This window comes from Dreissena polymorpha, chromosome 4, assembly GCF_020536995.1.
Source record: "Dreissena polymorpha isolate Duluth1 chromosome 4, UMN_Dpol_1.0, whole genome shotgun sequence".
Taxonomy (NCBI): Eukaryota; Metazoa; Mollusca; class Bivalvia; order Myida; family Dreissenidae; genus Dreissena; species Dreissena polymorpha.
In genome coordinates this window covers 116813306-116882178 of record NC_068358.1, presented here as the reverse complement: position 1 = coordinate 116882178, position 68873 = coordinate 116813306, and the positions used below count along the sequence as shown (strand labels likewise).

The window sequence follows — 68873 nt, the reverse complement described above, 5'->3', positions numbered from 1 at the left end:
TCACCCTCACACTATACCCCCCCCCCACCCCACCCCCTCCCCAATTTTTTTTTAAACGGTTAAAAAACAAAACTATTTATTTTGATTATTTTATGTTTGAAATACCGTCCAACCATCACACCCAAGAATCCCCACCCCCCCTCCCCCCACCCGAATCCCCCCCCCCCCCCCCTATTTTTTTTTTTTTTTTTTTTTTTTAAGATCATCTCACAAATTACCACCACACCCTCACACTATACCCCCCCCACCTCACCCCCCCCCCCCATTTTTTTTTATGAAACAGTTAAAAAACACAAATATTTATTTTTAGCTCATCTATTTTTTGAAAAAAAATTATGAGCTATTGTCATCACCTTGGCGTCGGCGTTGGCGTTGGCGTTGGCGTTGGCGTTGGCGTCGGCGTCCGGTTAAGTTTTGCGTTTAGGTCCACTTTTCTCAGAAAGTATCAATGCTATTGCATTCAAACTTGGTACACTTACTTACTATCATGAGGGGACTAGGCAGGCAAAGTTAGATAACTCTGGCGTGCATTTTGACAGAATTATGTGCCCTTTTTGTACTTAAAAAATTGCAAATTTTGGTTAAGTTTTGCGTTTAGTTCCACTTTTCTCAGTAAGTATCAATGCTATTGCATTCAAACTTGGTACACTTACTTACTATCATGAGGGGACTGGGCAGGCAAAGTTAGATAACTCTGGCATGCATTTTGACAGAATTATGTGCCCTTTTTATACTTAGAAAATTGACAATTTTGGTTAAGTTTTGTGTTTAGGTCCATTTTATTCCTTAAGCATCAAAGCTATTGCTTTCATACTTGCAACACTTACTAACTATCATAAGGGGACTGTGCAGGCAAAGTAATGTAACTCTGACTGGCATTTTGACAGAATTATGTGCCCTTTTTATACTTAGAAAATTGAAAATTTGATTAAGTTTTGTGTTTAGGTCCACTTTATTCCTACAGTATCAAAGCTATTGCTTTCATACTTGCAAGATTTATGAACTATCATAAGGGGACGGTGCAGGCAAAGTTATGTAACTCTGACTGGCATTTGGACGGAATTATGGGCCCTTTATACTTAGAAAATTGAAAATTTGGTTAAGATTTATGTTTTGGTCACTTTACCCCTAAAGTATCATAGATATTGCTTTCATACTTGGAACACTCACAAACTATCATAAGGGTACAGTAAAAGGACAAGTTGCATAACTCTGGTTGTCATTGTTACGGAATTATGGCCCTTTTTTGACTTAGTAACTTTTAATATATGGTTAAATTTTGTGTTTCGATCCACTCGAAGTATCAAGGCTATTGCTTTCAAACTTCAAATACTTACATGCTATCATGAGGTTACTGTACCTGGCAACTTGAATTTTACTTTGACCTTTGAATGACCTTGACTCTCAAGGTCAAATTATTAAATTTTGCTAAAATTGCCATAACTTCTTTATTTATGATTAGATTTGATTGATACTTTGATGAAACTACTCTTACCTGACATACCACAATAGACTTCACCCAAACCATCCCCCGTGCCCTCCCCCCCCCTCCCCCCCTCCCCCCCCCCCCCCTAATTTTTTTTTTTTTTTTTTTTTTTTTTATAAGATCATCTCACAAATGACCACCACACCCTCACACTATACCCCCACCCCACCCCCCCACCCCCCCCCCCAAATTTTTTTTTTGATTTTTTTTTTTTTTTTTTTTTTTTTTTTTTAAGATCATCTCACAAATTATCACCACACCCTCACACTATACCCCCCCCCCCCCCCCCCCCCCCGATTTTTTTTTTTTTTTTTTTTTCGCTTTTTTGGAAGATAATGTAATAAATGTCCACAACCCCACACTATACACCCCTCTTCACTCCACTCCTCCCTCCTTTGTGATTGAAAATGAGAGTCCCTTCACCTTTAAAAAGAAAATAGATGAGCGGTCTGCACCCGCAAGGCGGTGCTCTTGTTATTATTTTATGTTTGAAATACCGTCCAACCATCGCACCCAAGAATCCCCCCCCCCCCCCCCCCCCCCCCACCCCCCCCCCCCCACCCCCTTGATTTTTTTTTCCTTTTTTTCGCATTTTTGGAAGAAGATGTAATAAATGTCCACACCCCCACACAATGCACCGCTCTTCACTCCACCCCTCCCTCCTTTGTGATTGAAAATGAGAGTCCCTTCACCTTTAAAAAGAAAATAGATGAGCGGTCTGCACCTGCAAGGCGGTGCTCTTGTTATTCATTTGTAAGTGTCTGCAAACTAGTAGAATCAATTAAGAGTTATTGCATATTTATATTTTTACTTAAACAAAATTAAGATTTGAGAAACTCTTAACTATAGTTCACCGCCTGTGAGGTGCTAGTTAATTGAAATAGTCGTTACAAATGCTTATATTTGCATAGAATATATTGTGATTGAAAAATATATATGCATATATAAGTAATGATAATTGACAGTGATACAAAGTTAATACACCACCGTTGCCTTGTTGCTCCCTTGCAGCACATGACTGTCAGCCAGGTGACAGCAAATGAGACGTTAAAGGCGCAGCTTGCCCAGGCAAATGAGAAAATCAATAAGTTGGCATTTGATGTGCACGATAAAAAGGGTGGCTTCAAACACAACCAACTGGAGGAGCTGAGAAACCTGCAGGTATAGGGGACACAGCAGGAATGGGCGGGGGGACACGGGAGGAATGGGGTCACTTATGGGGCCACGCTGTGTAGGCTGAGAAGGGCACTTGTACGAGTTTCTTTGTCAGTGGCAGTGGCATCCCAATAACCCCTATAGTGTGCAATTAAGACAGACAATAACTTGACAAGTTATGTGCAATCATCATGTAATTTAAAGTAGTGATTGAAGTTATAAAGGGAAAGTTAAGTTTGGTTTTCTGCGTATTGTAATTTCTCTAATCATAGTTATTCCCCTTAGTTAAAAAAATGCTCCTGCAAAATGTGGTATTGCATTACTCCCACATTGTCCATGTCGTGTTGCAGGGTGTCATACAAAAGGAGAAGAAGGACCTGGAGAGACAGAAGGAGAGAGACCTGAGTGCCCTCGAGCAGGAGAAACTTCAGCTGGAGGATCTCAAGAACAGCCTCAATGGGAAAGAGGTAACCATAGTAATGGAGTGAGTGTGGGCAACCAGAGTAATGGAGTGAGTGGGAGGTAACTATAGTGATGGAGTGAGTGACAGATAATCATAGTAACAGAGTGAGTGTGAGGTAACCATAGTAATGGAGTGAGTGTGAGATAACCATAGTAATGGAGAAAGTTTGGGGCAACCATAGAAATGGAGTGAGTGACAGGTAATCATAGTAACATAGTGAGTATGAGGTAACCATAGTAATGGAGTGAGTATGTGGTAACTATAGTAATGGAGTGAGTGTGTGGTAACCATAGTAATGGGTGAGTGTGAGGTAACCATAGTAATGAAGTGAGTGGGAGACACCTATAGTAATGAAGTGAGTGTGTGGTAACTATAGTTATGGAGTGAGTGTGAGGTAACTATAGTAATGGAGTGAGTGTGTGGTAACTATAGTAATGAAGTGAGTGTGTGGTAACCATAGTAATGGAGTGAGTGTGAGGTAACCATGGTAATGGAGTGAGTGTGTGGTAATTATAGTAATGAAGGGAGTGGGAGGCAACCATAGTAATGCAGTGAGTGTGTGGTAACTATAGTAATGGAGTGAGTGACAGTTAATCATAGTAGCAGTGTTAGATTACCATAGTAACAGAGTGAGTGAGGAAACTATAGTTATGGAGTGAGTGTGAGGTTACCATGGTAATGGAGTGAGTGTGAGGTTACCATAGTAATGGAGTGAGTGTGTGGTAACTATAGTAATGAAGTGAGTGTGTGGTAACTATAGTAATGAAGTGAGTGTGTGGTAACTATATTAATGGAGTGAGTGTGTGGTAACTATAGTAATGAAGTGAGTGTGTGGTAACTATAGTAATGAAGTGAGTGTGTGGTAACTATAGTAATGAAGTGAGTGTGTGGTAACTAGTAATGGAGTGAGTGTGTGGTTACCGTAGTAATGGAGTGAGTGTGAGGTAACCATAGTAATGGAATGAGTGTGTGGTAACTATAGTAATGGAGTGAATGTGTGGTAACTATAGTAATGGAGTGAGTGACAGTTAATCATAGTAGCAGTGTTAGATTACCATAGTAACAGAGTGAGTGAGGAAACTATAGTTATGGAGTGAGTGTGAGGTTACCATGGTAATGGAGTGAGTGTGAGGTTACCATAGTAATGGAGTGAGTGTGAGTTAACCATAATTATGGTCTGGTTGTGAGATAACCATAGTATTACAAGGAGAGAGAGAGACGTGTGTTATGCACCGGAACAAAAGAGTAGGTCAAGAAAGTCTCAGCAGGAGAGGTAACCATAGTTATAGTAATTGTGATGTAACAATAGTAACAATTATTGTTGGGTAACCATAGTAAGAGTGATTGTGAGGTAACCATAGTAACTAACGGAGAGAGAGCTGTGTGCATCAGAGCACACTGCAGCGTAAGAATCTCAAGAACAGGAAGGACTAAGAGGCAATTACAGTAACTATAGTATCTACAGGAACCATAGTAACCACATTAGTAAGGGTTGTTACAGGGACTGAAAATCAGAAAGCATGGAGCATTGTTTATGCTCTAACTAACAGATCTATAGATGCAATTTTCAGATTGTTTGGTAAAATTGTAAATCCTTAAATATGGTTACTTAGTGGATACATAGTTTTTGCTTATCAATGACCATCAGGAATATCGTGTGGCATTATTGATAACCAGCGGTAAATATTGTAAACAGTTGTTTAGGCAAACATAGTTCAATTGGACTGGCAATATTGTTAAACATTCCATTAATTTGCTCACAATCTCTGTTTTGCTTTTAGGCTGAATTAAAGCAGCAAAAGGAGAAACTGGCAAAGGACAAGGAGACCTTACAGAAGCAGATGGACATGCTGAGGCAAAGTGGCAAACTGCCGCGTGGAAACGAGGCCTCAGATGTGCCGGACATAGTCACCGAGCAGCTCAAACCTGACTTCGTGCCTGTCCATAGACGCTCAGCGTCTGACGAGTCATTCAAATCTTCAAAAGAAGATTCTCCTAGGCCTAACTCTAGTGGTGCTTCCAAAGAGAACAACTTTCGACCCGAAAACAAAACTGTGACTAAGCTTCAAAGTTTCAACTTTGGAAGCAACAAAAAGGATTTACCTGTGCATCTCCTAAGTGCTTTTAACGAACAGAAAATCGGAACAGAGAATGTGTCAAAGCTGCTCTCCAGTGGAGCCTCCTCGACCTCCCTCCCAGACAAAGCAACGGTTTCTCGACTACGGAACTCTTCCTCCGGCAACCAGGCGTCCTTTTCGCAGCCTCAGGACTCGGCTCTTGCATCTGACCGCGCCCAGATGGAGCACAGTGCTAGCCTGGACCATATCCGGGGGCCGCCGTCTGTGCCGACCGGGAGTGCCGTAACCATTCCAGCAGGAAACTGGCAGAGCAACCGGCCCAAGAGCGTGGCACCGAGCGGACTCTCTACCTCCGTCCTAAAACTGGCCATTGACAAGGGAGACAAGAAAGGCAAGGGAAAGACCACCCCTCCTCAGGCCGCAGACAAAGGTCCAAAATCCAGGGCTTCTGGTGACCGTCCTGGAAATGTCAATCACAAGTCGACAAAATCGCAGATTAGTTTCTTCTGAGCAGGTACGGATGCTTTTCAATACATTTTCAATAAGTATAACACCTCAGTAATTATAAGAAAAAAATCTTATCCTTTTGGATGATAAACAATGGTGCTTTTAATTATGAACATTTTTTGCACATTTTCTGGTATTTATTATCACATAATCTCTCTGCATGAGAACGATGCATGTTTAAAGATTCTATAGTTTCCCTCCTGATTTTGGAATGAAAAAACTCTTTCACTTTTCCAGGTAATATGTATCTAGAGGCTATTGCTCTTTACATACCAGTACCTGGATCTCTTAAAGGAAGCGTGGTACAACATGGGGCTCCACACACAGTGTTGACAGCCCAAATATTGAACTTACACCTCACCTACATAATCTCACAGTTTTACTGGAACCAGTGCCTGACTCATGGTCTCTGTTTTGTTCATGTTTTTTCAATGCTCTATTGTTCACCCTCGTTATACTTTGTGAACTGTTTCATGTTTATGTAATATGCATATACTTGGGGCCTAGTGTTTCTTTTTCTTTTGGTAGCTTGGAACATGTGATCAGAGGAACTTTGATTATTTGGTACTCCTATGGATGCGTGGATTTTTGTTTGTTCAAACATTGAGTGCAATACAATTTTAAAACTTTTTAAACTTTTTTCTAGACTCATACACTCTTAGAAATCATTGTGTAACAAACACTGTTAATTATGTATATGCATGCTTTTGGAAATCTTACTTTGCTATGTATTAAATTAGTGACTGAAATGTGATAACATTTTTATAAATTGTACATTGCAATTTTTTATTACTGACAAAGCTTTTTTGTTTTTCATAGCGTTTTATTTATTTTACTTTTTAGTAGAATATGAATTGCAAAAAAATACCAGACTGTTTTGAATATATATTTAAATAAACATAATACACTGTATAGATAGATAAAATATAAAAGTATTTATTTTATTTATTATCTTTTTTTTTTTACTTTGAAACTTCTGGGCTTATTTTTCTGCATACAGTGAATTATAAATTGAACTTTTATATAAAGTGTTTATTAGTTAATATTTTGTGCTGAATAGATTACACTTTCCTTGAAATTCTGTATAATTTTCTTCTGCATAAATCTTCATATTTTCCAAAGTATATTATATTATTAGGTTATTCAACATTATTCTGTACAATACTGTGATAAATTTGGATGGGTTAACAGCTTACATACCTCACTGTTCGAGCTGAGTCAATTATGAGTATGCCAGCTGTGTATGAGTAAAAATATATCACAGAATTGTACACAACCTTGTTAAAAATCTTGTTTATACCTTTTACATTGTTTAAGATGTTTGCATTATTCATGTTCACTGTACAACGTCAAGTCAAGAGCAAAGATTCATATCATTTTGTCCCTGTGTAACAATAGTGATAAAGAATGTTCGAAGACAAAACTGCCTTCAGAGAATGCTTATAATATTATTTTTAGCTATTTTTTATATGCTTGACATATTTTTTGACAACTTTTATGCAGATCAGCAAGAGATTTTTAATTGACTCGGAAATGATCGATTTAACACAGGGCATCCCAAATAGCGTCCAATACAGTAAAATATTGGATGGTCGTGTTTTACCAATGGGGACTACTGTTTGCATCATATAAATAGGTATATGATAATATTTAATATTGTGACATCTATACTGTTATTATGATATTTGTCTTCAAACAATACCTTGTTTCATTGCTTTATGCAATTGTTTGTAATGTTGCTGATGTATTTTGTGATTTTCCACAGTGCTATTTTAACTTCAAAGTGTGTGTTAAAGAATTATTTGTACCTGGATTATACGGTAGATAACTTCAACCTATTCAAATGTGAAAATAGTGCAGTTAAAAGTGCAATTGGCTACAGTGTTTAGTTATTTGTGACCCATTTACATATCAATACAAAATATAGTTGTTGTGTACATTGACTTTTCTTTAAAAGAGCAATTTGCTCTAACAGTTGGGGTTATAAGGTCTGCATGATGTAAACATGTGTTTGTTTTAGGTTACCTGAATAAACTTTTATCAAAAAGGTGGGATAGTTAGGTCGGGATAATGCTGTTTGGTAACTACTTTTGGAAATTGTCAAGTTACCTTTAAACTTCTTGCCTTTTTATGTCCCCACCACTATAGTGGGGGACATATTGATTTTGCCCTGTCTGTTGGTTTGTTTGTTGGTTTGTTTGTTTGCCCCAACTTTAACATTTGCCATAACTTTTGCAATATTGAAGATAGCAACTTCATATTTGGCATGCGTGTATCTCATGGAGCTGCACATTTTGAGTGGTGAAAGGTCAAGGTCATCCTTCAAGGTCAAAGGTCAAATATATGGGTCAAAATTGCTCATTTAATGTACACTTTTGCAATATTAAAGCTAGCAACTTGATATTTGGCATGCATGCGTATCTCATGGAGCTGCACATTTTGAGTGGTGAAAGGTTAAGGTCATCCTTCAAAGTCAAATGTCATATATATGGGGACAAAGTGTTTCACAAACACATCGCTTGTTAAAAATATAAGTTATAATCATCACTATTTGTTTTGGAGTGTTAACTATCAAAACAAAGTGCATGTTAAATAAAATAAAAGCTATAGATTATTGAATAAAAGACATAAGCAATTTTCTGACAACCTCATTAAAGTGGGTGGGGTAACTTAAACCAAACATTACATGTTTACTCCTTATTTGTACAGTGTAAGACAAGGGTATATGTACTGATACCTGACATAGGTGTAAGATTTCCTCCACATAACAGTCATTGTAGCAGCATTGTTGCCTCGATTTATCCACCAAAATCAATATATCCTTGCTGATCATTGATTTGTGTTGTACTAGAAAAAGTCCTATTTTTCAATGAGACTACATTCTGAATAAGAAATAAAATGTGTTGTTATTTGAAACAATGAGTCTTTGTGAATGAACATCAATAAAGACATAAATAAATATTTTAATGTATATGGAAAAAACATTCTCAAATTATCTACCAAAGGTTCCCAGCTTTTGTAGACATAAAACATTAGCGCTTTCTATAAGTGACAATAAGTAACTATATCAAAATTAATGATAAACATTCACAAATGGTACTATTTATAACATCTGTTCAATTTAAAGGATTAATCAAATATTGTAACAAAGATATACAGCAGATTAAAAAAATCTTAGCCCTTTCAGTGCTGGAACTGAATTTTGAAGGCCTTTGCAAACAGTTTGGATCCAGATGAGACGCCACAGAATGTGGCATATCATCAGGATCCAAACTGTTTGCTATTCTGATAGTATTCTTTGAAAAAAATCAAAGAAAATGCTAATTTTATAAATTCAGCAGACGACAGTTTAGCAGACAACAAATTTCACAGCATGCAAAGGGTTATGGGATTTCAAGAAACTAGCTTGTGTTTCTACCAACAAACTTTGTACATACAAGCTTTGTGTACAGCAATCTTGTAAATGAACATTGGCAAACTTGTTTGAATGTTAGTTCATCAAGTTACATATTTATGAAAGAATGCTTAAGAAGTTGGATGTTGAATCGGATAGAAATTCAGGTTACAAAAGCTGGTGAAACAAACTTGTACACTCGTGTAACATCTAGTTTTCAGGTTCTTCAACAAAGAACGTTAAGTGTTTAGTTTTGTGTTCTTACTAAAAATGTTCGTCACTTTTTGAGACAAAACATGGTTTAATGGAATGTCCTTGTTTGTTTCATTTGACCCACACCATGCAAAAGTGGGTCTTGTGTCGTATTAGGTCAGTGTAGCTTCACACAAGCCTGCGCAGTCTTACAGGAGCTGACCTGGGGCGCTATTAAGTCAACAAGTTTTTTTTGTCTCACTAATTGACAGGGTAGCTTCTGTCCAGACTGTGCGATGAGCAGGCTGGTCTGGAGCCAACATGGCTGCATATGTCATAAGACATATTTTTGCACAATGTGGCTCAGTAGTTTTTGAAAAACACATATACATTCCTAATTGAAAGTTGGAGAAATATATATTTTTGCTACTGGTTGAAAGTTGAAGTTTGTATTTTCATAGATATTTTTTTAATTTACAGGATTCATAGTATATTTGTTCCTGGTTTGTTGTGTCTTAGAACTTAAATGTGAAGAACTTTAAATTGTTTTGTTCATGTTTTCTAACCATGAATAAAGACACTGTTTCTATTCTTCAAAGGAACATTGTCAGTATTACTTATTTCTTTTATTGCAATTGACATTAATTAAAGAATGCATCTCAACTGATTTTAAATAAATTGATTGTTTTGATCCAACAGCTTACACATGTCTTAATTAATAAATCACAGGCAATAATAGAACACAAAATGTTATTCAAATACTTTAAATCGCGATTAGTATACTGCATTACGTTTTCCAGGACATTTTTGTATTATATTTGGTAAACGTTTGACCAATATTTTGTAATGAAATATTGTTTGTATAGAATGATATTACAGCATTTCTGTACTGTAAATATGACATATATACTCTTATATCTGGATTATCACAAGTAATGTATAGGTATAAATAGTTGTTACAAAGAAGAAGAAAAAAAAACAGAACAAAAAAGTACTAAATTCGAAAACAAAAAAAATATGTTCTGCGGTTTATTTTTCAAAGATGTGTTTGTTGATATGGGGATCTGCTGTCAATTATTGACCTCTACGCTCTTGTCACAATACCTGACAAAAACTGGAATTACATTTTATTTGTGAATCACAGCAAACAGATTTCATTTTCTTGGCACTTAATCATTCATGCCACTTATATTCATATATTTCTTATAGAAAAAAAAGAGAAAAGTAAACAATGTTTGATTAGATTCATCAAACATAATTTGTGTGAAAACATTTATCTGTCATATTTCACTCATATACATGTATTATTCTTGACTGAGACTTTTAGCCAGTCAAAACAAAACAGTTGGGCTTTGAGAAAAAAATCAATAGCTGACAGCAGATGTTCAATTTGACACCCTAGTCTACAATAGTGTCCATAGATGTGATTGTTAATAACTTGACAAAAACTTTGTATGAAAGTAAAGACAAAGATTACGGACTTAATAGGATTTAATACAAAACACTTGTTCCTTTTGTCTTGTATATGCAGAGCTATACCAATGTGATCATGAAATGGTACCTTAATGTTTGTTGCCTTTACTACTAATGTTCAATGGACGTGGCGTATTTTGTTCTCATGACGATTCTCTTTTGTAACTATGTACATGTGTTTTTAACTTATAGAGCAAGGCTTTGGCCTGCCAATTTGTTAACGGATTGAACATTATTTTATAATGTGATTTTACAAGTGATATTTTTCGACCTAATGTGTGTGTTTTCGCTATTTCAGGAGGCAGGTCTCCATATATATTTCGATATCATGCGGGTCAAACCATGCGTTGACTTGCCTATGCCATGTACATGTACAAGTTATCAACTGTCATGTAAACAATATAGATTATAATAAAACACATATCAGTTTCATGTTCCATAGTTGCTTCATTTTTCCCATTATACTGAGAGTTTTGTTTGATTGAGCTTGATGACTGATGTCCAAACTTATTTGTTATTGAATGTGATACAGTCAGTACCTAAATAACCACATTGGATATATTCATGAACTAAGCCATTGTGGGTTTAAATGTTAAAAAAACCAACATTAACAAACAATAATTGTTAAAGTTTGCGCAGAAAACAACTTTACCATCTGATTGGTTTTACCGTTTTACCGTACCATTTGCAAGACCCATAAAATTTTCAAGTTTACATGCGCAATATGAGCGCATTTTTTTCATCTGGCGAAAAAAAGGGTGGAAGTATATAAAAAAAATGTACGAACCTTGATAATACTGAACATTCATATCATTAAATAGTGTAAGCCTTTTATGCCATGCTGTTGACTACGTAGATAACACGTTGTTTTACAGTGAATATATGTTTTACAATGATTTGAGGTAAAACTTGCAATTGTACGTCATAAAGACCGAGAATATCTTAAGGGGCCTCTTAAATATTGCACATATTACATATTGCACGTGTAACTCAATATCGGTCAGTCCCTTTGTATGTCCGGAAAACTTTTTTGTCTGGAGCCTTACCGTGGAATTGCTAAGCCGATTTCATAGAAACTTGGTATGAGTGTCTGTATGGATAAAAAGATGATACCCATCAATTGTATCTCCGGTGGAGGGATATTGTTTTGGCTTTGTCTGTCCTTGTGTGAAACACAACAGTTATTTTAATAACAGGTGAACACGTTACCCCATATTACTTAAATTCCACGTGCAATTATTCCTGCCTAGGTTAGAGATCAATAGCTGCATCATACTCAAACGTGTATTCAATTAATGAAGGCTTGCTCAACGTCATATAACTCTAGACAAGGCATCCACAGCAAATTGGTTTTATTATCAGTTGAAATATATCAAGATCACAAGGCAATTATGCTTCCAGTCCGGATTTCATTCGATAATTGAAGTTTAAAAACCGACATTCAATTGTTGAGAAGTAGTAATGCCATATTCATGACACTGGCTAATTTGTGGGCATAATATCGATCGACCATAGATCTTACATTTTAATTTCAGCTTTAAATCAAACAAGAAATATTTTAAAACCGACGACTATTCTCTAGTCTAACTTTCACCTCTAAATCTGGTCTTCTTTTAAACGTACAAGGGACCTACCGGTATTCAGACGATTAACGATTAAAATTGTCAACGATTCCTGAAAGAAATGATGCTTTATGTACAAAAAACCCACAAAATAAAAGTGATGACTAAGAAATAAATTCGATATATAGTTTCATTTGTGGAGATTTATATTATAAGTTGTAATTGGCGCAATAAACACGACTTTGTTGATACGTGTATCCCAAATGAACCAAGTTCGAGACCCGGCAAAGGAAATAGTTTGTATTAAATAATACTTGTATTTGATTATTCAAGCTGCCAAAGTTTTGGCAAGTTAAACGTTTACTTGTGTTGTTGTTTTTGTAAAATCAAGTAAAAATCTGTATTTGCTCACAATTATTCCGATATTCACAATTTGCATGGTTCCCATATTGCTAGGTCACCAAAACGTCGCAGTCCCGGTCAACGTCGGAACCAGTCGTCTTCGTCGCAGAGAAACCTCCGTTCACAGTCAACAGCATCCCAGTCAAGGCAAGATTCCCGGTCCACGAAGTTTTTACGAAATAATACTTTAAACACTGACAATCAAACTATCGTAACCGACAGTAATTTGCCAATAAGCCAAAATGACACTGGTTAGCGATCGCAGGAGAAGGTGCACATCAGATTTGCACTTTTGAATGTACAAAGTCTTTATCTAAAGACTGTAATAAGTTGAACTGTTCAGAAATTGTATCAATTTTTTATGAAAAAGATATTGTTATGTTTACTGAGACTTGGTCGAACGAATTACAAGATTTAGGTGTAGACGATTTTGACGATTTTGTTTTACATAAAACCAGGTATGCTAATTCTAAACGTGACTCGGGAGGCATAGTTATTTATATCAGAAGTACTTTTGTTAACAATAACATGTTATTTTTTTAGATTGAAGATGATATTCTATGGCTACGGCTTGATGGTAAACCATTTAACTTAGCAGATGATATTTTCGTTGGTCTTTGCTACGTGATGCTGGAGGGCAGTTGTCGTTTAAATGCTGAAGAACGGAACGTATTTGACCGCTTGCTTGACTCTGTTGCTTTCATTCATAATATTACAAATGGCAAATGCAATATAGTGTTATCTGGTGATTTTAATAGCCTGATTTGGTATCTCTCGACACGAATGAACCATTTGTATGTCTGCCAGATGATTATATAATGCTGACGCATTTTATCCGAGATATTCACAGGATAAGGGACATTCTAATAGCAACGATGTTGCTTTTATTGATTTTTGCAAGCAGACCGGACTTAGAATCTTAAATGGCCGAATTAGTGAAGACGCCGGCATTGGAAAATATACATTTGTTGGCCATAGAGGCTGTAGTCTTGTAGATTATGTTATTGTTTCTGAATCCGTTTATCCATTCTTTAGTTCCTTTGTTGTTCTCAACCTCAACCCATTATCAGACCATTGCTTAATTGAATTTGTCTATGAAAACAATATTGATCATCAAAATCATCAGCCTGTATATGTTAATGAAGGTGATTATGTAACTATAGATAGTAAATATACTAGTATATGGAATACTGAATTAAAATAAAATAGATTAGAGCTTTAAGTGACGATGTTGTAGCAGATAAGTAAAAAAAATTGACTTTAAAGACTAGGAATGCTGTAAATCAAAATTCTATTGAGTCAATTTTATTCGATTTTGGAAATATATTAGAAAGTGTTACTGATAATTTGTTTAAGAAAAATATCGGTAAGAAAAATGATAAATTTACAACTCAGAAAAGAAATGTATGGTTTGATGACGATTGTGAAGTTAAACGAAAAGATTTTATGTTATTTTTAAATCGGTATAGAAATTGTAAATTCACTTAAGTTCAAAATTACAATGTTTTGAATTTCTTTACTAAATAAGGAAATACATGTTTTTTTGGTATTCCTAAAAAACATTGGCATAATAATGTTATTTAAATGTATATCTTGATGCCAGTCTATTGCAATATGAAATGAAACACTTAGAAAAATTTCCCAATTTAAGGATAAGAATAAAATTTAACTTAAGATGCGTCTGGAATACGACCCCAGGTGTAATTGGTCATTGTTGTAAGGTAGTCATGCATATACAAGATAGTGCCCATATGGCCAAGGTCAAGGTCACTTAAATCTGGTTGCACACTGCCTCATCACCAAAGCTATGCAGACTGTGTTTTCCTTTTTATGTGCGTTACATTTGTAAAGGTAAATCGCTTTGCTATACATTGTTTTTCTTAAACAGCACAACCAATTTTGCAGTTGTATAATCCTTAAATAACAAAACTTCTATTCAATATTTCATAATATCTTTCCAAGTTAAATGTTAAAACTGGTCTACAGTAAACCTTTAAAGTATTGGTCTAAATTAAACATTAAAAGTACTGATTTTTAAGTGTGATCGCATGTTTACTTACTAGTTTTCAATAATGTTATTGGTTACTACACACAAACACAAGTGTTAGTTTTGATACATATAAACTGCATAGCTTAATGTAACATATTCTTGTGTATACCGTTCAATGAGCTATATGTAAATTCTATATTTTTGTATAGCACATCTGGATTGGGAATTGATGTTCACAATTTCACATTCTGAAACATAATTGATTTTTATAGCTTTTTATTTATAAAAAAATATACATCAATGAAGGTTTTAAACACCAATCATCCTGTACTGAATAGTACGGAATCCGGATAGAGCCATCTATAATCTCGCACTTCTTTCATCAAGGGCGACACTAGACACACGAAGCGATACTTGATATTTTTATTGACAGTCGCGGCGACGCACGATATTTGTCTTGACAGTCGCGGCGATACTTGATCTTTTTCTTGACAGTCGTGGCGACGCACGATATAGTTAACACGATATATCGCCCTTGTGTAGGTAGCCAAAAGACGATATATCGTGTTAAATATATCGTGCGTCGCTGCGACTGTCAAGAAAAAAGATCAAGTATCGCCGCGACTGTCAAGAAAAATATCGTGCGTCGCCGCGAGTGTCAAGAAAAGATCAAAGATCAAAGAATCGCTTCGCGTGTCTAGTGTCGCGTTCAAAGGGCGACACTAGACACACGAAGCGATACTTGATCTTTTTATTGACAGTCGCGGCGACGCACGATTTTTTAATTTTTAAATATCGCCAATATTATCCGAATCTCATGTATCGCGATCTTATTTCAGACCGCGACACTAGACACACGAATAGATACTCGATATTTTTCTTGACAGTCGCGATTTGTACTGTTCAAATATCGCCTGTCCACTGTCAGGTTTTCAAAAAAAAATCAGGGGAGACAAAACGGGATATTTTCACTATCCGGATTACGTAGAATAGTAAGTTGCACTTGCATTGTAATAATATGACAAACTGTTAAAACTTCTCACAGGTGCTTTTCAAATTATTCTTTTAATTTGAAACAGAATGAATGTTTATTTCCCGCCGAATGTAAAGGGATATAATTTTAGAGGTGTTTGTCCATTCTTCTGTCTGTCCATCTCTCACAATTTTGTTCAGGGCTATATCTCAGAAACTGTAGAAAATTTTCTATTTTTTTACCACGGAGCGTATCTAGAGTCCGTGATTTTACGTAAATATGTCAATGAAGAAAAGTGCCATACACTTTCTTTACTAAAAGTTGTTTTCCTTTGTTGTTTTGTATTATGTCTGTCTGTCACGAACTTTTCAAGGCTATATCTCAGAAAGTATATTCGATTTCGAGATGAAACTTTAAGGGTGTAGGTATATCAAATAGGAAATATGCAATTAAAAAAACATAACCCTATAAAAAAATACTTGAAGTTATCGCCCTTTGTTGTTTTTGTACTATGTCTGTCCTTCACAAACTTTTCATGGCTATTTTTAAGAAACCATTAGATTTCAGCATGAAACTTCGTGAATGTAAATTTATTAATAAGAAGACGTGCAATGTACAAGAACCATTGTCCCACAATCTCTTAAATAAGGGTTATTGCTCTTTGTTGTTTTTGTATGATTTAACTGTTCAGGGCTATATCTTATGTACAATGTAAGATTTCAACATGAAACTGTATGGGTGTATAGATATTAATGAAGAGAAGTGCCATGCACAAGAACAATAACCCAACACTTTCTTAAATAAGTGTAATGGCCCTTTGTTTTTAAATTAACTTATCTGGGCTATATCTCAGGTATCAATAGCTGCATCATGCTCGAACGTGTATTCAATTAACGAAGACTTGCTGAATTTCATCCAAATCTACACAAGGCTTCCAGAGGAAATTGGTTTTATTTCCAGTAGAAATATATCAAGATTTCAATGCAATTAGGCTTCTAATCAGGTTTTCATTACAGATCGATAATGAAGTTTAAAACCGACATTCAATTGCTGAGAAGAAACAATGCCGTATGTCTGGCACTGGCTAATTAGCGGACCTAGTATCAATCGACAATGGATCTAGCATTTAGACTATAGTTTTAATCCATTTATGCCTAGTGGACTCTCCCATCCTTCTAAATTGGATCAATTTATTTCCAAAATTAGGGATGTCTAAGAATATTTCTTACAGAAATTCCTTTAAGCAAACAGCGCAGACTCTGATGAGACGCCGCATCATGCGGCGTCTCATCTTGGTCTACGCTGTTTGCCAAGGCATTTTTTCTAGACGCTAGGCATAAATGGGTTTAAATTGTCAACGATTCCCAATAGAAATTAAACTTTATGTACACACAAGCAAAATAAAAGTGATGACTAAGAAATAAATTCGATATAAAGTTTCATTTATGGATATCTATATTATCAATCAAACTGGACGCAATAAACACGACTTTGTTATACGTGTATCGTAAAATGAATCGAGTTCGAGACCCGCCACACGAAATATTTTGTATTAAATAATACTTGTTTTTTTATCATTCAAACTGCCATAGTTTTTGCAAGTTAAGCGTTTACTTTTTTTAAAATATAAAATCAAGAAAATATGTGAAATCCGTTTAACGCGTGGATTAAGATACGCCGTCAAACTTAAACAAATATTTGCTTAAAGTATTGCCATATTATTGATAATTTGCCTTAAAGGGGCCTTTTCACAGATTTTGTCATGTTTTGAAGTTTGTCATTACATGCTTTATATTGATAAATGTTAACATTGGGTCTTAAAATCTCCAGTAAAAAAACAAGAATACAAATAAAGAATTAAAAAAGTAACCCTAAACGGGGCTCGAACCACTGAACCTTGGAGCCATGGGGCAAAAGTCTACAGCTCTATCCACTAGACCATCCACTCTCACAGCATGTCAAGCGTATTTTTCACTTTATATATGCAATCCTCGAAGTATCAAAACAATACAACAACAACAAAATTCTCAAAATTATTCAATCGTTTCGCGTTGCAACGCTTTAAAAATTTTCAGGTATTTAAATCGTCAAAAGATGCACATAATAGCTATTTTAGAGAATGGTAAATGTTCAGTATTACTGCTCCTCACAAATATCATAACTTTAAGAAAAATTTGCGAATCTGAAACAATTTTTTTTCAATTTTGTCAATTTACCAAAGCGTGAAAAGGCCCCTTTAAAGGGATCTTTTCACGCTTTGGTAAATTGACAAAATTGAAAAAAGTTGTTTCAGATTCGCAAATTTTCGTTTTAGTTATGATATTTGTGAGGAAACAGTAATACTGAACATTTACCATGGTCTAATATAGCCATTATATGCATCTTTTGACGATTTTAAAACTTAAAAATTATAAAGCGTTGCAACGCGAAACGATTGAATAATTTGGAGAGTTCTGTTTTTGTCGTTAAATTTTGTGAAACTACGAAGATTGCTTTTATAAGGTATAAAATACGTCAAGTATGTGTACTCGGCGGAATAGCTCAGTAGGCTAAAGCGTTTTTACTTTAGGACTCTGGCAGGACTCCAGGGGTCACTGGTTCGAAACCTGCTCCGGGCAATGTTCTTTTCCTTTTTTTAATTTTATTCTTGATTTTTTACTGAAGCCTTTACGATCCAATGTTTACATTTATCAATATAAAGCATTTAATGAATGAATTAAAAAATGCCAAAATCTGTGAAAAGGCCCCTTTAACTTAATATAATAAATCTGCTTACATAACATCGACATTAAAGGGAAGTTGTTTGAACATGAGTGTGATCTCACTATGTTGAATCGTTTAAAATAAAGATTGATAGTAGAATCTTAATACCAAACAGTGGATAATGAAATATGTGTTGATGTACAGGAGTTAAAGCTGCTATAAAATGTAATCGAATAATAAAATGTATTGCGCCATTTTAGTTACTTGATATATAAGTATGTATTTTATATGAGTCGTGTTTCGAGAAAACTGGGCATAATGCGTGTGCGTAAAGTGTCGTCCCAGATTAGCCTGTGCAGTCCCCACAGGCTAATCAGTGACGACACTTTCCACCTAAATTGGATTTTTGCTAAAAAGAGACTTCATTTAAACGAAAAATGTCATAAAATCTGGGACGACACTTGACGCACATGCATTATACCCAGTCTTCTCAGAACACGACACATATAATAATGTCCGCAATGTTACTTTGAGTGAATATGATCCGCAAATGATCCAATATTTCAAACTTTTTTCTTTTTCATGAGTGTTATTTTTTCTTTATTCATTGAACATTAATATTTAAATCTAGTCTGAAAATCGTCATGTTATCAAACAGTGAACACGTCCCTTTAATACAAGAATATTCAATACCTTGGACTCACCGGTGTAACGACTGACGGTGATAACTTCAGCGCTGTGTATCAAGTGTGGGTGAAGGATGTATTCTGCCTACCGGAAACTCTCGCCGCGACCGACCATGGTCATGAAGCAAAATGTCTTGGTTTTCTACGTGAATGGGACGAAGGTATGCGTTTAGAATACTCATAAATACATCTGTACTAGTTTTGCTCATTTATTTTTTCAGACAGCTACCGACGGAAACCTTTCTTTATACGTATATACTGCTTTTCAAACATGGTCTTGATATTCATGTCGTTGTTCATAAATATTAATGCAATGTTTTGACCGCATGAACTCTATATCAGATACGTATTGACCTCATTATTTATAGGTATTTATAGCACGAATGTAAACTATACATTAGTGTATATATGTTTATGACATCAAAGGTTTAACCACGGATATTTTAAACTCCTCCATCTACGGCTGTATGATTCATTTTCATTGGTAACTATAATGACCCCGTTTAAAGGGGCCTTTTCACTGATTTTGACAGATATTAAATTTTGTCTTTTATTGATAAATGTAAACATTTGAGCTAAAAGGCTACAGTAAAAAAGCAAGAATACAATTAAAGAAAGAAAAAAAGTAACCCTCAACTGGGCTGGAACCACTGACCCATGCAGTAAAAGTCTATCGCTTAGACCACTCAGCCATTCTCGCTCATATAAAGTGTAGATGTATTTTATACTTTACATAAGCAATCCTCGTAGTATCCCAAATTACAACTACAACAACAGAAGATAATTTTTGTCAATTTACCAACACGTAAATAGGACCCCAAAACTACGGAGCGTATAGCACGAATGTAAACTATACATTATGGCATACATGTTTATGACATCAAGGGGTTGACCACGGATATTTTTAACTCCTCGGTCTATGGCTGTATGAATTTAATATTGCTGGATCAAGAAAATTTTCCTTGTGCTTTTTGGTATCAAATACACTCATAGGCGCGTCTAACGGAACACATTTTCTAGTATATTAGAATATTAAAAAAACCTCTTGATATCAACTTGAAATTTCGAATTGCTGTTTGAAAACATTGTATACAATTTTCATTTAAATCATATATCCATGACGTTCAAACACGTCTGAAGTACGTCCGGTTGTGGTTTCCTCGGGTATCACGTGAAATTGAAGTTTACAAAAATATTGATTTTTTTTACAGATTATTATTTTGTAGGATAAAGTGATCGAAAAACGTATGAGATAACTTATGTTTTAATAAAAAGAGCGCGTGTTCAATAATACTATTTCAGACAGGTCGATCGAAAAAGAAGCCATGTATTTAAACGCAAGCTCGTAACGGACTTTCATCTGCCATCAAATATACTTATGGGTATATTTATACCCATTCCAAATATTTATAAAAAGACAAAAAACAAAAACATATTTGACGGGTGTAAAGGTAGGACCAGATGGTATTATGGGTTCTCCATTAGGTACATGTGCCAATTGGTCATACGACCTTTGAGAAGCTTATACTGAGCGAACATTAAAGGGTACTTCGTTTGTGTATGTTCGAGTGAGATTAAGTGTTTAATAATTTCCACTGAAATTAAATAACTTTATAATGTGTCAATTAGTTTTTCTTTATTTTATAGTGATATTATTTGTTTATGTATAATCACATTCAAAATCTATGAGATAATGCAGGAACTTTTTCACAGATTTTGGCCTTTTTGGAGTTCGTTATTAATTATTTTAAATTAGCAAATGTAAATAGTGAAATAAAAGAGCTCCAACATACAAGCAAGAATATAATTTTAGAAAGAAAAAAACTACAGTTTACTCAACTTTGGCTTGAACAAAAGACTTCTGGTTTAAAAGGCTATTGTCTAATCTACTCGACTACCCGGACTATTGCCGTACGCAGTGAATTGTATAATGCTCTTTTATTGTATCAATATGTGACAAAAACGTTGGAAAATCGTAATTTGGACAATCTGTGAACACGTCTCTTTAACATGTTATATATTTATTCATGTTCAAACTTTTGCCGAAATGCATCGTAAACTTGTCATTTAATAAAAGCTTTTAGAATGCAGTCTCAGCTTGCCATTAATGTCATGTATCTTGTAAACAAGTTGTTTTCTAATGTGTTTTTTTCTATAGTTTTTTATATTGAACTTCCGACTTTCGCAGCGCACACTTGGTTCTGTTCATTTCATACCGATAATTAGTCTAATAAATAAGACGTTCCACGCCAATTTAGTGATACTTTTTATACCTAAGGCTTGTTGATTTCGATGGAACATAACCGTAATACAAAATTATCGTAAATGTTTTCATAATTTGGTCTTCATAAATTGGAGGATATATAACTGTATTTGTTTTTGAGCCATTTGGTCGGACGCAGGCAATATACTAGTAAACCACCCCTTGATAGTCAGGAGATGCTTTAAGCCCCTTCACATGATGCCCCTTACTGTGTGGTTTTAACAAACACAATTGGCTTTTAGAATGCTATATTGTGCTAAAATGGACACGATTGCCTGAGTGGAAAGAAAACATTTTCAAGACCAGCTAATTAAACATAATTTAACTTGTATGGGGTCGAACACACGCACATCGCATAATGACGCTAATTGACATTCCTGTGACAGTGCTTATTATCAGCGCATGTTGTACGGAGCATGAACGGCTTCTTTTTAGTAGTGAGATGAGTTACATAAAACCCCAATGACTAAAAGATAAGTGACAACTATCGGTATTTTGTTTCAGTCAAATGAGTCGCGTTCTGAGAAAACTGGGCATAATGAATGTGCTTAAAGTGTCGTCCTAGATTAGCCTGTGCGGACATAATCAGGGACGACACTTTCCACTTTTATGACATTTTTCGTTTAAATGAAGTCTCTTCTTTGCAAAAATCCAATTTAGGCGGAAAGTGTCGTCGTCCCTGATTACCCTGTGCGGACTGCACAGGCTAATCTGTTATGCCACTTTACGCACATGAATTATGCCCAGTTTTCTCAAAACGCGAATCAACTCTTCTTTGTACGTAGTTGCAGTTCGTAGTTCTCTCGTACTACTGCTTGTTTCAGGTGAGCGACCCGGCCCCCGACCCTACCATCACACTGCTGGCGTACCTGCGTAGAAAGCGTATCCTTTCACCTTTATGGCGAGTTATGTTTCCCATATTGAAATCATATGGGCGAAGCAGGGGCGACCCAGATGGTGACAACTGGTATATTGCAAAGTACATGTACACTTCTATAACGACATTGAAATTTATAAGACATAAAAGTTGATATCTTTATATAACACGATATAAACGATGTCAAAACATCATCACCTATTACTTACGTGATTGTATAATTATATAATTTATATAATATTTAGTTGGTCGCGTTAGCGGCCGACTAAATTTACAGAGCATATTTTTCGAATCAGTATGTGCTTAGAAGCCTTAGCTACGGTAAGAACCGCAACTCACTTTGCTAGGAACGATTACCGCTGCTTGTCTGCACTGCAGACGATAAATGCTTCTGCTCTACTTCTGCAGTGAGTGTATATACCAGCTTGTAAGACGACATTGGCCAGTCTAGTGTTTATCATTGAAATCTGTACATATTGGCTGCTTTCAGGGAAAACGGGGCTTAATGCATGTCAAATTAGATTAGCCTGTGAACACTGATTAGCCTGCGCAATGCGCACAAGATAATCAAGGGCGACAACAGCGAACAACTTGAGTGCCTTCAGCGCTTTGATTTACATAAGCCAACATTAAGCGTCCTAGATAGTGTTCTTATTACTTAAGATGTACCTTAGGTTAATAATGTAGAACGATAAACCCGTTTGATTATCGCGGCTGTCCAGTAAGCGGATCGGTTGGTACACGCGCTTCTTGTCCACACATAACTCTGGCACGGACCATGACGTACGGACCTTATAAAATTCGAAATACACACGAAAACTTTCGCGGAACGGTTGGCTAATTTTTGTCCTTGAAAATAAACTGCCATATAGGCAATATAAAGGAAAACAAACCCTGTTCACATTACACGTTTACATTTCCTTGGCATAGTTACTTGCTTGAAATGTGCAATATGGTCAGCAAAGTTATTTCAAAGAAACCTACAATGAGAGAACCCAATATTTGAAAGAAACGACAGTCTAGCGGAAAGACTACCGCTCAACATATTATGGCCTGCGATCGGGTGGGGTGAGACTGCGGCTACGGTTCCGACGCCTATAAAAAAAGCAACTGAAATATTAGCCTAAGTATACATTTAGAACTTTAGTCTGACAAATAATGTGTAAATCAAAGGATGTGTACGTCCATTATTAAATACTATTCAAATATTTGTTTTTACTCCATTTCTCAATTACTAGAGTGCATTACACACATCGGATGGAATGCGCTGTTAAATGTCTGTTCTACGGTGACGACCATTTAGAGTTTATAAAACATTTTAAAGTTGCACCACTATCAGTCGAAACGTGTGCACACAAGTTCATGTTTAAATGAAAGCAAAGCAGTTAAGTATATACGAATATGGACCGCATCATACGAAAATGGGTATAGTGCCAAATGCGGGTTCGTGACCAGTCTGCGCATCCGCAAATGTGACCATAAAACCATACGTGACTTTATAGCGGACAGCGTTGTTCCAGACCAGACTTGTTGAAGGTACAGGCTGGTCTGGAGCTAAGATGGCCGCATATGACATAAGACCTTTCTCGTGAGACGCGGGTCACATTGTGTACGACATTTAAGACTCCACACCGATTATTAATTCCCGAAAATACTCGTTATTATGTGCCTTAAACTCATTCTGCTCAGTAGGCCTACCGGGCACAAAAGAAGGATGCGGCTCAGGCGGATGTGGCGCGTGCACGGTGATGGTGTCATCGTATGACGTCACAAAAAAGCAGATAAAGTATCCTTGCATGAGGGAGAGAAATTTATATATTTTTTGTGTTTGCTTAATATAAACGTATCAAAAAGGAGCCTCTATAAACACACCCTTAATTTATTAAAATATAGATATACGTACCCCAGAACTAACTCAAATGCAAGTGCTCGTGTCTGGTTCGAGTTTTTACGGGAATATTGTAGCATAAATCTGGCCGTATTAAATTGAAAAGGTAGATCTTTTTTTTATTAAAAATAACCATAAATATAATTCAACAAATCGCAATGGATAAGAGTGCTAATATGTCATAAAAAGTATGCCTGTGAAATGTCAGCAACACCGTTACAATGAACAAAAAACACGTCTAATTATATACGTACGTGCATGCATTCCTATTTCGTTTTCGGTTCGATCTCCTTAACTGCAACCTATGCACGTGGCTGTAAACGCTTGTCTCTACCCGCTATGTGCCGTGCACGGGAAGGCGGTGACCACGGTGGAGGGGGTAGGCAGTCCAAATACGGGGCTGCACGAGATACAGGTGCGTACATGCAAACTCGGAATACATACATACATAGAGGAATATACTTGAAAAAAAAAATTAACTGTTTTATTTACATTACAACAAACAACAACAACAACACATTTTCCATGCAAATAACAGTCATATTCATTCAATGGTGTTAACATCTGAGAGGATTAGATTTATGGTATTGGCAACTGCATGAGTTTGCATCGAATATTAAATATCAAAACGTAATGTTAAAATGTCAGAACATAAGAAACAAAGATAAATGGTAGTCTGACATTTTCCTTGCTGCCTGTGTTATGAATTACGTTTTTAGGATTTACAGTATATATCAATGAATATTGTATACCAAGGGAACATGTATAGCATCGTGACATTCACTGCAGGCATTTACTGATTTCAAACTTGTTTCTCTCGACCTTAAGCACGTAGAACAAGCACAACATCTATGTAACTTATGTTTATTGCAGCGGCACATCGACTGTGTGTTACTGCAGTGGCACATGTATGTACCGTGTGTTTATTTTAGCCTCACATGTAGGTACCGTGTGGTCCATGTGTTAATGCAATTACAACTGTATGTGCCGTGTGTATATTTAAGACTCACGTGTATGTACCGTGTGTTTATTGCAGCGGCACATGTACGTGCCGTGTGTTATTGCAGTGACACATGTATGTACCGTGTGTTATTGCAGTGGCACATGTATGTACCGTGTGTTATTGCAGTGGCACATGTATGTACCGTGTGTTATTGCAGTGGCACATGTATGTACCGTGTGTTTATTTTAGCCTCACATGTATGTACCGTGTGTTTATTGCAGCGGAACAAGTATGTACCGTGTGTTTATTACACCGGCACACGTGTGGTCCATGTGTTAATGCAATTACAACTGTATGTGCCGTGTGTATATTTAAGACTCACGTGTATGTACCGTGTGTTTATTGAAGCGGCACATGTACGTTCCGTATGTTACTGCAGTGACACATGTATGTATCGTGTGTTTATTGAAGTCTCACATGTAGGTACCGTGTTTTTATTGTAGCGACACATGTACGTACCGTGTGTTTCTTGCATCGGCACATGTATATTGTGTGTGTTTATTGCAGCGACGCCTGATTGAGCGACACGGTCTCCAGTGCGGGTTCTGCACCCCCGGATTTGTCATGTCCGCCTTTACCCTGCTTAGGAACGAGCCCCGTCCCTCTCGAGCTCAGCTAGAGCGCGCCATACAGGGTAAGCACGTATGAACAATGAACATCCAGCATTACACAGACCAGTCTTTTCGTCTCAACTTAAAGAGCTAACGTTATCGAAAAATTGCGCTCCAATTACACAATAAATGTTTTTATCACATGCTATACCCTGTTTCCAATGTAATACAACCATTAAATATTTTTGTATATTACACATGTGTAATACAACATTTTTAAGCCTTTTCATTGGCTTAGTTTTCGTTTATTGACCAATCGCATTTTGTTATTTTGCTGAAATGACGTTGCAACGTCAAATGACGTCACGAAATGCAAACAACATAAGGGATTTATCATTATGTTTGCGTAAATATTTATTTAATTTGCTCATTTAAAAGCATGTAATAAAAAAGATCTGACACTCGTTGTCATATCATACCATATTTTGTTAAACTCGTCCAGGAAATTCGTTAGTAAGCTCGCCAAAGGCTCGCTTACTAACAAAATTCCTGAACTCGTTTAATATATGATATGACAGCTCGTGCCAGATCCTATATGCATGTATGATATAATTGCAATAACACGCTTGCATGAAATAAATATATTATAAGTCAGTTGTTTAAAAGAATTCGTCCGCCCTCTCCCCCATGGACCCTTTTCGATGACACAGTAAGTTAAATTGTACTCCTGATCCAATCAATCACTATATTTCCCGTAGGTAACCTCTGTCGGTGCACAGGCTACCGGCCTATCATGGACGCGCTGCTGACCTTCTCCGACGAGGAGTGCCCTATGGGGGACCAGTGCTGTAAGATACGGCGGGAAGATGACACAGATCTGGTAGGGGTTTGGTGCAAGTCAACTGAATTTAGTATGTGCTTCAAAAAAGCACATATACCGCGCTTGCTTATACAGAAGTAAGATACTGTGACACGCGGACTCTCGCTCGTTCTTGACACTTGCAAATGTCTCTCGCATGTCCATTATTATATGGCGTGTATTTGATGCATGGACATACTCATTGATCGTATGTCAAAAGGAAATTTAATGCAATCTGTGACCAGAAGGCCAGAATAATTAAACTAAGTCTGTGAACTCCATAGGTGGTTCCTGCATGTAACAAATACATGTGTAGTTATGAGCATATATGAGCCTTATTCTGAGAAAAATGGGCTTCATGCATGTGCGTAAAGTGTCGTCCCAGATTAGCCTGTGCAGTCCGCACAGGCTAATCAGGGACGACACTTTCCGCCTAAACTTGATTTTCGGTAAGGAGGGACTTCCTTGAAACTAAAAATACCATCAAAGGGGAAAGTGTCGTCCCTGATTAGCCTGTGCGCACTGCACAGGCTAACCTGGGACGACACTTTACGCACATGCATTAAGCCCAGTTTTCTCAGAACGCGGCTGATATGAACTCATGTTCTTCTCTTTTTTGCTTTATGCCATCTTACTGTTTACCAGTCTTAAAGGCCCTAACAGATTTTGTTATTCTCCTTTCAGCCTATTCCTCCGAGAACACCAATTGCCGACCAGGTTCCAATTTTCCCGCCTGAATTACAGGTAAGCAGACGTCATCAAAATAGCAATCGCATACGTCTAGGGAATCGCTTGTAGCCTAAAGTTCCTTAAATGTACTTCGTTTGTAGTGTAAACATTCGTAAATGCACTTCGCTTGCAGTCTGAAGTTCCGTGAATTCAATTCGCTTCCTTGCCACTGGGACAAAAAATTTATAGCTTAAATCTTGAACACATCACGCGACGATATCAAATGGGGATCGATACCTGGGCCTCTAGGTCGAATGGTGGATACGATATACACTATACTAGTGCAACTCAAAAGTGATAGTTGGAGTATGTTAGCTGACGTGTTTATGTTTGCGTCTGCTGTAGCTCCCCAACACGTACGGCGACACACAGCTCGAGTTCTCCAACGGACGGATCACGTGGTACCGGCCGGTTACCATGGAGCAGCTGCTGTTGCTACGCGACAGGTTCCCGCGCGCACCTGTCGTCATGGGTAACACGACTACTGGTAAGATGATGACATGACTGTCACATGAAATCATTATCAATAAACACCTTTGGTTGCCTGCAACAGTTATTAAATGAAAAACTTCCACAGTGTATTGTTATTTAAATTGTATTTACAAGGGATTTTCATTTCAAAAAACTAATCAGAAATGGATTTATCATTTTGATTTACGCTGTATATGTTTGTAGTTGTACGTTCTATTTCATCAACATTATGAACCCATTTATTTTAATTTTCATCATAATTGCAGACGTGTTCTGTATTGTATGATCAAAGAAGAAAGACCACACCTGCGCAGAATAAACTATCGTTCACTATTTCATATAATGCAATACCTGAATTAGAAACTGCACTTGCCTCTTAATTAATAACTAACATGGGGTCAAATGAGCTACATTACTTAAAGATGAAACATCTTCAGATATTTGAATATCTTTGACGACCACGCATTCACATTCAATCACCAGGGCGCTACCTGCGTGCTGGTAAATACGACGACGAGGGGGTGCTGATATATGGTGGTGACATACAAGAACTCCGGAAGAGTGCACTAAGTGCCGACGGAATCTCAGTCGGTGCCGGGCTCACTGTCGCGGAATTCGAAACGAAGATTCGAGAACTCGATTCCAGGATTCCGGGTAAACGCTACATACTCAACTTACGCTGAATTCGCCTCCATACCTGATGGCATTGTGTGTGTTAAACAAATGATCTACCATAGTACATAAGTACTTAATTCACTTGCCATGAATTTTCCAAATAGCTTAGTATAATGATAACTTTAAATCTGCTCCATGAAATAAAATATTTTGCACTCACCTGTTTCTTTGTTTTTAGATGCCAAAAAGGCGCATATTCGGTTGTTGTACGAAATGTTTGCGAGATACGCCGTGGAACAGATAAGGAATGTTGCGGTATGTTGCGTTTGATTGGCCAGTTTAAACAAATAATACATGACATAAGTATCAATCTGCAACTTTTTGTGCGTATTTACGTTTCTACTTCGCGAAACATCTTAGGAATGCTAATGTTTAATACAGCTAGAATTGAGGGTGAAACTGACGTATCTCATGTATAGAATTGTTAACCCATTTATGCCTAGTGGACTCTCCCATCCTTCTAAATTGGTTATATTTATTTCCAAAATTAGTGATGTCTGGTATATTTATTTCTATATTTAGAATATGTCTTACAGAAATTCCCTTAAGCAAACAGCGAAGACCCTGATGAGACGCCGCACCATGCGGCGTCTTATCTGGGTCTACGCTGTTTGCCAAGGCCTTTTTTCTAGACGCTAGGCATAAATATGTTAAGCAGACGAACCAGTTTTTCACTCAACTTCAAAACGAATATACGAATCATGTTCAGCAGACTAAACACAGCCATTCCTTTGGTTTAACTGTTATTAACAACTATAAGCAACATACTATTTAAAATTTAAAAACAGATGTTTGTTTCCATTGTCCCGAATGACCCTATTTTTGTAAGCATTTTTTGTTGTGTATTCCATGTTGAGTTTTCGATTATGTTTGCTACAATTGATCCAATTCGCTACCTTAACTTTAACTTTTAAAGAAAGAAATGTTGCACATAGATTTGTAAAATAATATTGTACATCCTAATTAAAATGGGAAATAACACGTGTATAGTAAAGAAGACTAACGATAACACAGTTTAGCCGATTTACCTTTCCTATTTTTGGAGATGTAATTGTAAGAACAAACACATAATTTTTGGGCCTAATTAAACTGTAAATATTCATCACTATTAGTTATTGTAAGTGTTTTTATAGCTGTATAAATCCATTCGGTTATGTGCAGTAGACAGTTTGGAAGTCGCTTCTCCACTACAATATTCTATGATATCCTAGTTCAGTTTGATTACCTTTGCAGACAGTGGGCGGATCCATAGCTTGCGGTAGGAACGACTCGGATTTCAACACCACTCTGCACGCCATAGACGTCAACGTTGTCTTAACTAGCGGTAACTATACAAACTATATATACATAGGCATTGTATCGAATGAAACAAGGGTTGTTCCGTGAGCTTTCATCCGAATACATAGCTGGAATTTGCAGCTAGGCTTATGTTCACAATTTGTTCCATCTTACGTGAGTCTATGAGGTAATTAGGAAGGATTTCTTGGGCACACGCCGGTTCCTTACATAATGCATCCTCAGGTGCGGAAGAACATCGTACTCATACCATATGAAACAAAGGAGACTGTGTTATTGTTAATTATATTCTTTTGGCATAGGATTGATTGTCATAAATTGTTCTGAAAATTTATTTTTGTAAAGTAATATTAAACGACCAACTGACATGTGCAGTCGTATACACTTAATTTACATATGAAAATGTTAAACACGTTTACATGAGTTGATGGTACAATCGGGTTTTCGACTGGGAAGTGTCTGTGACCTTGAACGCAGTAGTGTAAGAATTCTAACCTTAACACGCTGATAGTTCTTTTAGTTACAGTCTATATTTGTATTGCAGAAAAGGGCGAGCGAACTGTGCCCATTAGCAAGTTGAGTATTGGTGATGGTGAGGTCATCATTCGAGTTGTCATCCCGTTTAGTGACAAGGTACGGAGTATTAAAGACTTGCACAATTCGTTTGTTGATGTTAATACAATCTGATGTATCTACATTAGCGATTGTAACGGCTTAAATATTGTTTAATCATCAAAATCAGCACGATTTTTACGACGTTATTGTCGTCCACAGCGCCATGTATTGTCGTCCACAGCGCCATGTGTTATTGCTAGAAGTTGCATCTCTAGACACGTAACGGAGATTTACAATATTAAAACAGACTGTGTGATAATGTCAGGTTTGGGAGCAGTCTTGTGAATGATACGAAAATAAAACTTATTGAAATTGTTCGTACTGACTGTTACAGGATGAATACGGGGCCTTTTTCAAGCAGGCGGAGAGACGCTCGTTTTCTTTGGCTATCGTGAACGCCGCCATGACGGTGAGGCTGTCAGACGACAACCGGATCCAGAGACTTAGGTAACCAGCCTTTAAATTGAGGTATCGATGAATACGGGATGTATTACATGAACATGCCAGTATAGTAAGGCCAAAAAACATTGGCTTCCATAGCTTGCCAAAAATTATTATATGTTGGTCGAATGTCGGCGAAAATTTGTGTTGTCCTTATTTGTTTAACGATTCTCCACTTTGATAATAATATACAGAAACACACAGACGTCTTCCGAATATCTATAACACATTATATTTAGTTATATTTTGTTGTTAATCAAAAGTATTTTTTTCGAAAATGATCGAAATATACAGTAGCCAAAGATATCATAAACTGAATAGTAAATTTAGCAAATATGATAGAATTTCGGAAAAATCATCGAACACTCAAAATGGATACCAAAATAAATTTTTTGGGTCGGCATAGACAGTTAGGGTCGGTCGAGTAAGTAGAAACAAACAACTTTTTTTACACGTAATCGGCTCGATGATGAATTTTACAGGGTGTGTCTGGGCGGTGTAGCGAAGGACTCCGTACTGCACTTGGACCTCAGAAGTGTCGCAGACGGCAGGTAACACATTACGCGAAATGCCATTTCAGCCTCGCTATGGGAAAACGGGGCTTAATACATTTGCGTGTAGTGTCGTCCCAGATTAGCCTGTGCAATCAGGCTGATCAGGGACGACACTTTACACCCAAACTGGATTTTTGTAAAGCTGATATTTCTTTTAAACAAAAAATACCACAAAGGCGGAACATGGCCTGCACAGGCTAATCTGGGACGACACTTTACGCATATGAATTAAACGCCGTTTTCCAAGAGCGAGGCACATGTATTGTGAAACTGGGGCCGTTGTCATGATGGTAGGCATTATTTTGTGGCTGCCTTCTGACGATCAGTTGTCACCGTAACTAACCAAACTCATTAAAATATTTTCGGGATTAATGTTTCTCCTTGGAAATGTCATCATTGTCAAATTGAAGATGACGAATGTTTACTACAAATTTCGACTTATATGCTTTAATCCAACTCGAGGTATGTCATTTAAATAAAGATCAAATGAGTATTTAGGGGCACAAACTTGATTCTTACGACTTCCCTGCAGGATGTGGGATGAGAGCTGCTTGCATGGGGTTCTGGGAGCGCTCACGGCGGCCCTCGAGGCGGAGAACGGCCATCCAAAGGACGCCTACAAGGTGGCCGTAGCATCCGCTTGCTGGTTCAAGTTCTTCGTCAGCGTCAGGAAGCAGCGACAGGTACTGTAATAGGGAAGTTAGTTGTTATGTAATGGTTGCTGCTTACTTTTATAAAAACGGGATACTTATTAATATGCTAAGTTTAAAAGAGAGCTCTAAATGTTTCCTAGCATTTTTAGCGTGCGGTATATTTCAAGTATAGTTTTCTTTTATGCACACGACATTTATTGCACGTAATGCTCTGCCCAACACCGACAAGACGTAATGCTCTGTTCAACGCCGACAAGACGTAATGCTCTGTTCAACGCCGACAAGACGAAATGCTCTGCCCAACACCGACAAGACGTAATGCTCTGTTCAACACCGACAAGACGTTATAATATGCCCAACTCCGACAAGACGTAATGCTCTGCCCAACACCGACAAGACGTAATGCTCCGCCCAACACCGACAAGACGTAATGCTCAGTCCAACACCGACAAGACGTAAAGCTCTGCCCAACACCGACAGGACGTAATGCTTTGCCCAACACCGACAAGACGTAAAGCTCTGCCCAACACCGACAGGACGTAAAGCTCTGCCCAACACTGACAATACGTAATGCTCTGCCCAACACCGAAAGAACGTAACGCTCTGCCAAACACCGACAAGACGTAATTCTCTGCCCACCACCGACAAGAGACGTTAAGCTCTGCCCAACACCGAAAGGACGTAATGCTCTGTCCAAAACCAACAAGACGTAATGCTCTGTCCGAAACCGACAAGACAAAACTCTGAAATAACCTGAATGGCAGTTAAAAAGTGTGAAATAAAAAAAATCATGACTTGAGTGCACTAATCGTGACTGTGTATGTATTATGTTCACCATTACCCCAATTATTAGCTTATAGATGCCAGTTCCTACGAGGATCTAGTTCGACCGGTGTTCCAAGGTCCCTTTTACAGCAGTCAGACGTACGACTCGCCCGCCGACGCCGACCAGTCGGTCACCGACGCCGTCGGCAGAACCGTCAACGTCACTCACGCGGACTCAGCCGTCAGCGGGCGCGCTATCTATGTGGACGACATTCCGGAAGAGAAAGGTTCCCCATTTTACAGATGTTTATTAATGATGATTTCGAAATCTCTAAGAGCGCGCAAAGTTTTATCTATTTTGGGCCATATGTCCTATCAAAGAATGGTAGAGTAAGATGTAGTTGACCAGAATGTTCCTTAAATACATATCAAAGATACAAATAAAATTAAAAAAAATACTGAAATTCAGTATTCATACTCCTTATATGTTGGTGAAAAGCAGTTATGCTTCTGTGAAGACTTTCTCTTAATATATTGATAAAGTGCAATTTCAAAAAAGAATCCAATGAAAATGAATTAATTAATGTATGATATTAACATTTAGTTTCATTTTTACTAAAGGTATGCCTTTAATAGTCATGCCTGTATATTGCATGCGTTTTCTAGACGAACTGTTCGTGGGTCTCGTACTCAGTAAGCGTGCGCACGCGCGAATCGTGCACGTGAACCCTGCGCGTGCTCTGGCTTTTGAGGGCGTGACCGGCTACATCGATCACTCGGACATCCCGGGCCGGGACGGGTACGGGAGCATCGTGCCGGACCAGTTGGTGTTCGCCAAGGACGAGGTAGTCCGTGGCACTAGACACCGAACACTAACAATATTTTTTTTACAAAATTAACAATGTGTGTTTACAAAAGAGTCATACTAGTATTATATTAAAGTGATATTATAGGCATCTTACAGTTTATAGGTGTCTATCGCAACCGTTGTTTATTTTTGGTGTTTTCACTTCATATACACTTATATTTGTTAATGCAGCATCAACATACTAAAACAATATCTCGGAAAGAGAAAAATAATGCATTTGAATATCAACCGTACTTTCGTTTTGACAACTGACAACAGAAATTATTTACGATGTGAATCTAAATCTAGTTTTAGTGCAGATTCCTTCATACGCCACAAAGACACTATTTTGTTTTACGAATCATTTCGGCTTAGAGGACTGTGTGAGTCACGTCATATATCCAATATAACATATTTTTTTATAAACAACTGGTAGCAAGATGAGTTGCAGATAATTGGTCAGTAACCACATTTAAACTAACTATTTTTACCTGTTAATTCTTTTCATCTCAATTCAACAGTCAAAAATGCCCATAATATCACTTTAACATTTGTTAACGTTTTAAATTAATACATTGGATAAAGTCAAAGAAGTATAACACTCATTTGATTTGATGTTATTTTATTCATCTCTGGTCAACTGTCTCTCGACGCAATCAGCGCTTTGATTTGTTTCGACTCTTGAGACCTGTCCGTACACGAACCAGCATCCGCAACTCATGTTCAAAGCCTGTATACTGGTGTTTTCAGGTCCTGTATTCCGGGCAACCAATCAGCGGCGTGATAGCCACTAGCCGCGAGATCGCGCTGAGGGCCGCTGACATGGTCGAAGTCCAATACGAGGACTTGCCCGCCATTCTGACCATTGAGGTCCGTATCTCGAGGAGCTGTTGCCATTTGGAGTGTACTTTTTTCGTTGGGAACCCTGTCATAAGTTTCTTTCAAACGTTTGATCGCTGGGAGGTTCAAGCAATCTCCAGTCTGACGAATATGTACCAGCTGTTAACTTGATCTGACGGCGTCGCATAAATGGTCACGTGCAGATGACTTTTAAATAACCAATAAAATCTTCGCTTTTAATGTCAAGTAGTTTGTTCGCTTTGTTGTTCAGGCAGTAAAGATAAAAGTCAAAAGCCTTTACATAAAGAGATATTTTATATTCGAATTTTTTTTAATCGGGTAACAGCGATTTAACTGGAAAGTCAACTAAATCTGATCCCGTATACTTTGTCGTCATATCCTAACAGCGACATGTAACTGAACGAAAGTTTGATTTTTTATACTCGGGTGTTACTCTGTGTTCTGTTTAGATCGCCTTAGGTATATAATACATTATTTATTTACATTATAAATTAACTTATTTATCTAAAATATGTAAACTAACGAACATAATTGTTTATATTTAAAGTTAGACATTTATATTTAAGACAAAACAACAACAACCGCTATAATTTGCCTGAGAAGTAAAGAGTTTTGTTCGTTCCTGTAAACTATTATACTTATTTCATATAGAAAAGGCATAAAGTACACACTATTTACATATATGATTAAATTACGTTGCAGGACGCGATCGCAGTGGGCTCATACATCGGTGACGCTATAAAGATGTGTGAGGGCGACGTGGAGGCAGCCCTGACCTCCGCCAGTTACACTTTCGAGGGCGAGTACGGCACAGGACTCCAGGTAAGGGCATGTAAGGGGCCAGTCGGGGCGGGGCGCTCATTCATCGGTGACGGAAACAAGGTATCACAATGACACGTGGAGGCAGCTACGACCTCCGCCAGAATATTCGAGGCTAGTACGACACAGGGCTCCAAATAAGGACTATTAAGGGGCTAGTCAGGGGTGAGTCTTATACATCCGTGAAGGTATCAAGATATCACAATGGAACATAGAGGCAGCTACGACCTCCGCGATAATATTCGGGGGCTAGTACGACACAATTAAGGCTCCATATAAGGGCTATTAAGCGGTCTCATACATCGGTGAAGTTACAAATATATTTAAGGGCAACGTTGGGACAGCCTTGACACCGGCCAGCATCACTTCAGATGGTAACAAGGTTACAGGCTCCAGGTAGGGACTCGTAAGGGGCTACTCAGGGGTTGGACCCATACATTGGTGAAGCTATACAGATTTGTGGAGGCGATTTGAGGGCTGCCATGACCTTCGCAAGTTGCACATTTGAGGACGAGTACACCGCGGGGCTTAATGTACGGACACATATGGTGTACTTTATCTGGGCGCTTTCATGATATCGTATAAGGTATGTGGAGGAAAGTCCGCTTCGAGTAAGCCATCGGCTTCAAGATAGCTGCTTGTAAGGGGCTATCAAATGTGAATATGCTTTACAAATGTTTGTTGGTACTTGCTCATAGAGTATCTGAAAATGCGGTATTGTTTGAAAGAATGGATTTTTTACATGTTGTGTTCAGAAAAAGACAAATTTTAAGATTTGCATAAAGGGATATATTTATCTCCTAATCGCAGACGTACTATGAGTTGACTTTTGGTCCGGGACATATCCTAACGTAGTAGTGTGCGCCCTGTTTTCATTTCTAATTGAAGCCCTGGGCGAGTGTTGTCCGAAATTAATGCATTTGTACCGTATTTATGTTTCTCCTAGGATCATTTCTACATGGAGCCCCAGGCCAGTGTTGCCCGGGTGCGCGAGGACAACGAGGTGGAGGTATGTGTCACCACTCAGAACATAGCCACTGTACAGGGTGCGTTGGCTAACCTCCTCGGGGTAACCAGCAACAAGGTCACGGTCAAGGTCAAGCGGCTAGGTAAGGGTATATTTACTAGACTTGCCGGGAAATGTTGTGAACAAGTATGCTTACAACAAGACCACGAAAGTTCTTAATCGAAATAATAGTAACACTGAAAATATTCATCCACATGGACCATTGACATTGATCGCAATGCCTTGATTTTTATTCACTAAATGTTAAAAGTAGATGACTAAATTTTGTTTAGCATTGACGGTTGTTATCGCGTACGTCTCTTTGCTTTGACTCTTATATATTTGGAATCGTAAATGCGTGCCATCTTTCACCAAGTATTGTCTGTATGAAATATTCTTCTCGGGATGAACATATAAATTGCCACGTCAATGTTAAGGAATAGGTTTGTTCGCTTGATTGCAAATGCTGCGAGAATTTATTAAAAAGGTTTACCGGTATTGTATTTAATGTACTGAATTAAAGAAACAACATTTTTTAAAGTAAAGTATCTACGCTTTGATATGGTGATGTAATATTTTTATTTTTGTTGATTTAAAATGCTTTTTATCAAAATATTACCATACAGCGGAAATGACAAGGTTGTGAATGTGTATATTTTTTAGTATTTGTCGTTTTGCAATTCAGGAAAATTCGTTGACCGAGTTTCTTACACGTGGGCTGTACTCAATGGTCACATAGGCGCATAGTGAAATATTTATTTTCATCGGATATTTTTATATAAGACTATTTGCAAAGTTTTTTTTTGAATGCTGTGCTTTCAAGGTGGTAGCTTTGGTGGCAAGGATGTCATCCCGGTTGCCAGTGCTGGGCCTGCCGCTATAGCTGCCAAGAAGTACGTAGAATGTGCATTTGCTTTAAGTGTCGTCACAAATTAGCACGTGCAGTGCACACCGGCTAATCAGGGAGGACACTTTTCGGCTGTATGGTATTGTTCATTTATATGAAGTATCTACTAAGCGAAAATCCAGTCTAGACGGAAAGTGTCGTCCCTGATTTACCTGTTCAGATTGTACGTAGGAATATGGGACGAATCTGTACGAAAATACATTAAGCCCGGTTTTCACACAGCGAAGCTCATTTATAAGAGCTAATTATTTTTTGTTTATAGCAATTTTGTCCTTATATCATTGTATTAATCTTTAAAATGACACCTACATATTATCTTACTGATAATTATAATTCATGTATAAGAACGATAAATAATTATGTGAATATTAGAAAGCCTCGAATTAAACCGACTTAGAGTATGAAAAGAAAGATGTATGGGCGCGAACTGTAAAAATGAATTTATAATATTAAATTCAGATTTGAATAGGGAGATTTGTGAATACTAGCGTAAGTCAGTCTTATTTAACATTGCAAGGCGTGTCAAATATGATGAATCTGTTTCTTTTCCGAAATTTGTGGAGACCTTTCGTTTTAGAAATATTTCCGGTACTTTTTAACAATCCCTAAAGTACGAATTAATCCTTACTTGCAGTATTGATATTTTTTTCACATAAATTACAAAATGACTTTTTTATTTTATTTCAATATTCATTTTGTATGTATATCTTTCTACGAGTATACGTTTATTTGCCAAACGAGGCATAATAAATACAGATTCAGTATTTTTAAGCGTAAATAAAGTTTCTTGTTAGCAAGTGAGCCTACATACCTTACTTTTGTACTGACCCTAAACTTTTTTTTGTTCTTTCTTTTGACAGTCGATCTTTACGTAAACGTGCCCATAGATCTTTTACATAGGACAGTGCCAAGTTATGCATGTTGTTTTTTCCCCAGGACTGGTCGTACCGTGAGGTGTGTTCTACCCAGGGAGGTTGACATGGCGGTCCGCGGAAAACGGCACCCGTTCCTGGGGCGATACAAAGTAGCGTAACAGTTTAAAACTTACCTTTAACATGTGCTTATTTCATCAAAACAAATTTCGGACCTATCCCCTGAAATAGTTTAACCAATCGCAAGTTGACAGGCGTGTTAATGTATTGTTAAATTTTAAATATAATTGAATATAAGTTGTCTACATAGTTTTTCGTTTTGCATTCGACATAACGAAACACGGACATAAACGTCGTATTTTAATTTCTATTCCGATTTTCTTAATACCGAAACAAATACAAAAAGATGAAAGCCATTTTTTTATTTATACCGTTTTTCTTTGTATTAATTATACAACAAAACAAGAAACTTATTTCCTTATTTATATTTTTAATTGTAATATTACAAAAATCAATATTTGAAAATTGAAACTTAGTGCCAGCTCCAATTTACCGTTCTTGATTTGATTAAACGATAAACGGTAAACGAAGGGCACTGTTCTGTTGTATTTGGGACATAAACCATGATTGATCTTCTTGTGCAGTAATTTCCCTTTGATTTTATACCTTTGAATACATAAAACGTTCACTGTATAGAGGATGCTGGCTCGTCTAATCGAAGAAAGAATAGATCTACAGTAACGTTATATTATTTAACCAATGTGCATGTCTGGTTTTATTTCATAGCATTGGCTTTGTATAACATTCATTTCGATAATCAATGCACAATACAATATTTTTTCGGCCTAGCTTTTCTGTACAAGTAATGAAGACATATCTGTTAAACAAATAAAAAAAAATCCGTATTCTTGTTAAACATTCAAATTTAATGAGTATGGTGTACAATTTCCCTGAAGGAATGTACTGCCTCGTGAAGCCCTGTGCCGCCCGGGCTCCTACACTACGGGCATCTGACTGGAGGTAAGCTCTCGAACAAAGTGGCATCGTAGGTCTTGCATACGACCAGTGTTTTGCAAGGTTCAAATAGATGGTGCGACACTGGTCCTTAATTAATCACTTAAGGTCATTCAAGTTCAGAGCAAGGCTGTAATGGCTTACGTTTTGGGTTCTTTTATAATTGTATCAGCATGATTATGTTTGATGCTTCCTATTCGTTACAAGACCATTACATTAAAAAAGCAGAAAAATTAACGCTAATTATTACGGCCAATTATTTTGAATACCCTATAAGTTACAACTCTAACGTTGTTAAAAATTAATTTTTGTCTTTGGATAAAGTTTTTATTTTGTTGTACAGATCTTTTTCCCACTTTTGGAATGACTGTTTACATGAACTTGACGTGCATGAAATGAATAAAAACATGCACTTTTCGACTAGTGCATGTACTTAAAGAGATCACGCGAACAAACGCGTTCTTGGTGGCGCGTTCCTCTTCCCGACTCACGGCCAGCACCACCTTTCCAGGAGTCAGCTGTTCCTCTTCCCGACTCTCGGCCAGCACCACCTTTCCAGGAGTCAGCTGTTCCTCTTCCCGACTCTCGGCCAGCACCACCTTTCCAGGAGTCAGCTGTTCCTCTTCCAGACTCTCGGCCAGCACCACCTTTCCAGGAGTCAGCTGTTCCTCTTCCCGACTCTCGGCCAGCACAACCTTTCCAGGAGTCAGCTGTTCCTCTTCCCGACTCACGGCCAGCACCACCTTTCCAGGAGTCAGCTGTTCTTCTTCCCGACTCTCGGCCAGCACCACCTTTCCAGGAGTCAGCTGTTCCTCTTCCCGACTCACGGCCAGCACCACCTTTCCAGGAGTCAGCTGTTCCTCTTCCCGACTCACGGCCAGCACCACCTTCCCAGGAGTCAGCTGTTCCTCTTCCAGACTCACGGCCAGCACCACCTTTCCAGGAGTCAGCTGTTCCTCTTCCCGACTCACGGCCAGCACCACCTTCCCAGGAGTCAGCTGTTCCTCTTCCCGACTCACGGCCAGCACCACCTTCCCAGGAGTCAGCTGTTCCTCTTCCCGACTCACGGCCAGCACCACCTTTCCAGGAGTCAGCTGTTCCTCTTCCCGACTCACGGCCAGCACCACCTTCCCAGGAGTCAGCTGTTCCTCTTCCCGACTCACGGCCAGCACCACCTTCCCAGGAGTCAGCTGTTCCTCTTCCCGACTCACGGCCAGCACCACCTTCCCAGGAGTCAGCTGTTCCTCTTCCCGACTCACGGCCAGCACCACCTTCCCAGGAGTCAGCTGTTCCTCTTCCCGACTCACGGCCAGCACCACCTTTCCAGGAGTCAGCTGTTCCTCTTCCCGACTCACGGCCAGCACCACCTTCCCAGGAGTCAGCTGTTCCTCTTCCCGACTCACGGCCAGCACCACCTTCCCAGGAGTCAGCTGGCTTAGTTGCCTCTGGACAGCCTGGGTCTGGTGCAGCACTTGGTCCCGTCACGCCCTTCGCGTCCTTTGTTTAAAGAAAATATACTTTATAATTATTGAGGAAGTTGTCAATAAAAATAAAAATAAACTCTGAATATTCGTTTTCTTTATGTAACGTTACGTTTGTTAAATCAAAAATTTTAAGCAGAGTTATACATACAATGATTGAAAGTTTAATATTTTGATAGTATTGACATAATCCAGAGCTTTCCGGAATATTAAATATGATGTTTCAGTAGTTATGCAATATGGACAGAGAAATAAGTATTTTTTATTTTGTGTTATAATTAGTATAGCGAAACACGATATAAAGAAGTCCATTTTGTTTTCGTATTTTTTTCCATCAGTTATTAGAAAATCGGAATATGAACTTATATGCGTTTATTTTCATGTTCCGTGTTGTCGAATGCAAAAACGGTATACACAGACCAAAGTTATTTTAAAATCCGTTATTACGACAAAAACAAACAAACTTTTAATATCGCAAACTTCACGTGATATGCATTGGGTCATCAGGTGGGCGTGTCAATGGACGGGGTTTTGGAGGCGGTTGATCTGCGACTGTACAGCAATGGCGGCTACGCCATGGACCTCTCCTTGCTGGTAAGAGAAAAGAAGTGGATTGTGTTCAATAGGCGCAGACGACCATTCTGACCTAAATACACGTGTTTAATCCCGAGGTTTAAATTCTAATTGAAAATATGAACTTAATAAAATGAATATGTAAAGTTCAGCTAATGAGATTGCTCATTGCCGAAAAATATTTTTAGTTTTTGTTTTGAGCTGTATACATAGATTTAGGTCATACATTGATGCCATTCACTTTTAAAAGCATTTAACAAGTATTTTATTGGTCGGCTGAATGGTTGTCAGAAGATGATTTTCAATTGATTACAATAGGACCCCCCTATGCGAAGCATCTTGAATTCGAGGATTTTATTATCACCCGATTGCGTTTTAAACGGGTCTCAAGTTATGTTTTACCGCATATTTTGTGCACCGTAGTTTTGGGTGTTTTACATAATGCAAATATCTGAAATAAATTTCAACCATGCTGCTTGATAATCGTAGACTACTTCAATAAGTGACTAACCAATTTGAACATGTCTATTACCCATGCAGAAGCCACAATAATGTTTAAAGAAACATTGAGACAAGGCTGTTTTGATGTTGTTTTACCACTAAACTATTAGCATAATATGTTGTTTTTTTCGTTCGTATACATATCCATTATACAGATAATGGAGTTGGCGGTGATTGCCTGCGAATCCGGGTACAAGGTTCGGAACCTGCGTGTTGAGGGCCGGGTGTGTCGCACTAACACTTCCTCCAACACCGCCATGCGGGGTTTCGGCCACCCACAGAGCGCGTTGATCATGGAAGACATCGTGGCCCGTGCGGCGGCAGTCACTGGCTTCACCCCCGAGCAGGTTCGCACTAACAGATGTACGATTTGTATTAAGGCACTGTACAAAGTCCATCAACATATAGATCGTAGAGATATAACAATGTCTTGTAACGTCAACTAGTTTTCTGTCCGGCATCTAGTGGCCTGCTCGAAGTAATTCATTTTCAGCGTTCAAGATAACATTCCCGCTTTTATTACTGAACGCTAGTAAAATAATAAATCAGAGTGTCAAAAATGGGTTAGTTGTCTCTTGCTTGTTTTGGAAATTTGTTTTAATAAATGGAATAAATGATCGAACTTAACAGATGCGGGAAAGAAACCTTTACAAAAGCGGTGACGTCACGCCATACGGCACGTTGATGGAGAAAGTCACGTTGACGTCTCTCTGGGCGGAGTGTAAACGGAAGAGCGAGTTTGAACGGCGCCTAAAAGAAGTGGAGAGTTTCAATGCGTAAACAATTACATGTCTTTGAAATAAATAAAATAATTAAAATAAGAAATTCGGCTGAAGTTTTGGCGTTCCATGATAAAGTTATAATTCAGTTTGCTTACTTTGCAGAACGACTTCGGTGCCAATTAAGTTCTGTAAGTTCTGACATTCGTGTTAATCACTGTAAATGTATGTGTACGATGAGGCATGTTGTGAAAATTTAAAGTGAGTCAGAAATTATTTCCCGATAACAAATACCAATAATAAAATAATGTAAAGATTAAAAGCATATTCACAGCATAAGACATTTATAGAAAAATATCAGCCATGCCTATTCACCTGACCTGACTCATCTCATTGCAACGTAATAGCAGTGAATAATGGCATTCTGTTTCTCAGGAACAATCGCTGGAAGAAACGTGGTCTGTCCATGACTGCCTCGAAATACGGCGTAGGATTCTCGGCAGTCTTTCTGAATCAGGTCAGATTTAAAAGGCCACAGATTTGTTAAAATAATTCAAACATTGTGTTCTTGTATCCCAGAATTACGGAATTTCATAAACGACAGCCTACTGTCTACCGCCAACTACCAACTGCTTACTGTCAACTGTCAACTGTCTGCTGCTGACTGCCAACTCCTTACTGCAAACTGTCTACTGTCAATTATACTACTATATTTATATAGTCTACAGTCAACTGCCAACTGTCTACTGCAAACTGCTTACTGTCAACTGCACACTGTTTACTGTCAACTGTCTACTGCTGACTGCCAACTGCATACTGCCAACTGTTCACTTTCAATTATACTACTATAGTTATATAGTCTACTGTCTACTGCCAACTGTCTACTGTCAACTGTCTACTGCCAACTGCTTACTTTCAGCTGTCTACTGCTGACTGCCACTTGCCAAAAATTACATCGTTGAGGAGAAAAAAAGACGCTTCTGGCTAGAAAGCATGGTATATCGTACAGATACAGTACAAGTATATGGTTACTTGTATAGATCTATTCAATAGCATTAGAGACAGTGGGGTTCTAGATGTTAGTAATGCTTTTCACATAGAATGTATACGGTTTTGTTTTATACCAGTAATTAAACGGACTGACTTAAACGGACTACCCCCCCCCCCCCCCCCTTATTGGCCTGCAGACGGGTAGACACAGACAAAAACGTACCAACAAGCGTCGAAACCATCACACAGAAACATAGAAGCCATATAAAATAGGACTGAAGACAAACGTTAAATAAAATAGGGACATTACATCCCGCTTTGCCATATACTTGTACTGTACCTGTACGATATACCATGCTTTCTAGCCAGAACCGTCTTTATCTCATCAACGGTGTAATTTTTTTACTAGTATTCTCGTAATATACCCTCCATTGTTATTGATCAATTGTATTTTTTTATCAATTGTATTTTTCAAAATTTCTTGTAAGCAGTGGACAGTTGGTGTAGACCGTTGGCAGTAGACAATAGACTATATAACCATAGTAGTATAATGACAGTAGACAGTTGGCAGTCAGCAGTTGACAGTAAGCAGTAATCAGTTGGCAGTAAGCAGTTGGCAGTAAATAGTAGACAGTAGACAGTTGCCAGTAGACAATAGACTATATAACTATAGTAGTATTATTGACAGCAGACAGTTGGCAGTTAACAGTTGACAGTCAGCAGTATACAGTTGACAGTAAGCATTTCAAGTAAAATTTCAAGTAGGATTGGTAACACGAACAAATTGCATAGACAATGTTTCACAAGAGTCCTTCTTGAAAATTCGACTCAACGTGTTTTAATAAATAAAATCCAAATAACGGAACTACCTACATATAGAACGGTTACTTTGAATAAAAATGGGTATGCACAAGCGTTGACATGGATGACACAGTTACATAACGGTGTTTGCAGCGCGTAGATGTCTTCTATGAAGAATTAAGGGCAAAATATTATAACCATGCATGCATTAAATGATCAACAATATAATAATTTATCAAATAAATATATATAGCATATACAAGCACATGTAGTTATTACGAGCATATACATAATACTATTATATATTTACTGTGTTGGTTAAAGTACATCTTTAAAATAACGGTGATACTTGTAAGGAACCACAAATGTCCACTATACACGTAATTATTACCTGACATTGACTAAAAAAGGGGGCGACATCTGTGAAAAGCTCGCTCATATCCATTGCAGGGTGCCGCTCTCGTGAACATCTACATGGACGGCAGCGTGCTCGTGGCGCACGGGGGAATAGAGATGGGACAGGGACTACACACCAAACTAATACAGGTTCGCGTTCAATGTGTGTCCTTACAGAGTTGTCGTAGATGCTCTCATGGTACACCTCTCAGTGGTACAAGTGTTATTAGTATGGTCTTGTCAAAGCTGATCATTTTAAGACCACATGCATATAAATATAGAGTAAATAGCTGTTAAGTGATCATACATGAGGACAAACATAGTATTATTTCTATAATGCATGGCTCCCCCTGGCTCAAAAATTTCTGTAGCCAACATTTTCGCCAAATGGATTTCTGTAGTCAAATTTTAGAAACTGTAGCTAAAGTTTTAGCCAAGCATTTTGGAACACCTGTTTCAAGTCTAGAACTAGACAGAGATCTATATTTGTTTTTATACGTCGCTGTATTAGAGCACTTGCCTTGGTATACGTACCTTTGTAAGTAAATTAAATACAATTTCGAAACAAATGCCTATCTCTGATTCTATTAGGGCCTTCCTGGGATTCAATTGAAGTCGTTAATTAAGGCATTTATGAGTCTCTTGCATCAAAATATGCACTAAGTACTGGTTGACCATCTTGCCGAGGAAATGTATAAGTAAATTTAATGCCGTGAAATCATTGAAGAACTGGAAATAGTTGAAACGGCCTTAAATGCTTATAAAAAACAAAACACAAACGTATTCATGCCAATTTAGATCGCATCTCGTGTGCTTGGTGTTCCGCGAGAGAAGATATTCACGAACGAGACCTCGTCAAGGGAGATACCCAACGCCACTGTCACAGCCGGAAGTATGGGAACGGACACGTATGGGCCCGCAGTCAGGGTGAGCAATACAATTCAAATACCGCCCTTGTGAAGTTTAAATGTTTAAAGTTTACAAATGTAATTGGCTGATTACTATATAGCAACGTATAATTACGGTTTCAGATAGCCTGCGAAACTTTGGTGGAAAGACTGAAGCCACTTCGGGAGCAGATGCAGGGAGCACCTTGGGAAAAACTGGTACCCAATTAGTTTTAATGAGTTTTAATAAGCAGGCGTACCGTGCCGCAGGAAAACCGGGCTTGACGCACGTGTTTAATGTGTCGTTCTTGACAAGCCTTGCAATCACCATAGGGCAATCCAAGCAAATAAATGGTTTATTATGATCCAAAACAAGGCATTGATATGAAAACAAGCATGTGAGAATTCGGATGACGCTTTATATTTAAGTTTATTTCAAACACACTGCCAAATTCTTTTTTACTATTCTATTAGGGTACATATTTATATTTGGTCAAAATAATATTTACTATCGAAGCATTAGGGTCTGCTTCTCAAACAGGTAATAATACATGTTTCATATAAATGCAAGGTCTCATACCAATAATTTTCGATTCGAAATGCATATACCACGTTCATTAGACCTTTGTTTCTCTCGATGGAAGCGACTCTCTTTACCGTGTGTTTCATTTTCACTTATTTAAAACTAATAAAAAAGCGTCCGAACAACGAAAACTTTTAAATTATTTCAATTAAAAGGATTATATATGTGTTGTGTTTCAGATTATCGCTGCGTTCTTCCAACGCATACAGCTATCGGCAACCGGATTTTGGAAGTATGCACTAAATTACAATGCGTTTATTAAATTATTAAGCAATAAGTACACAAATAATAATAATATAAATAGTGATTAAAACGAGTTCAGGAATTTTGTTAGTAAGCGAGCCTTTGGCGAGCTTACTAACGAATTTCCTTGACGAGTTTAATAAAATATGGTATGATATGAGAACAAGTGTCAGATCTTTTTTATTACATTCTTTTAAATAAGGAAATAAAATAAATATTTACGCAGACATAATGATAAATCCCGAATGTTGTTTACATTTCGTGACGTCATTTCAGCAAAATAACAAAATGCGATTGGTTAATAAACGCAAACTAAGCCAATGAAAACGCTTAAAAATGTTGTATTACACATGTGTAATAAAAAAAAAATTATGGTTGTATTACATGGAAAACAGGTTATAGCATGTGATAAAATCGGTTATACTTATTCCATGTTGGTTTCTAAAGTATGCTTAGATGAATTTATAAATTATCAAGATGTTTACTAAAAGATTTCGCTGAAATGGATTTCCAAATATACTAGAAACACTGCTACCAGTCGTCATTCTCATTTCTAAGTGCTCGCACCGATGTAATCTGTTGAAAAATATTAGGTCTTATTAAGAATTATCATGTCATATTGTGATAAATGTGAAAGATGACGTTTTTATAATGCACTTTCGGCAAATCGTGCGGAGTTTAAATTCAACATCGATAAAAACATGAATTTACATAACGATCAAATTTGCAAAAATGCATACATGTTGAACATCAACATCTATGATTTCTGGTACTTATTTGAAGTAAATCCGCCTCATCAGAACATCACATGATTTTATACAACTTATTTTAATGTTACTTATATGTGTCGTATCGTCTTCAAAATCGGCCCAATCTGTGTTTCAGATTGACTGAGTGTGTAGTTTTTAAAGCGTTCAGTATTATTTTACAAGAAACCAAACAATACAAAGGATATCAAAAGAGCTTAAACGATTCAAGTACTCATAGATCTTGGCGAATACAATTATTATACTTGGACAATCATTTCATTATTCAGACATGCACCAAACTATTTATGACAGGTCTCTGGTTCAAATGAAAGTTCTTGTTGAAACAGGAACATGTCAAAGTTTTAAGTTACAAAGGCATGCTTTTGGAGTAAATAAAGCAACACATGCTTTTACTTGAACAATAAAATGCAGAGATTGTGGACCTACTTGGTTAACAGACATGCAAATAAACGTGTAGGCATAATTTGTAGAAAAAACGTAGATTAGACGATTGCAGTCTGGTCCATTCTTTAATCAGTCATGTATTTGCATGACATCTCGTACCGCAAGTTCAGCACATCTATATATTGCATAAAAAATCATCCGATTAAAATATTATTTAGCTTTTGTGTGACATACAATCACACGGAAATTTGCACGTTTTTGTATTGGAATGGACGAACATTCTACCTTTTCGATGACATACATTTGTCAACTAGCCATCAGCGCAATCAGATACATACCTTATAATGGTACATTTTCGGTTGTGACAAACTGTTACATTACCTTCACTGTAAGGAGATATTTGTATTGTGCCGATCCATAATACATCTAATGATTTATCAACTCGAATATTATTTCTAGGAGATGTTAAAGATAATTTACTGGTTCAATTTCCGAATATTGACGAAATATGTAATGTACCGGTAGGTGTTGAGCTAGAAGTGCAATTGAGTTTATGCAGGAAATGCCAAGGGCGTGTACTCTGTGTTGAAATGCCAGAGTTTTGTAATTGGTGTACAACTGCAAAAGGAATTTATTGGTGTAAAAATAAGCCAAAATACTTAGCTTAGTGCAATCTAATGATTAAATGCTTTTCATTGGTTTACTTTACAAAACTTCGAAAGAAATGGGATAGGCGTAGAACATGCCAGCGAATAGTATTTGGTGTTAAAAAGGTGAAATACATGTACTTGTATTTGATGAAATAAGACAAAGGCTTATTCTAATGTTCAGTTATAATTGTATCGTCCTTGGTGTATTTTGCAGATCGCCCATGACAGAAAATTTCCACGCGGAGACGAAGTCGGGACGGCCCCACAACTTCTATACGTACGGGACCGCGTGTACCGAGGTGGAAATAGACGTGCTCACGGGGGAAAGTCAGGTGATTGAGACATTGATGATATTTTTTCCAGTTTTTAATTTAGATTTGAAAATCACCGTCTGTTGATGAATAGAATCTTATTTTAAGTGTATCATAAATCGCAAGGGCCACATTGGTATAATTTTGGTATGACTAAGTTTTTTTGAATATTTGTTTGTTCATTAGAATGAGCCAAGTGGTTCCAGAACAATAAAAAGCATACAGAGTACCTGACGATTTTTTGTTTGTTTTTATGCTGTGAATTCAGTATTCGTTAATACTCTAAAATATGCGAGCGCATTGACAAGCGTATTTCAACACTACCTATATAATGCCAATATATAATATACATTTAATATGCATTCCAGTTCATCGGACAAAAAAGCCATTGGGGATGTGTATGCGGTAAACATGTTACACAATATCCTATTTCGATAATTGCAGGTGGTCCGTGCAGACCTGTTCGTGGACATTGGGCGGAGTTTGAACCCAGCAGTGGACATTGGTCAGATAGAGGGCGCCTTTGTCCAGGTGTGTTGTGCCCGTGAGGCACCTTGCATGTCCGGTTCCAGTGCAGTGTAACACATTTCGTTTTAAGATTAACGTATGACATCTACTGACTTAGAAATTTGTGTTTATGATTTAATGCTTGAATTAAGTCTATCCGCGTCTTCACGACGTCGTTAAAATGAGTAGACCTATGACCCGAACAAGATAATGCATAGCAGTTTATATAGAGGATATTTGTTGGATTTGGTGGAATATCGATTTTAATTCACGAGTGATCATAGATAATGATTTGCGCCACGCGTGAACATATATATTTTGTATGATCACGAGTGAAATAAAATCGAAATTCCACCAAATAAAACAAAAATTTATTTTATGCTTATAAATGATTATTTTTGTCCATTCCGGACAATATGACTCCCCGTTTGGCGCCACATGTTACTACATGTATTTTCAATGGAAGCTAATCCGTATGTTTTTGTAAACATTCAATACAGAGTAGTCGCCATTGCGGGTCACAATAGGGAAACCAAAGATATCTTAAAAATAGTTTCGGTAAAAAAATGAAAATCATCGACAAATTTCACTGTTATTTTTCACTGTTTGAAACAATGAAATATCAGTTTTAATTCACTGATATTTTTCTATAAACCATTGGAAAGCATAAAATAAAAACAGATAATTTGTGCTTTTGTTGAAATAGCGAATGCGCTGTGTGTTCCTTGCTGGTGATGATAGTCAACCGCAATGAAAATAATAGAAGTAAAGCCAGTATGTAATATCTTTTTTTTAATTTAAAAGCATAACGAATCGTCTTTTCAAAACTCGTCCCATGCAAAATGGTAGTCAAAGTTAAGTGGATAAAGAATCCAGCCAGTTTGGTCTTTCACAGTGGGTGTTTTATATGGTTTTAAAACTAAAACATTGTCGCCGATTTCAGGGCCTGGGCATGGTGACGAGCGAGGACATGTGGGTTGACGAAAACGGGGACATTATCAATAACACGCCACTCAAGTACAAGATCCCCAACGTCTCCAGCATACCCAGGACGTTAAACGTCACGTTAATGAAAAACTTCGACGTAGACACGCACGTCTACTCGTCCAAGGTAATTAAGGTCACTGACGTATGTGTCGAAAAACTTGCATCACGCAACGATTAACAGAAAATCCGCTGTTAAGTATTGAAAGCCAGATAACGTGCCGACAATGTATTTTTTAATTAAAGGTCATAAGCAGTATCTGGTCAGTAAAAATACATATACTAGTTTCAATAATTATGGTCGAGTTTTTTTTCTACTAGACACACGTAGTGGCAGTTGTTATAGGATGTTGTTTTTCGACTGGACAACTATTTTATCAACTGTAGAGTGCCGGAGAGCCGCCGCTGATTCTCGCCATGTCGGTTATATCCGCCATCAAACACGCCATTGCGTCGGCGCGCGAGCAGCGCGGGGAGACAGGCTACTTCCGGTTGGACTCGCCGGCAACGGTCCAGCGCATCCAGACAGCATGTGGGCGCCAGATCATCAAATGAAACCTTTCGGCGCCTTATCGGTGTAGAATATTGTCAAACGCTTCATTTGCATGTTCTTGAACGTCATTTTAAAGAATTGCTTTATACACTGTTAGTTATAGAAACATGTATGACGTCATATTTATAGTTGGAGTAGGTATTTTATTGTTACTTTTCTAGATGTCTATGTAAATAGATAAAAATGACAAAGCAGTTACCCATCAATTAGTGATTAAAATAACCGCGATTTAGTATCAGAATATGAACGTCGAGGTTTTAAACTCTTTGATTCATCAGATTAAATGTGGACAAAGCATTAGGTAACTGTATCCCATAATATTTTGGAGTTCATCTGGTTTTTGTAGCGAGCAGAACCGAAAACATCGAACATTTGAACAATATTAAACATTAAAATGAGAGCAAGTGTTATGTATAATAAAACAAGAGGGCCTGAAAAGCCCAAAGTCGCTCACCTGAGATAACAAGATATTATTGGGACAAATCATCTGACCAAATTCATGAAGATCGGAAAATAAATGTGGCCTCTAGAGTGTTAACAAGGTTTTACTATAGCCATATAAGGAAAAATGACCCGCCCCCTGGCAGCCATGTTTTTCAACCAACCGGCATCATTTTTAACTCGTCCAAGATATTATCGGGATGAATCTTCTGACCAAGTTTCATGAAGATCGGACAGTAAATGTGGCCTCTAGAGTGTTAACACGATTTTACTATAGCCATATAAGGAAAATTGCCCCGCCCCTTGGAAGCCATGTTTTTCAAGCAAACATAATTATTTTCAAATTCACCGAAGATATCATTGAGACCAATCTTCTGACCAAATTTCATGAAGATTGGAAAATAAATGTGGCCTCTAAAGTGTTAACAAGGTTTTACTATAGCCATATAAGGAAAAATGCCCCGCCCCTGGTGGCCATGTTTTTAAAGCAACCTAAACCATTTTCGAACTCATCCAAAATATAATTCGTCTTTTATTCCATCAAATAGTATTGAGCACTGTTCAGTGTATAGATATCCAAACTATTCTCAGAAACTTCGAAAAGACTCATAGACACAGAATAAGGCTCGGTTACTATTACACATTAAATTTCACCTTGCAGAATTTCAGGGTCAGTAATCTGTCAGTTAATCGTCAGGGGAATACATAATGGACTACCGTTAAGGGCCTTATGATGATAACACAGAATTGCTTTCAAGATATTCGAAAACATAAATGATTGAGAAAGAAATGAATGAAATGAGAAAAAAACTGCCAAAATACTAAGGGGGAAATCGTTGAATTATCCAACCACACATGTATGACGTTCATTTTTAAACTTTTAAAGTTGATAAAATAATTGATTTACGATGGATAAGGGATAAACAAGTGATGCACGTATAGCACTATTAAATTTTTAATTTAATTAATCAATATGCAATTACCGGCGTATATAGAATTGTTTATTTTCAACTATCATATTTGAAATTAACGCTGTATATCGTGTTTAATATATTTATTGTTTTAGCTGAAACTGAGTATATACGTTTTTATTACTTTTTAAAAGATATAAAACGTTGATTAATAAAAACTATAATACAAGTTCAGAAGAAGTAGCATTAGAAAAATAAAGGCAAAAAAAGTTGTATTTAATAGTAAATATTTTTCTGATGAACAGCTAAAAACTCCTTCATGTACAAAAGTTATGTACTCCGTTTAGAAATCCCAATCAGTCTGTGCAGATTCGTTCATTCCACACAACAACACAGTTAAGAGTCTATGTGTCTGTATCGCTGTTATATTGCTCATTATAAATTTTACTGAAGTAAACAATTATTGATTTAATGTACCATATACACATTGTTGATGAATTTTTTAACATTCCACAGTCATAGTCATGTGTTGGATTTACAATGATATAATATAATATTGACATTGAAATCATAAATACTAGCTTTAAGTAAAATTAAGTCTTTATTATATTTTCCTCTTCTACTTAATCTCCATCTTATAAACATACTGATATCCCTGCATATTTTTACTATTTGGAAATTATTTCCTCTTTTCGTGGACCACAACTAAGCAGGTGCATGTTTGTCAAAAAATGTTGTTCACATGATTAAGTTATTTACTTCTCGGAGGACTAGACGAAAGCATTGGTGTCGCACCTCTGTAAATAGAAAATGTGAAGTTGGATAAAAGATATGATGTGAGGGCAGTGATTTAATGATAACCAATATTGTATGATACATGTTCCCCTAAACAATTTTTTAATTATATATTCTTCAAATAACATCACTTTTTTCTATTAAATAGATTTTTAAATTTAAAATGTCTAATATTGTTAAATTAAAATTTAAAGAGAACAACAATCAAACTGAGTTTTAAAGAGTTTGAAAACAAGATTGATGGTTGTTTTATCTAAAGCCTAACTCTTATTTTTGTTTGTTTATTTGTCTGAAAACAAATTACATTTTATTGGTTTGTTCAGTTTACATATTTTTATGTCAAACATTTAAAGGTTTTGTTCCACATTAATGATTATGTGCAGACATTTACAACTTATGTTATCTAAAACAGACATCTTATTAGCTTTTGTCTGTTAATTAGGTAGCACCTTTAATCATATTATTTTTAAAGCTATTTAGCGAATTACAAGATTAAAAGTTTCGATCATATTTGTTTAAAAAATGTTTACTCATTTAGGAAATATGAAATATTTTACTTATTAAAGATAAAAATTACATAAAACGGATAATATGCATTTACAAATCAAGCTTCCAGGTCTCACACCAAGTCCATCTTTCCAACCCACATTTAAATTAAACGTTCGAAATAGATCTCACGTGGACCTGTCAAAAATGAGGAATATATCCGAGGCTTCCGAATGCAATCAACTAAAGAAAGCTAAATTCATCTTATTTTCAGAATGCCCTTTTCGTTTATTTACGTTAATCAATAAGTTATGTATGCATGCTTCTGTTTTCGTCCTTGTTTTCGTCCTTGTTTCATTATCAGGGTTCATAAGAGTCTGTAAAAGAGACTAAAATTGCTTCTGATCCGACTGGCCAGCCATTTTGTCTGTTCTCGTAAATTTCAAAAAGCACCACCGTACTGTTGAAATTGAGTATGTCCAAAACCTTACTCACACAAACCTCCTAAAATAAGAGCGTTATCAGAGGAAAGTCTTAAAACAAATACAAGGTCTACCGGAACGAACATCAACATCAGCTTTATACATACTCATCGGTGGAAAACCAATTGAACTCCTATTAGACAGGAATTATTTGGCACTGTTTATGAATACCGTCTACATGTACGTCTACCGGAATCTGTTTAATATAAAATCCTCATGGCAGAACCAGATAGTAAAAGACTCGCATCAAACGCCAGAAAAATATTGGAAAAATACAACTTACCAACTCCTGAAGAGCTTTTAGAGGAGATACCAACAAAAGATAAATGGAAGAAAATGTTCAAAAAGGCTTCGAATGACTACTGGGAAAACACTTGGCGACAAGAACTGGCCACCTAATCCACTATGAAGAACTTACAGGTTCAACACCCAGTGATTGACAACCCACACAACTTGTGGAAATCCACTCGCCCAAAGCAACACGAAGTCAACGTGCTGAAATTAAAGCTCGGCTAATCACGGGTACCTTCATCCTTTAAAGTAATGCTATGAAGTACAACAAAAGCGAAGTGTCAGCAACCTGAAAATTGTGTGGTGTAGATTATGAAACAAGGGATCACCTACTGGGGAGCTGCTCGGCTCTTAGCCATCTCAGAGAAGAAAACTTCACACGATTGAAAGCAATCCTATCCGATGACAACAAATTCACAACCATCACACAAGATTTTGATATGCTAATTCAGATTATTCTTGACTGTACCCATTCATCGCTAAAGGACCGCGTAATATTTTCACGAGAGCAAAAGACAGACATAGAAAGATGGTTCCAAGATTACTGCGAAAGACTCATCACGCACAGAGCTCAAATAATAAGTAGCAAATAATGGGTATCCAAATTATACATATTATCCTTCAGAATAAATTAATATAATTGTAATGGTCCTCTCGCGTTTCGCTTTCGATACTATGTACTAGACCAAGTTAACTTAATTGATGGCCGACCGCGTTTCGTTGTATTTGTAAATACTAGTCTGTTTACGCGCACTAGTTATCGTTTAAAAAGTTACGCTTAAAAAGTTGAACATTATGAGTGAACGAAGGGAAAACTCATCCTCTACAGGGGAGTGCTCCCATGCCAAAGGGAGTAAAATCCACGACAAGACAAGACAAGATATGGTACAAAACGGTTATATCATGTCAAAACGGTACTTCATGGTTATCCACTTAACATAGTAGAGATACAAACTGTCGATAATTGTAGCGTTTTAAGATGCTGTTTTGGAGGCCATCCTCCAATTTCGTTGATATGTTTTGTTGTTCAGCTTTGCGCATCGCTCTCTTGGTTTCTTTATGGAATTTTCAGTAGTGATCCCAAATATTAGAGTGTATTGCCTTTTTGTAGATATTCGCTTTGCGTTCAGCTGACGTTTTTGGTGATCTATTGAGTGAAGTTATTCGAAGTTTTCATTAAACATGTTTGATTGAATGGCTGACGAAAGTTTGGATTTGAATGTATGCTAGAGATGGTGCTGTCGTTTTTTTTTATATAGAGACGCACTTCCTGTCTGGTTATGTCGGTGACGTTGGCCATCAGTTGGTCCCAGTTTGCCGTTAGGGAAAGTGAAGCATCCTAGTTTCGGTTTTATATACCGCGATCTCTATGAGAGTCAGCTTAAACAATGTCATGATCTGATATACCGGGGGTGTTGGTAGTTGATTTGATTAAAGACGGGTTGGTGAAAATTAGGTCGAGCAGGCTGTTTTTTTTCTGGTTAGCTTGTCATGCAAGTGAGGTGGTATGGGGTTGATTGAGTAGGGCTTGTTTTACATCTTTATCCTGGGCTTCTCTTCGTACCGATAGGTCCATTCAATGTCAGGGTAATTGAAGTCACAAGGTATGATGGTTGGCCGTTCCTTGTCGTTCATCGCCATCTCGATCGATTTCCTTAGTTTTTAGCTCACCTGAGCACAACGTTCTCATGGTGAGCTTTTGTGATCGCCTGCCGTCCGTCGTCAACATTTGCATTGTGAATACTCTAGAGGCCACATTTTTTCTGATCTTCATGAAACTTTGTCGGAACATTTGTCCCACTGATACCTCGACTGAGTTCGAAACTGGGTCATGCTGGGTCAAAAACTGAACACTAGGTAAAAAAAAAGAAAAACCTTGTGAACACTGTAGAATTCACATTTGATGCCCAATCTTCATGTAACTTTGTCAAAATGTTTGTCTAAATGATATGTTGGTTGAGTTCAAAAATGGTTTCGGTCTCTTGAAAAACATGGCCGCCAGGGGGCGGGGCAATATTCCTTATATGGCTATAGAGAAACCTTGTGAACACTCTAGAAATTTTTGCCCAATCACCTTGAAACTTTGTCAAAACAGTCAGTGGTGACATCCGGACCGAAAATAGGCGTTCTTTAATTAGACTCGATAATTATTTCCGTATTACATAAGTGCTCACAAAGTTACATAACTCGTAACCGTCCCGTGACCGGTTCACTTACGTAAGCGAACGAGACCGCACTACCACATTTGTTTATAGTGAAACTTTGTGAATCCTTTTAGTCACAGTTTTAGTTCAATCTGAATGACACTTGCTGATTTGCACACATGGTGACAATCTTTATGAGCATAATTTTTTTTGCTCATGGTGAATTTTTGTGATCACCTTTTGTCAACTGTCTGTCTTCCGATGTGGGTCATGAATAATTGCCGTGTTAACACTGTAGAGGCCACATTTATTGTTGGATCTATATGAAACTTTGTCAGAAGATTTGTCCCAATTCTATCTTTGACGAGTTCAAAAATGGTTCCAGTCTGTTGAAAAACATTTCCGCCATGTGGCCATTTTTGTTGTTCATTCTTCATGAAACTTGGTTAGAACATTTGTTCTATTGATATCTTGGGCCGCAAAGAACAGGTCATTTCTTTTTATCTCAGATGAGCGACGTTGGGCCTTTCAGGCCCTCTTGTTTAACATCTTGCATATTTCTTTGCAGAGTGAAGACGGATGAAACAAGGAGCTTCTTATTGTCTTTCAGCTTGATTTGAACCAATTTGATTTCACAATTGGTGACAAGTTGAGCGTTCTCTCTGGCGACCAGCTCTTCACGTACTAACAAATACTCAATCACCAAGTGTTCCCTTGTCGTTTCTGTATGCCTTATGAGAGGGGAGAACCTCGCTGGAGTGTATGCCAACTGTCGATGTTGCGTTGCCTAGTTTTTAAATCTTTTAGCCATGACTCTGTGCCACAGACTTTGTCAGGTTTGATGAAGTAGAGAGCTGCCTTACGTTCTGAGCCTTTGAACAGCCAAGGCTACGACAGTTGATGTTCATGATCCATAGGCTTCGTTTTTGAGAGACGAGGAACATGGACGAGCTGTTGGTTGTTTACTTGGTAGTGGAAGAGGAGCTTTGTTGCCTTGATCTGCAAGGTCTTACTGTTGGGCTGCTCGAGTGCAGGGGGCTGAATAAGGAGCCCGACGTGAATGGGTCTATTAAACAATCAATATTTGACAGCGGTTCGTAAATGTTTGAGCTCAATCTATTACAGTTTATTGAGATTCCTGATAAAAAGGTTGGTAGGTGTCACTAGCGAAAATGTCTCTTCTGAATGTTGCTTATTGTTAGAAGCGTAATGATCATTAATTCCAGTGTCATGGTGAAATGCGGCACGTTGCTTTGCTGCATTGGTAACTGGGTGGGTGTGGTAATGGTGAGGTACAAGGTAGCTTCTAGGCAACGTGCGAAGCAAACCGGAACACTTTTCAGTTATGGACTTATTGTATAAAATGTTCTTTAAAGAGTTATATTAACTTCAATTTAATTAATTTTTATTCATACAAAAACCACGCCTTTAGTCAACTGCGCTATCATGCTTGTGAAGTAACCAGGTCCAGCCTATGGAAATAAAGAATACTCAAAATGATGACGTCAAATTTAAACACCATAGGACCAAACAAACAGGACCCAATTTATACAATTATTTTTAATATCAACTAATTTCTCTTTATTTGAAGCCAGTTGTATCCGTTATTATATGCCATGATGATTTTTTTTCTTCTTTTTTTCTATTTTAGACGTTTGCCTTTTATGACCGGCCTCTAAACAAGTTATTATTCTTTTTCAACTATCAATGTGTATAACTTGTCCTAAAGGATAACTTTTATGCTTTTCAACTTTCATCACTCAATTCATGCAATCGTTCCTTGTTATATAATATTGTATGTGAGCATTTTTTATTATCAACTATTAAAATTACAAAGTTATGCTCTCTTTACAGCTACGAATTTCTAATATGATATATAGGTACTTCCTTATTAAAGAGCAAAAACTGTTTTAAGAGTTGTGTAAAGTAATACATGTACTGAATGCTTCAATATGAAGTTTAATATCAAAAGTGTTTTAAAATTTCAGAGTAATGCCTCGTACTTTCATCAAGTGGTACACGTATTCTTTAGGGCCAGCGGTTACACACTGGGTCATCTTTTTGCCCATTATCTCGTTTAGGAGATCTCCAACGTAATCCCCCGCAGCGGTTCCCATCGCCTTGTAGCGGAAGTGAACAAGACAGAATCGGTATCACAGTAAACAGACAGGTAAACATGGTAAAAGCAATGGAAGAATTTTAGCTGTCGTCTGCTCTGGCCGCTATTACACACCAATTTGGATGCGCCCAGTCCACTGGTCAAACCGAACGCCATCAATTAAATACAGAATAATACCGCTTGCATTTATTTTGTGTAACAAGATTATACATCTTTCAAAATTCGAATAACATTATCGTATGAGAGATTGCGGTGAAGGATTTCATGCGATCGAAACCATACTATACCATAATCAACAACTAGCATTTTAATACATGCACATCAAAATAAATTTAATATACTTTTACACCATTGATTAAACAAAATGTCATTATTTTAAAGGCAAATAGCATGGACAGTACACAAAATGTGTCCTCGTCGGAGATATAAATGGACTCTACTTTGCATTAGTTTCCAAATAATCAACTACCTCAAGAACATCGAGATCTTCAAATGAATTATTTTATTGAAGAGCGCAAATAACGTTATCAGATACTAATACAAAAGGGGGATACTATATCTTATCGTTCTGTATTTAAAGGTTCATGTGTATCTGATTATAAATTGGATGACTAATATCTTGAATTTTTTGTACTTATCATGTGTTCAGTCACAAAAGTAAGGTGTTTTTATAGCGAAACGTTAAGGGATATTTTCACAGATTTAAATGTGCATTGAAGGTTTGTCATTACATGCTTGACAGAGATGAACTTAAACTTTGGAACTAAATAGCTTCAGTAAATAACAAGAATCAAATTTGAAAAATAAAAACAAAAAAATAACTAGACTTGAACCAATGACCATTTGAGTAAAAGTCTAACAATTAAACCACTCGGCCATCCGTGCTCATATAGGGGCGCAGTGAATTGTATACTTCTTAAAATTTATAATTCAATAGTTTTGCGTTTGTAACGCTTTATAATTTTCAGGTTTTTAAATCGTCAAATGGATATTTGGAGCATGGTAAATATTCAGTAGATCTATTAGGGTATCTTCGTAAATTTCATAACAACAGCAAATATTTGCAAATCTGAAACAATTTTTTTTTAATTTTGTCAATTTACCAAAACGTGAAAAGGTCCCTTTAAATACATGATTAAAATCTATCAAATATAAGTACAAACCACAAAGTCGTGTCTTGTAAAAAAACTAATGTAAACTTATTTTGTTCTTTACGCATTGGCTAGCATACTGACAATACATTCATATGTCTATTGTTCGTCTTTTGCTGAGTGGTATATAATAAAGAGTTGTTGGAATACGTGCCAGGATGCTGCATTATTGAGGTAACGATATCCCAAAGATTGTTTATACGTCTGCATTGCGTCATACACTTTGCCTTCTAGTTCAAAACAATGCCCCAGCATGTTGGAAGTGGTTTCGAAGTGACCTTGAATATTAGTACAACGGTTATAAACGGAAGCATAATATAATTCGGATATAGTTTTTGAGTTTTTGTAAAGCTCGTTTTCGTCTTTCTTGATTGCCCAACCTTCTGAACGTAAAATATTGAAGGTAATACAGGACTGGTATAGAATCCACAACCGTCAGGTCCATGTATCTAATATGAAAATCGTATTCTCTTTCCTCTTTATCAGCTGGGGTCACAGTCCGAAACATCTCAAATTATTTCAATAACCACCGAATGCAGTTTATCTCTTGCTTTGTAAAATATACACACATTGCAGTGTTTCTGATAAGTTCTGCCAAAGGAATTGATAGGTGGGCATTATTTTGTTCACTTGCGGGCTTGTGACGTGGGTAAGCCATCGAATCTTGCCACATGTTGCGGGTAACATTCCTATGTATGATATCCAATTGGATTGCAGCTTCGTCGTTAAAATTGCTACAACAAAGAAATGATGCATATTTCAATCTATTGCACATCAGATTCGAGCTAATTGATGATTGGTACCAGTCAGAAATTCACTCGTATATCGTCTGTTTTCTCTCTAGACATGAAGACGCAGGCAATGACGCAAAAATGAATACATTATATGAGAGAACATGCTCAATTCTGGGCGATTGATATCTTCTTCTATGGCGATCTAAAGTTTCCGGGCACAATCGATCAGAGATGCTTCTTCTAAGTTCATCGATTCATCGCGTGTGTAATTAATGTGCGCGGCTGTATCCAGGTAAAGAGAAAAACATGAACACAATAAAACTCTGGCATCCTCATGCGGTATTTTCCTAAACGTTGGCAAAATTGTAGAATCATCTTTAATTGATTGTTGTGAATAAACATACTGATTTAGTCTCTCACCCATATTATCAACAATTTCTCGGCAAATAGGTTGACTCCGGATATTGTATAATGAAAACAATATCGACACTTAAAAAACCGTTTAAGAGTTAAAAGGCATTTGATTACACAAACTGTTAGATTAGGTAGCGTCCAGATATCTTCAATTGTGAACAGTAAGGCTGTCTTTAAGTGAAAGGTGCTCAACGAATCACCTACAATTGGAACAAAAAACTCCTTTCTCATCATTTTTGTGACAATATAGGCCTTCATTTGCACAATGTTTAGAGCAAACATGAAAATTCTTTGTGTCAAGTTCGTTGTATATCGCCACGGAAGAGCAACCCTTAATGAATTAGGTTGTCCTTTTACTGTCATCAATCCACACATCTGATCCCGTTGTAATATACAAGGATTTCCGAGACTGTGCGGTCCATTCGAAACGAGGAATATGAATAAGTTCTTTCAGTTTTTCCAAGGTTTTCGGTTCCGGCCAGTGTCCGGGTCTAGGTCAGTCGAATATTACTTTGCAACAATTCGGAATATTTGGACAATTGATTGCGTATACGAAATCCAATTTTAATCCGATATTTATTGCTGGACAGCTGTAAGAAATTTCACCCGTTCCGATTTCTAATTTTTCTAATGGTTGGAGTCTCTCTAACAAATTTGACATAAGCATTTGTCCTGTCTCGTACTCAACATATTTAGTGTTTTCTGAATTGTTCTTTAGCTGCACCAACGTGCTCTGAACTTTCCCATGGTTGCTGGCTTTGGAGCATTATCTTGAAATTTTACCAATACTTGTATTAGACAGCATTGAGGCGAACAGCGTTCATCTTTAATGGCAAGTACGTTCATCTTATTTGCTTTGTAATCGGCCACAGTTAAACACACGTTTTTATAGTTATGGACATGTTCATGGTCAGTATACGAACACATTCCATCGGTTATAGATCCTTCGACCTGACTTCCCACAATATAGAAAGTCCATTCTGATTTGGGGTACCAGAGTGTTTCATAAATCACCGAAATGACTTTCTCTCTGAACGAGTAAACATTTCTTCTGAGCACAATTACTTCCTCATTGACACCGAGGTCGTCCATCACAGAGGAAAGTAACAACGACATCTCTCACTGCGCTCCCATGTAAGAAGTCATAACATATTTGCTACATACATTCATAATTTCCATGTAATTTCTCGTCGTATAGATCATAAACCAACCGCTACATTTATATACACATTTATACATGTCACGTTACACCGCTGAAAACTTAAAAAGTAAAACATACCGCAGGGTACCTGGCCTATATACTATACACCAATACGTTATCAATATCAACATGCATTGGGGTTTTCTGTTCGTGCGGTACAATAACATGTTATTGATAACGAACAGTTCACCATTGCAAAGACTCTCGTTTGAGTTTCCCGATAACTTCGTAGGTAAAGAAACATCAATCAATGGCATATTAATTAGGGGCAAGATATAGGCCCTAAGCAACAAAGAATAAATGAATACTCTTCATAAAGCCGATAACATGTCACGTGATGTAGATAGAGCTTAGTTGTTTGTCCTTCCAAAACAAATCGTTCGTTCGGCAGATAACGTTAAATCAATAAAAGGGGTAATAAATGCGAAAACACGTAAATTTTAGTCTTCATTAAAAAATAAAAATATTGAAAACATTTGCCTTCGAGACTAATTTATACAATTCAAAATGAAGTGTTTACAGGTTTTCTTTCTAGTTTCACTGTCTGTATTCGAATATTTTGAACATAATTGCTAGGAAAGATCGTCCATCAACGATTAAAAAATTATTGTGTAGTCTATTCTGCATGTAAATTACGCTTTTATGGAGCATTTCATGTGTACGAAGATCAAGCTATACTATACAGTATAATAACTCGATCTTGGTTGGCCAACAGAGACATACGTGCCGACGAAGTGAAATTGTTTTAGGTTAGCGACTGGAATTTAGGTATGTGCAACGGGTAACTATTTACACATTTTGATATGTATAATTACTAAAATAACGTTTTAACAAAATTGTGTTTAATAGACTAGTCATTTATCATTTCAATTAACACTATCACAATATGTATTTATTAATCGGATTTTTTAACAGATGTTGATGATATTTCATGTTTATGATTCCAATTATATACGTACTATGAAAATGATAATACACTCTTTGTTATTCCGTCATGTTTGTATCATTCAGCCCAAACCAAAAATGATAAACAAGATTGCATTATCACCAATTTTAGTTCCTGATTCGTTTGGTTTTTATTTGGCTAGGATATGCAATGTTGTAGAAAGTAGTTTTTTTTAACGGAACATTAATGTTTAATCGTTGTGGTTCGACGGGTATCTTTTTTTCAAAATGATGCACATTGTATGTATATTTATTTGTGCAATTCTCAATCTGCAGTTAGGAAATAAACACTTAGTGTTCGAAAAAGAAAATATGCCTAAAATCTCGAAAGTTGTACATTACACATAACTATTGAACTGAAACCCAAAGGTAACGGAAGACATACCTTGATTTATTAAATAAATTCATGTTTTATGTATTTTTGTTCAAGATTAATACGAAAAGTTCATACTGAATTGTGTCTTGTTTTTAAAATAGCAATAATATGGAATGTATTTTTTAATTGGCAATATTACGTGTTTGTTTGCTCTATATAGGGCCTTTTCCGAAAATACCTTAATACTGAGAAGGGTAATGGTAAGTGACATTAAAACGAGGGCGAAAATGGTTGTTCAGTTTGAAATACATCACGAAGACAATATAGCCAATTCATTTGTGTTTAATAAAGAATTAATCATTTCTACATACATTGTGATTTCATCCGTTTGTCAACAAGATGCATGTATTTGTATTGAATATTAATAATAATTGCTTTTCGTATCATTGCTCATTATAAATGGTTCATTTTGTGGAGCAAAAATAATGGCTGTCATTGTCATCTCATCAGACACGCGTTCCAGTTTCAGTCCCCAAGTGGTCGCGAATGTGGTATATTGTAAGTTTTGGTTTAATGTTAAATGAGCATTTCAGTTCCTCAACAAAGGTGCGACTTCCTACATCCTATATCAATAATTTTACACACACCTGAACACACGACACTAGCACTTGTGAATAACATTAAGCATGTAGATGATGATAGATAGATTAAAACTGACATTTAGTAGTATGTACAGCAGTATGAGAATTATGAAAGAGGACCATCTGAATTGTGTATTTACACGTTGGTTCACCATCCAATTGTACATGTGTGGTAACGAGCAGCAGCACTTGTGTGTTTGTTTTATATAGTATCATCACGATCTGTATCAGCTCTGTTATTATATATGTTATCAGAATAATGAGACATACCCGAATATCGGAATCCTTGATATGTGGCTGGCAAACTACAAAGGTCATGAAGTTACCTTTGACATTGTGGGTGGTGGAGTGGAATACGCACATACGGACCTCAAAAGCAATTACGTGCGTTATATTTATTTTTGTATTGACTGCACTGCATGGTATTTCGCAGTATTCATCATGTGTCATTTCATGGTATGAACCGCGATCGAGAAATACTTCTGTTCTAATGAATTATGTTCCGACTTAGCTTATTTTTGTTGTTTGCATCGTGGACTGTTTAAAATTCGTTTTAAAAATAATGTTTCTTTTAACAGCACATGACTACCTGTAACGATATTTATGATTTCGATAACGACCGTCTTGGTCATCATATGAGTGCGTATTTTAAGAAACGCAACGTATTGCACTCCACTGCACTTACAATCAAAGTCATTGTTATATGTATTTTAAATACTTTTGATATAAGATATTCTTACATTTTTCATTGTAACGTATGTAGCAATGTCGAGTTTAGGTTTAGTACAGGTTTAGCACTTATGCAAAGTGTAATTCGAGTGATCTTGTTTTGATTATGGCTGAAATGTGCGATTTTTTTAAGCAATGGAACTAAATATGCGGGAGTTGCTCCAATAGAGAAAATGAACGTCTATGTTTTCGGAGCAGGATATAACTCCAAACTGTCAAGTATAAATCCAAACTTGTCGCTGCCCATAAGTATTTATGGAAGGTACCAGCTTTGGAATGTTAACAGTCACATCCATTCGCAGTGGTTGGTCCGTTTCATGGGTAAATCAAGTGCTTGGTGTCTTTGGGGATATCTTAAGAACGTACCCACAGTGGGAAAACAGAATTGACCTGGTGACCTAGTTTTGGAATGTAGATTCCAACCCTGCCTTGATATTTTAAAATAAACACTCTGACCAACTTTCATCAAGATTGAGTCCTATATTTTGGTCACAATGCCTTTCTCGGATTTGACGTGGTGACTCAGATTTTTGACGCATCGGCCTGGATATTGTCCAAATGAGCATTAGGAGCAAGTTTAATTAACATTAAATAAAAAAAATGGCATTCAGAGTGGTAGTGAGCTAAACGTTAAAATGGGTCAGTGCTATATGTATTTGTGTATAAGATCTATCAAGCGTATTTACTTGTCCTCGGACCTTGAAAATCTTTTATATTATTGCGTTCTCCATATAATCGTGATTCGTATAACCGCGTATGTTTGCATTGAATAAAGAGTGCAAACTAACAGTAGTACACTGTCAGTGCGTGCATATTTTATCACGATTTGCGTTATCGCCATTCTGCAAAAATAACTTAAAGGGAAAATACGCTTCATGATTAGATGTTGCATTTGAACTTGTGTGGGTTTGATTTTTCAAATTTCTTAAACTTTGCGTTTTTTGTAAAATATGCTTTTATTTGCTGACATTTTCAATGATTCCTTACAGTCATATTCTGTCAGATAACCCCATAGTCAGACATTTAAGAAAACTTTTGCAATTTGCAAGCAACTATACTTTGATAAGTTTATTTATCTATACTGAACACATGGTATGAGTAATATAACACAAATACCACACATACTAATACATGTTAAGTCTAAAAATAATAATATTGTGAACATACAACAGGCGTCGATATATATTGAATAATCGTTCTTCATCAACAAATCACGTCAATCGTGTAGGCTGGTGGGGAAGGGGGTGAGAATATGTCAAATAACCAACAAAATCACATTTTATTAACCCAACATCCAATGGCGTCAAAGTATAACAATCTCAACTCTCCATGTGTATATGTTTAAAAGGTGCTATACCAATCGAAATTACAAACGAATGGTGCAATAATACGGAATTTTCGTTAATGTACCATAACAAATTATACAAAAACAAACAAGGTACTATTTTATACCAACAGCAGTAATGGCGTAAAGCGTGTTTGAATACCCATATGGAAAAATTTCCTCCTTTTCATCGTCATTATAGTATGTATAGAGACAGACAGACATACAGACATTTTATTATACTAGCACAATGTACATCGTCAATATCACATGTAGATAGTATTGATATGTGTCAACATATGTGCAGAAAGCAAATGTCCACAAACATGAATATATATATGCAGCACAAATGTATATTGAAATACAGATGATGAACAATTGGTAAATCACGTTACACGATTTAACAAATTAGATCTGATATTAAACGATTCCTTAACATATAAACACAGTTTTATTAGTTCTGACCTATTGATTGATTGTAGCAATTGTATATACTTAAAACAGATGGATTATTTTAGTGATATTTTTTATGTATTTCCTCCTTATTTCCACAAATGTTGAACAAATACATACAGAATGAAATTCGTCCTCAATATCCGTGACATTACAACAAACACAATAATATATTTCTTGTCAAGCAATATTGTTTCTATTATATCTACCAGTCTGAAAACGAAGGAGGTGAACAGATAATATTAATCTGCATATATACCATCTTAGTTTTTTCGGAACTAAGTCTATGTAAATCTCATATTAGAGATTTGATTTAAATCTTTTATATAGCGGTAGGTACACGAATGTGTGTCCCGATGTTTTTGGTATATTCCTTTAAAATTGACACAATATAGAAAGTAATCGATCTCGTCTTACAAGAATGTAATACTCACCCACGATATTTGCAACTGCATGCAACTTTGAATTGTGCGTGAATGTTTTGGAGGGCAAATGTGTTGTCTTTTTAACAGAGTTTGAATGCCCATAATGGAAGGTGTCCTCATTTTCAACCTCACTGATGTCTGTGTATAACGGTAGGTACACGCATGCAAATATCGATGTTTTTAGGAAATCAAAATTGACTTAATAAAGTAATTCATCGCTCTTGACTGACAAGCATATATAACTCGTCCACGGCATTTGTTCTGCAAGTAAATTTGAATGTTGAGTGAATATTTTGAAGAGTGTTTTACATCAATTTTAAACTATTTCTTCATTCATCTAGCTAAAGCATAAATACACTGTATAACATATGCGTCGATTGCATGTTGATCTAAACTGACCGTAGTGTTTTGGCATACTTGTAACTCTAGCCTAGTTTCGTTTTGGAATAAACGTGCTCCCCTGCAAGTCTGAAAAGGTGCCAAACCGCTGCATTGTTGAGCTTACTTAATCGTAGAGACAATGTATACGTTTTCCATGCCCGGTCAATCCGTTCTTCAAGTTCGTAACAATGACCTACCATAGCCAGCGTGGTCTCAATGAAACCGTGGAGCGGAGTGGATGCTCCACAATCACTTGTTCTTGGCAAGTCTTTGCTCTCAAAGCTAAGGTAGTCTTTAAGTTTAGTTAAAGCCATAAGTTGATTGTCTCGATTCAGCAGCTCTCTGAACGTTAAATATTGAAGGTAGAACAGAAATGGTATCGAATCAACCACAGCTAGATCTGAAAATTCAAATTTATATCCTCGATTTGAATTCGATCGCGCTATAGATTTTTTATGAAGTTCAAACTGTAACAACCAAGGAATGCAGTTCCTCTCTCTGTTGCAGAAGACTAAACACACTGCTGTATTTTTGAGAGTCTCTGAAAGTGGTATGTCATACGCTGGAACGCATTCTGATACCTGATGAGGTTGGCGATCACCAATTGAAATTTGAAGAATGTTGAGCGTAATCATGCGTTCGGCCTTGTTCAAAAAATACGCTGCGCGTTGAAACTGCCCATCGCAAAAAAGAAATGTCGCAAAGCGTATGTAGTTGCACATCAAGCCCGAGCAAAGGGATGATTGGTACATTTGATAAATTTCTTTAGTGACTGTCTGCTTTTCTTCAAGGCAGGAAGAAGCACTGAGTGAAGCCGAAACGGACGTGACCATATCGGCAATCATATAGAATTCCCGAGCAAATAGTGTGTAAGCAACTGCAGCTGTCTGTAAATTTTGTGAGCACGCATTTAAGTATGTCGTAAAATTTTCTAGATCAGTCTTATTCAGTTTCGGGTCCTTTTTGTATTCAAAGAACGTGGAATATATGCATAAAGTGGTAAAAAACGTTTGAAATAGGGCACTTGCTATGATGTATCGACTTCTGTACCGTAGTTCTAGTATTCTACGATCATGTTGTATTGGTACCTCTGAGAAGTACAATTGCAATCTCAGTCCAATCCTATCCATAGTTATTGCATTCATACATTCCAGTTGCGTTTCTATCAATCCGTCAATTCTCTTAATCAAGCTGTTGTATTCGTGCGTTCGAATTTTGTCTTCAAACAGGTTGACTCCTGCAATTGTATAGTGCGGACAGTAACGTTTCTGCAAGAAACGCTTCAGTGTTGTGAGACAGTATATTACACATTGTTCGATATCCTTATAACCTATCCACAACTGTGGAGGGACCTGTTCAACTGTGAAGAATAAAGCCGTTTTAAAATGAAATGTGCTCAGTCGATCCCCTACCGATGGAACAAAAAGCTCTTTCCGAATAATTTTCGTCACTACATATGCTTGCATCTGTACTTCGTTCAAATCAAACATGAGACATCTTTCAATGTTATTTGTAGTAAATCGCCATTGGGTTAATCCTGCAATGCTCCCAGAATGCAATTTTACAAGCATCGTGCCTGTACTACTTAACTCGTCAAATGCACAATTATTACCACTTTTAGGAGGTCCATGTGGCACCAAAAAGACACCGTTCTCTTTTGCCCTCGCAATAGTCTCTAGTTTTGGCCAGTGCCCTGGCCTTGGTCGGTGGAAAAAACTCGCATAGTCATCCGGCAATTTTGGGCAATGCATAGCGTACACAAAATCTTGACCAAACAGACCTACGGCTGGACCGCTGTAAGAGATGTTCACCATCCATGGGCTTACCTTATTCACAATGTTTAATCTCTCAAATGTGTTAGAAAGAAGCACTTGATGTTTCTGATTCACAATAAATGCAATATCTTTGAAGTGGTGCGTTTTGTCTTGACTAACATTTGTTGCAGGAACTGGCATTGGAGGACCATCTTTGCTTTCGATTATTAATTGTAGACTACAGCATTGTGGTAACGAAGTGTCGTCTTTTATCACCAGGAAATTCATTTTATTTGCCTGGTACTCAGCGACGGTTAAACAAACGCATTTTGAATCACTACAATAAAGAAAGTCGAAGTCAGAGAGCATCCCT

General features: G+C 37.0%; 2 protein-coding genes and 2 long non-coding RNA genes across 5 annotated transcripts in view; 1 reads left to right on the top strand and 3 right to left on the bottom strand.

Moving 5' to 3' along the window:
- Window positions 1-18503: 18503 nt before the first annotated feature.
- Window positions 18504-52308, top strand: LOC127877386 (xanthine dehydrogenase/oxidase-like). 2 transcript variants are annotated; one of them, XM_052423206.1, is made up of 34 exons: window positions 18504-18603; window positions 19010-19225; window positions 22152-22209; window positions 23894-24507; window positions 25603-25729; window positions 26405-26526; window positions 27190-27249; window positions 27580-27721; window positions 28189-28359; window positions 28559-28635; window positions 29614-29704; window positions 30221-30309; window positions 30626-30738; window positions 31215-31283; window positions 31819-31969; window positions 32793-32991; window positions 33371-33549; window positions 34302-34421; window positions 35115-35234; window positions 36178-36340; window positions 37061-37130; window positions 38081-38168; window positions 41019-41105; window positions 41741-41932; window positions 42216-42361; window positions 42740-42821; window positions 44546-44641; window positions 45290-45418; window positions 45523-45597; window positions 46141-46193; window positions 48223-48340; window positions 48764-48850; window positions 49770-49937; window positions 50198-52308. In XM_052423206.1, the coding sequence occupies exons 4-34, from the start codon at window positions 24397-24399 to the stop codon at window positions 50363-50365; spliced, it is 3663 nt and encodes a 1220-aa protein (XP_052279166.1). In that variant the 5' UTR covers window positions 18504-18603; window positions 19010-19225; window positions 22152-22209; window positions 23894-24396; the 3' UTR covers window positions 50366-52308. The 2 variants fall into 2 exon arrangements, with proteins under 2 accessions (XP_052279166.1, XP_052279167.1); XM_052423207.1 differs by lacking the exons at window positions 18504-18603; window positions 19010-19225; window positions 22152-22209; window positions 23894-24507 and adding an exon at window positions 24913-25000.
- LOC127877387 (uncharacterized) lies at window positions 23102-25695 on the bottom strand. The gene is made up of 3 exons (XR_008048400.1): window positions 25555-25695; window positions 24347-24492; window positions 23102-23299 (listed from the first exon to the last, which is right to left on the bottom strand). It is a non-coding gene; the product is annotated as an uncharacterized LOC127877387 (long non-coding RNA).
- On the bottom strand, window positions 39971-41314 carry LOC127877388 (uncharacterized). Its single transcript, XR_008048401.1, has 3 exons — window positions 40976-41314; window positions 40158-40527; window positions 39971-40109 (listed from the first exon to the last, which is right to left on the bottom strand). It is a non-coding gene; the product is annotated as an uncharacterized LOC127877388 (long non-coding RNA).
- A 12910-nt stretch (window positions 52309-65218) lies between the features above and the next one.
- The window catches only part of LOC127879502 (uncharacterized), a 4063-nt gene continuing 408 nt past the window's right edge, over window positions 65219-68873 (bottom strand). The window contains exons 1-2 of the mRNA XM_052426364.1: window positions 66765-68873; window positions 65219-66626 (exon numbers count right to left, since the gene is read on the bottom strand). The exon at window positions 66765-68873 is cut by the window's right edge and continues 408 nt beyond it. Of these exons, the coding sequence (XP_052282324.1) occupies window positions 66791-68873 (2083 nt within the window). The 3' untranslated portion in view covers window positions 65219-66626; window positions 66765-66790. The remainder of the gene's footprint in view (window positions 66627-66764) is intronic.

Bases quoted from the DNA above. Each gene is read 5' to 3' on its own strand.
- LOC127877386 (XM_052423206.1), top strand. From the start codon at position 24,397: ATGCACGTGGCTGTAAACGCTTGTCTCTACCCGCTATGTGCCGTGCAC. The intron at 41,106-41,740 runs GTAAGAGAAAAG...TCCATTATACAG, and splicing joins CCATGGACCTCTCCTTGCTG to ATAATGGAGTTGGCGGTGAT. The intron at 42,362-42,739 runs GTAAACAATTAC...TCTGTTTCTCAG, and splicing joins GAAGTGGAGAGTTTCAATGC to GAACAATCGCTGGAAGAAAC.